At 48.2% G+C, this 71,030-nt stretch overlaps 1 protein-coding gene across 1 annotated transcript; it reads left to right on the top strand.

Annotated features, from left to right (window-relative positions):
* The first annotated feature begins 27,413 nt into the window (after positions 1-27,413).
* On the top strand, positions 27,414-65,330 carry Parp1 (poly(ADP-ribose) polymerase 1). Its single transcript, XM_028865446.2, has 23 exons — positions 27,414-27,670; positions 32,054-32,219; positions 35,738-35,853; positions 39,006-39,220; positions 40,607-40,706; positions 44,422-44,538; positions 45,054-45,230; positions 47,867-48,014; positions 49,018-49,158; positions 49,615-49,854; positions 50,076-50,144; positions 50,390-50,522; positions 51,754-51,949; positions 55,351-55,479; positions 56,997-57,080; positions 57,982-58,104; positions 58,475-58,603; positions 61,139-61,237; positions 62,031-62,183; positions 62,828-62,955; positions 63,567-63,628; positions 64,124-64,238; positions 64,496-65,330. The coding sequence occupies exons 1-23, from the start codon at positions 27,551-27,553 to the stop codon at positions 64,575-64,577; spliced, it is 3,042 nt and encodes a 1,013-aa protein (XP_028721279.1). The 5' UTR covers positions 27,414-27,550; the 3' UTR covers positions 64,578-65,330.
* The last annotated feature ends 5,700 nt before the right edge of the window (positions 65,331-71,030 follow it).

The raw sequence follows: 71,030 nt of genomic DNA, 5'->3' as shown, positions 1-71,030 counted from the left end.
TCTTCTAGGCTCCAGCTGGCTCCACTCCACTGCTGCTGCTGTTCCTGGTGGTCATTCCATGGTACTGGCATCTCCAAAATGCTGGGGTCCCTAGCTGCAACTGGGCTGCACTTTCACCAATGGCCTCTCATAGGCCCTCTTCATGGTGCCAAGCTTCAACTTCTTTGCATGACCCCTTCAGTCCTGGGCCTTCAAATGCTACTGAGGCTGTATCTTCACCAATGGCCTCTCCTGGCCTCTCACAGTGCCAAGCCTCAGCTGCTCTCCATGACCCCCTCATGATGCCTTCAAAACCAGTACCACCTGGGTGACTCTTACACATTACCAAGTCCTGCTGCCAACAGGAGGTACCACCTTGGCTGCCTCTGGAACACAGTTTCTCTGTGCTCTCAGAAACACTTCTCAGAAGATGTCACCTCAGTGATGCTGGTCTCTTCTTAATCACTGCTAAGTTCTTAGCTCCAGACAACCAGCATCAAGTATTCCAGTTACATAAAGGTTTCTCTTTAGTAGTTCTGGTATCTTGTTAATCACAGCTGATTCTTCAGGCCCAGCTAACCAGAACCCCAGAATCATAATTCAAAATAACAAATGGCCCCGATAGGATCTTTAAACTTTCCTCTGAAACTTTACAAGCCAGGCCTCCATCCTCTGCACTGCTCTCAAAATTCTTATCTTCCAAGCTCCCACAGAGCTCTTAACACTCAATGGCTCTTCTAGCTCAAAGTTCCAAAGTCCTTTCACAATCCTGTCAAAACATGGTCAGGTCTGTCCCAGCAATACCGCACTACACTGGTATCAGTTTGTCTCAGGCTTTCTATTGCTGTGAAGAAACCCCATAACCAAAAAGCAAGTTGGGGAGGAAAGGGTTTATCTGGCTTAAACTCCAGCAGGAGTGTCAGAAGGGACAAACCACATTCAAGTTGTCTTAGTTGGGGCTTCAATTGCTGTGACGAAACACCATGACCAGAAAGCAAATTGGGGAAGAAAGGGCTTATTTGGCTTATACTTCAGGATTGTAGTCCATCATGGGAGGAAGCCAGAACAGGAACTAAAGCAGGGCAGAAACATGGAGGCAGGAGCTGATGCTGAGGCCATGGAGGGGTGCTGTTTACTGGCTTGCCTGGCTTCCTTTCTTTACCCAGCACCTGCCCAGGGTAGCAGTGCCCACAATGCACTGGGCCATCTTATATCAGTTAGCAATTAAGAAAATGCCCCTTCTGCTGGGTGATGGTGGTGCATACCTTTAATCCCAGCACTCGGGAGGCAGAGCCAGACAGATCTCTGTGAGTTCGAGGCCAGCCTCGTCTACAGAGTGAGATCCAGGACAGGCACCAAAACTACACAGAGAAACCCTGTCTCAAAAAAGAAGAAGAAGGAGAAGAAGAAGAAGAAGAAGAAGAAGAAGAAGAAGAAGAAGAAGAAGAAGAAGAAGAAGAAGAAGAAGAAGAAGAAGGAAAGAAAAAGAAAAAAAGGAAAGAAAGAAAATGCCCCTTCAGAGATGGCCACAGGCCAGTCCAATGGAGGCAGTTTCTCAACTGAGATTTCCTTCTTTCCAGATACTGTCACTCCTCTGGGTTTTGCTTTTGACGTGTAAATGATTTTCCCTGGGGACTTTCTGGAGACCTTTCGAGGGCATGTCACCACAGATCTGCTGTCTAAGTGGAGAACTGGATATTTCTGGTTACCCCTTCCTCCTGTTACCGCAAAGGGGCTCAGTTCTGTCTGAGGCTTTGGTCAGTCCCCATAGTGAAGTCTGGGTCGCACTCGTTCCAAAGGACAAGCTATCCACAGTCCTCTGCTTTGTCTGCTCATGAACAGATAGTGCAGCCCAGTCCCACTCCCTAGGACCCTGTGGAACCCGGCTTCCATGAGATCCAGCTGTAAGACATTTTCTCAATTAGTGATTGATGGGGGAGGGCCCAGCCCATTGTGGGTGGTGCCATCCCTGAACTAGTGATCTTAGTAGGTTCTACAAGAAAGCAGGCTAGGCGAGGTGGTAGTGGCACATGCTTTTCATCCCAGCTAAATAGGACATTATGTTTTTAAAAAGCTGGACATGGGGGACTACAGAGAAGAAAGGTGACCACAAGGCCCAACTCTGGTCCCCAAGTTCCACATCAGGTGGGCCATAATTATGTAACTCCAGATCCAGGGGCTCCAATGCTTTCCTTTCACCTCTGCAGGCACCCCACACGTGTGACGTATATCCACACAAACACACATAAATATACACAATTAAATAAAAATTAATCTTTAAGAAATCCAAACATGATCACAAATGCAGTGTTGAGGGCAGAGACAGGCAGATTTGAGATGCTCACTAGCCAGCCAGCCTAGCCAAAACAGGGAGCCTCGGGTTCAGGGAGAGACCCTGTCTCAAGGGCAAGGCAGCAAGCAACAGGGCAAGACATCTTATGCCTTCCTTTTGTCTTGACAGGATGTGTGCATCTACACACACAATGTGCAGACACACACACACACACACACACACACACACACACACACACACACACTGAAATACCCTTTATCTATCAGAGTGACAAAATTCTGGATACTTGGTCACATAGCCTGCTGGGAAAGTATGGGAAACGGCACTCTCTTAGAATCTGCTGGTGGCAGTACAAATAAGAACGACATTTATAGCAGACAATTTCCCAAATCAATCAAATTTGAAAGTATGTATTTCTGACTTAGCAATTACATTTCTGGAATTTATGCTATAGGAATAGTGTTCACGTGCAGCATAATTTATGGACAAGGTTTGCCATTGCAATACATCGAAATTCTGGAAACAGCCTAAAGTCCCAGCAGTTCTGTTCATTGCATTCCCGTCGCTGTGATAAAATACCCCGACAAAAGCAAACTTAGGGGGAAGGGGCTGATTCCGGCTCATACTTGGATGTTACAATCTATCATGTAAATATCAAAGGATCAATGTAGTATATTCTTGGATTATACTTCGTTAGAATGTTTGACTTTTACAAAGGGGGTTTCATCTGAGGTTCCCTTCAAGATGGTTCCCCCAGGGTATTTCCCTGAAGGGCTCCCAGCCTGGGCTGCAGGTTCCTCGGAGCCTGGAAGCAGCCCAAGGAGAAAGTGAAGGAAAGAACAGGCATGTGGCTCCCTGGGGAGACGCTTCCATTTTTCTTAGCAGATGTTTCCTTGGGTTTTATGGACACTTGTCTGCATCTGACAGGCGAGTGCGGACCATGGGAAGCTGTCACTCCCTGGGATTTTGCCTTTGACGTGTAAAAGATTTTCCCTGGGGACTTTCTAGAGACCTCTCTTGGGCATGTCACCACCAATCTGCTGACTAAATGAAGAACTGGATATTTCTGGTTACCCCTTCCTCCTGTTACCGCAAAGGGGCTCAGTTCTGTCTGAGGCTTGGTCAGCTCCCCATAGTGAAGTCTGGGTCACACTCGTTCCAAAGGACAAGCCATGCTCAGTCCTCTGCTTTGTCTGCTCATGAACAGATAGTGCAGCCCAGTCCCACTCCCTAGGACCCTGTGGAACCCGGCTTCCTGCCCCAAGTCCAAGGTAGAACAAAGCCTTCATCTCTGCCTGCTCCTGCTTGCCTCACCAAAATCTTAAGACTCATTTCCAGGGGTAAAACTCCCCATCCCAGCACCACAGCTCAAGGGAGGCTGTTGGACTACTCTACACACCAGAAAGGATGCCCATGCCCACCAGACATGAGCCAATGGCTCCCAACCAAAGACTAATGTCCCTCCATGAGAAGAACCTAATTTGACTTCTCTTCTCGTCCAAAGCTGTCTCCAGCAGGGACTGTGCCTTCATTAATATGTGTAGTCTGGAGCCTGGAGCTGCCTGCCAAGCCTCCAGCTAATTGGAAATTGACAGTCTCTGCCTGAGGGGAGACAGGCTGTGCCCACAGTCTCTGGGCCTCAGATCCCACACAGGCAGGTCTTGGTTGGCCAAATGGGGAGTGTTTTAGTCAGGCATTCCGTTGCTACGACAGAGACCCGAGAAACGACTTAAGAAGAAGAAAAGGCTGCTGTGACTCACGGCTTTGGGGTTTAGTCCAGGTCTGCTGGGCTCTGGGGATTCTGGGCCCTGAGGCAGAACATCCTGGCAGAAGGATTTGTAATGCAGCAGAGCAGCTTAGCTCATGGCAGAGAAGCAGAAAGAGAGAAGAAATATCTTCCCGAGGCGTGCCCCCAGTGACCCAGTTCTGGCCTCCTACTTTCTGACACCTCCCGTTATGCCTCCATATTCTGAATCCATCATGGGATTGATTGATTAGGTCACAATCAATCTTCACTGTTCAACAGCTTCCCCAAAACCTATCAGCCAGCAACCAACCAAGCCCCCACCCTGTAGGAGGCACTCAAAACAACAGAGGGCACTCTCGCTGTAGCCCATGGGCCACTGTGTGAAAGTCTAGACAGTTCAGGGTAACATTATTACTTTGAGCATTTTATTTATGGGGGTGGGGGCATGCACTCACACAGAGGACAACTTGTGGGAGTCATTTCTTTCCTTCCACCATGTGGGTCCCAGGGATCAAACTCACGTCATCAGTCTTAGCGGCAAGAACCTTCACTCCCTGAACCATCCTGTCAGCCCAACACTAAATTCTTAACCAGGAGGCTGGAGTGGTGATCCAGTCAATAGAGTACCAGCCGTGCAAGCATAAAGACCTGGGTTCAAATCCCCAGCACCCATATAAAAGCTGGGTGCAGTGGCACAAATCTAAGCCTCTATCTCTAAAAAGCTATTTACATTTCCATTCATAACCACAGCAAAAGTACAGTTACGAAGTAGCAACAAAGATTATTTTATAGTTGGGGGTCACCACAGCATGAAGAACTGTATTAAGGGGTCACAGCATTAGGAAGGTTGAGAACCAATGGGCTAATCAGTGGGAAAGGCCCAAGGGTACCTGCTGACCAACCCATCATCATGGTCAAGGAACAAGTCAGACTCCACCTGTAACACCATTCCCAAGGCCTCGCTCACTGTCCCCACTCCTAACCAGCTCTCTCCTGTAGCAGGTTTTCTTGTCAGACTATCTTTGGATCACCAGCCCCCAAATAAGAACGCTGGAGACTTAGTATTAAGTATGAAATCTTGGCCTTAGCTTAGGCTTTTTTCCACTAGCTTATGACTTAAATTAACCCATATTTTTATTAATCTGTGTCCTACCATGGGGCTTTAACCTCTCTCTCATTCCGTGTGTCCGACTCATTCTACATCTCAATGGCATCTCCTGTACACCTCGATTTTCCTCTTCCTCTCTCTGCCTGGAAGTCCAGCCTATCTCTCCTGCCTAGCTATTGGCTGTTCAGCTTTTTAATACATCAATCACAACAATACCTCTTCACAGTGTACAAATATCCCACAACATTTCCCCCTTTTTGCCTAAATAAAAAGGAAAAGTTTTAACTCTAACATAGTAAAACTATATACAATAAAAACAATTATCAGGTAAGAATTACATTCACAATGTCCAGTCCATTTGCATTTGGCAAATTCAGAAAAAAATACTCCACTATCTATCCTATATTGGTGAGTCCAAAGTTTTGTACCTAATTCACTTTCTATCCTAACTTGTATTACAAACCCAAAACTATTCTTTTAGATCTCAAAACATTTTCTTAGATAAACAATTTAAGCTTTTATGTCTCTCATTCTCATAGACTTTACATCCCTTTTATGAGTTTCTTTCTGAATTTGGTAATAAGGGAAACTGTAACTATAACTGTCTAGTCTTCAACCCCATCAAAGACCCCAAGAAGGATATAATATTCCCTGAGTAAACAGGAAGTGTAGAACAAGCAACTTCCAAAAATATAGAAATGATAGAAACAGCTGGCTTCCTGGACAGTCACCCAAGGTTCCTCTACAATGTTGGAGCATCCATCTTCAGCTTACAGACCTAGAATATCTGACAGACTTTTCTGTGAAGGAAGAATTTTGAAGGACTCTCCTACCTTGTCTTGGTAAAGTTCAGCAGTTACTTTCTCTTGTGTCCTGCCTATCCAATTTGGACAGCATACTGTCAGCAGTCAAGGCAAGGGCAGTTTCTTGTGCAGTGGCTAACTTTACCACAATAAAAGCAAACACCATATGGAGGTTTTTTTGATGCTCATCATCTTTTGTTTTTGAAGTAGATTGGTGCTGCCAGGAGCAGACATATCTCACTGTCATGAAAAATCTTGTGTTATTAAAGCATCTTAAATGCCATATTCTGTAGGTCTCTGAAATATTCGAAGATCATCTATCTATCTAAAATATATCTCTGTATGACCTTGAAAACATACCTAACATGACTAAAAGTTTTATTGTTATAGATGACTAACTACTAATTTATTTAATTATCCTAAATGGTTTATAATAATAGCTTTCAAGGACTAGAACTTTATATTACATTTTTAAATGATCTGCATAGGTACAATACCTTAAACAAGAGTAAAAACATATATATACATATATATAGCAAATTGTAACAAAAATAATCTTAAATTTGTATCAATATACAAAAATCCATACCAATAAATCCATAAAATATTTGAGATTAGTAGTTGCTTTTTAGTCTACAAGTAGATTCAATAATTACCTGTTTATCCTATCATTTCCATACCCCTCCTTTTTCCTTTCAGAAAGAGATCCTCGAATCCAACCTCCCTTACTTAGTTTTCTCCCTTACCATGACCAGTAACAATTTGTAACCAACCCCCCCAAATGATGACAAACATCTATAACCACCAAATAGCCAAAAAATATTCACTTCACCTCTCGGGAATGAATGTGGGCTTTGTGTTCTTAAAATTACTTCCTGTTGTCTGGGAGTGACAACATCTTTAGGGGACCCTGAAAGATTTGAGATAATGATCAAGTCCTGGGAAAACTAGCTCTTACATTGGTTGTCCAGGCTCTGTGTGATGGGAAAGTGCAGGGCTTATCTGAAGTCTTGGCTGGATAATCTGTGAGACTAGACCATCTAGGCTAGCAGCTTTGAAGCTGTTGTGGATGCAGAATTTTCAAGAAACTGCAACAGAGGCATTCTGGGAGGCTGGATCACCTGGGCTACTTGTCTTTATTGGTGTCTGGTTCTTTTGTTCTGAAAACACACTATATATATTTTACAATACCATTCAGTTCTACATATCAGCCATGGGTTCCCCTATTCTCCCCCCTCCCACCCCCTCCCCTTACCCCCAGCCAACCCCCCATTCCCACCTCCTCCAGGACAAGTCCTCCCCCGAGGACTGCGATCAACCTGGTAGACTCAGTCCAGGCAGGTCCAGTCCCTTCCTCCCAGACTGAGCCAAGTGTCCCTGCATAAGCTCCAGGTTTCAAACAGCCAACTCATGCAATGAGCACAGGACTTGGTCCCACTGCCTAGTTGCCTCCCAAACTGATCAAGCCAATCAACTGTCTCACCTATTCAGAGGGCCTGATCCAGCTGGGGGCCCCTCAACCTTTGGTTCATAGTTCATGTGAAAAACACACAATTTTTAAAGGAAACATATATACCTGCATTAACACAAGTATAGAATGTGCAATGTGCACAAGTCAGCTAAAGATGATGTTCTGTTTTCTGTTTGAGCTGGTAAAAGTCATCTGTTAACTTTATAAGTCCGTTTGGGCTGTATAACCAAACCTCTATCATGCCATTTGAAAGGATGGCATGCAATAATAAGTTATGAGGACTCTGTAGCCACCAAGATCTATCACGTCTCATCCAGTCTCAGAGCTGTTCCCATATTTGAGGGATCTGTATATACGTCACCTGTCCTGTCATCTTTCTTGGTTTCTTTCTTTATGTCTGTAGCCAAGATTTTCCAGAGATCTCCCTGGGTCAAATTTGATCTTTATTAATTTTGAGGAGAACCATAACTTTTTGTTTCCTATGGAAACAAAGGCATAACCCACTCTCCCAATGCAACACATTTCCTGACTTCCATTCTGAAGCCAAAACATCTTTAAAGTGTATAGGCTGGTTTAATTCAGCAGTCCCTTTCATAATCCCGTGTCTCTCAACAGCTGGCATTTGCTCATCAATGTAGTTGTAACCATCTTATTAAATAAGAAACACAGAGCTAATCCAAAGATGAAAACCCAAGAGGTCAGAGCAATAACTAAGATTTAAAACCGTACCCTTCACTGTTGCTTCTGTCCTTCTCAGCAAGAAGCCACTTCCTGTCTGTCTTTTTTATAGACTTTCTATTCTGCCTTCTCATTGGTTGTAAGCCCAACCACATGACCGCCTCGTCACTGCCTGTCTGTACAAACCTTCAGGTCTTCTATGGTTGGTATTGAGATTAAAGGCATGTGTCTCCATGCTGGCTGTATCCTTGAATACTCAGAGATCCACTTAGCTCTGCCTTCCAAGAGCTGGGATTAAAGGCGTGCACCACCACCACCCAGCTTCTGTTATGGCTTGCTATTAGCTCTAACCCCAGGCAACTTTATTTATTAACATACAAATAAAATCACATTTCAGTACAAATAAAATATCACCATACATCAGCATTCAAAAAATTCAAAGTCAGGGGTTGGGGATTTAGCTCAGTGGTAGAACGCTTGCCTAGCAAGCACAAGGTCCTGGGTTCGGTCCTCAGCTCTGAAGAAAAAAAAAATTCAAAGTCAACAAAGCACCATACAGGATCCAATCAATGCCCTGTGTATTTACCATCCTGATGTGGCTTTTTGTATTACTTTACTCTCTCTTTAAAGAGCGACCTTTTATTTTTTTTCTATGACTGTCTATACCCATTTCCTACTGTATCTGTTTAAAGGGTTTTTTTGGTCTGGACCACTGTATGGTGGGCCTGCCTTCTCTGACCGAGTGAGCCAAGCCTTAACCCACATGGCTTTGTACATGACATTGACTGGCTCAAGCCCACAGGAAACAGCCAGGAGCTGGGACTCTGTACGCCCACCTGAGAGACTGCGGGACTAGAAAGCTGTGTTTGGCTCTGTGTTTATGGTTTTGGAAGTCTTTTTTTTTTTTTTTTTTTAAGATTCTCGGTTCCTACGTGGAAATATGTGCCCTCATGTTGGACATCATATGTAATGAGTCCTTTTCTGTCCCACCAGCCAGCCCACAAATAATGACACAGAGACTTCTTATTCATTGTGAAAGCTCAGCCTGTAGCTAATCTGCTGTGGGATGTTTTCTATGCTGTGAATGTGTTGCTCTGATTGGTTAATAAATAAAGTGCTGATTGGCCAGTAGCCAGGCAGGAAGTATAGGTGGGACAAAGAGAGAGGAGAATTCTGGGAACAGGAAGGCTGGGTCAGGAGATGCTGCCAGCCACCAACATGACATGCAACATGTAAGATACCGGTAAGCCATGAGCAACGTGGCAAGATATAGATTTATAGAAATGGGTTAATTTAAGATATAAGAACTAGATAGCAAGAAGCCTGCCATGGCCATACAGTTTATAATAGTCTGAGTGATTATTTTATAAGTGGGCTGCAGGATTGTGGGGGCTTGGCGGGACCCAGAGAGAAACTCTCCAGTTACACTTAGGCTTGTTCCTAACTAGCTCTTATAACTTAAATTAACCCATATTTTTGTTAATCTACATTCTGCCATGTGGCTTTATCTGTCTTCCATCTTGCACCTCCAGTTACCCTCCAGGTCTCCTGGCATCTCCTCCATGCCTAGATTCCTCCTCTTCTTCCTTTCTCTCCCCAGAAATCTCCTGCTTAGCTATTGGCTGTTCAGGTTTTTTTTTTTTTTTTTTTTATACCAATCACAGAAATACATCTTCACACAAATATCCCACAACACTCTCCCACCACATGGTCAAAGAAACTCCACAGACAGCTCCATGTGGAATGGATCTATGGCCAGTTCCTGGCTTTTCCAGTGGCAGCTCCTGGATAAATTCCCAGAGACTTACTCTAAAGATGTGTCCCAGTAAGAAGAGTATGTTCCCACCAGATTCCCTGCCCTCTCAGAGTGCTGTGAGACCCTCATAGCTGTCAGGTCAGAGGGCTGTGATTCTGCCAGGCCAGGTTTGAGTGAGAATGGCCCCATAGGTTCATATGTTTCAACACTTAGTCTTTAGTTTTGGTGGCTGTTTGTGAAGGACTAAGAAGTATGGCCTTGCTGAAGGAAGTACGTCACTGGGGGCTGGCTTTGAGGTTTCAAAAGATTCTAGCCCAGTGGTTCCCAACCTCCCTAATGCTGTGATTCGTCATGTTGCAGTGACCCCAACCATAAAATTATTTTTGTTGCTACTCATAAGTGTGATTTTGCGACTGTTATGAATTGTAATGTAAACGTCTACGTTTTCTGATGGTCTCAGGTGACCCCTGTGGAAGAGTCGTTTGACGCTCCCCCCCCCTCCCGATGGGTCACAAGCCATGAACTGAGAATCACTGCTCTGGTCGTTCGCGGTGTTCCCTCTCCTAGAGTTAGCTCTCTCTGCCTCCCGCCTGTGGATCAGGATGTGAGCTTTCAGCTCTTCCTGCCACCATGCCTTTGCTCTACCATCATGGACTCTGGCCCTCCAAAACTAAACGTTTTCTTTTATAAGTTGCTTTGGTCATGATGTTTTATGACATAGGAAGGTAACTAAAACCTCAAGTATATGCACTGAACCTCCAGCAGGGACACTTGGCTCCCCAGGTAAGATGCGGAATCTTTCCGCTCAGATCCCAGGCCTCTGTCCAGAGCTGGGGGTGCTGATGGGGCGTCACTTAGCATTGTATGAAAGTAAAGTTGATTGGTAAGCCTAAGGAGCCCTTGCCTATAGAAGTCCTAAATGTGCCGGGCGGTGGTGGCGCACACCTTTGATCCCAGCACTTGGGAGGCAGAGGCAGGCAGATCTCTGTGAGTTCAAGGCCAGCCTAGTTTACAGAGCGAGATCCAGGACAGGCACCAAAACTACACAGAGAAACCCTGTCTCGAAAAACCAAAACCAAAACCAAAAACAAAAAACGAAAAAGAAAGAAAGAAAGAAGACCTAAATGTCTAGTCCCAAGAATGTGAGGCAAGAGTCTAGTTCCTCAGGGAAGGAATACTGGGCTCAGGCCCCAAAGGGCTACACACTGGTGGTCTTAACCTGAGGGTTACAACCCATTTGGGGGTTCGAACAACCTTCTCACAGGAGTCACATATCAGATATCCTGCAAATCAAGTATTTATATTGCAATTCATAACAGTAGCAAAATTACAGTTACGAAATAGCAACGAAAATAATTTTATGGTTGGGGGTCACCTCAACATGAGGAACTGTATTAAGGGGTCACAGCATTAAGAAGACTGAGAACCACTGGGCTACAGCCAGGAAGGTGACATTCCTGACAGTCAAACCCAGAGCTCACCAAGATGACTAGTCTCCCTAGCCAATTTCCCCGGGAGAATCCCGTCTCAGCCTTCTGAGGCTGGGATTACAGGCAGCCGCCCCATGCACTCAACATCTGCGTGGGTCCTAGGAATCTAAACCCCAGGCCTTATGCTTCACTTTAACTGCTGGACCATCTCTCCAACCCCCTGACACCCCACTTTTATCTGGCTAACATCATCCATGCCCGGTTGGCACAAGCTCCAAACAGTGGGCGTACTGGACCCTTCTTGACAGGAAGTTTCTGTCCTACTCTTCCTCAGAGGTGGCCATCAGGGAGGAGGACTGTGTAGTAAACGGTCTCATTGCCTCGGCCACACACCTGACCATCTTTATGTGAGACAAAGGAAGGTCTACAGGGCACAGAGGCCAACGCCTTTCATCCCAGAACTTGAGAGGCAGAAGCAAGTGGATCTCTGAGTTTAAGGTCAGTCTACAGTGAGTTCCAGGTCAGTCAGGGCCATATTGTGAGACCCCATCTGGGGGTTTAAAAAAAAAAAAAAGTTTATTTGGCTGAATTCCGAGGAGTAAAGTCCCCCCTGGCAGGGAAGATTTGGGAGCAGGTGCGGAAGCAGCTGTGACATTGTGTCCAGTCAGGAAGTAGAGAGGGCTAAATGCTGTTAACCCAGGCTGCTTTTCTTCTTTCATTCAGTCTGGCAGTTAATTAACCTAATCTAGAAACTCCCTCATCAGCATGGCCAGAGATTTGTCTCCGGGGTGACTGGAGAGCCTGTCAGGTTGGCAATCGATAATAATCATTACTGGGACCCTTCCGTCAGGTGACTGCCAGCATGTCCCCTTCATTGCTCCCTACCTCTGCCTCGGTGGCTTTTTTTCATAACCATCATCTCGGGATCCAGCCTCTCTCTCCCCTCTGGGCTCCCTCCCTAACCCCTCTCTGGGGGCGTGTGTGTGTGTGTGTGTGTGTGTGTGTGTGTGTGTGTGTGTGTGGCTGAGAGTCTCTCTAGCGCTGTTCTCTGTCTTGGCTGAATGATTGCTGTTCATTTATTTCCCAGGAGCTGTCTTTACGACTCTGCTCTCTGTAATTCACACGACAGCCGTCCTCCGCTGGGACGTGTATAAAATCAGTGCTGCGAGGGCTCTGAGATGTGCTCAACACGGGAGAGCAGAGGGACATCAAGGACCGCAGGGACACTGCTGGGGAGAAAGGGGCCAGGGCCGCTGCTGGGAGCAGATCAAAGCGCGGAGCTGAGTGCCGGCTGCGGGGGGCAGGAAGCCCTGTTCCAGACAGGGCTGCAACTATCATCAGAGACGCTGGAGAAATGAGACTGCCCCCAACCCCTGCATTCTGGCCCATTACATAAAGCCTGGCATTTCTAAACAGCTCCCCTGATGATTCTAGAGGTTACTCAGGACCGCAGACAGGCTCAGCTGCAGAGCTGTGGGGAGAGAAAGGACAGACAGTTCCCGGGCAAAGGCCTGTGAGGTGACCACACATCTCCCTTCGAGGCCATGCAAATAGCCAGTGCCAGAGAATGAGAAAACTGTGGTGTTCGCCCTGGGGGAGGTCACTTGGTTCTGAAGGAGTGGAGATGTCATGCCAACCTAGGATTCTGGGGGGCTGCTGCTCATGGCCCCACTGAGCACCCAGAGAGGGGGACGCCTCCACAGGCTGGTGCCGTTACCATCTGCTTTCCTGGTGTCACCTCCATGATCCTAGCCCTCCAAGTCCCCCCCGTGATCACAAAGACCCCACATGAGTGACAACTCCTAGTCATTCCACAGGCAAAAGCAGAGTGCCTGCTGTGTACTCTCAGAATAGGCGGTGAAGACCTCCAGGGTGCCACCCCTCACTGCTCACAGAGGGTGAGCCTGCAGTCATTCACTTTATATAGTACGTGAAGTGACAGGGGGTAGCTAAAAGCCCAGCGATGATGCTTTTAATCAGCCCAGGGTCTACCTACGAGGAACTCCCAGGTTGTCCAGAAGAAAGTGGCCTCTGAGCTGAGGCTCCCTGGAGCTCTCAGACTCTCACGGCCTCCCTTCATCTCTTCAGCGTCCCTGAGTATACCTCAGCTCCTCTCTACAGGGGACTGTGCATCACTGCAATGAGCAGTGAGGTTTCATGCCGGAAGGACGTCTTATCGCCCGTGGCAAGCCAGGGCCTAGGACAATGACCTATAAACATAGATTCCCCCATAAGTGGGTGTTGAACAGAATAAAATACAATGATGTTTTGTGCTTTCGTTGGGGAAGAAACAGAAGAAGCAAAAGCCATGCTCAGGGCCCTGCACCTGCCATTGTGGTCTGGGCTCTACATCTGCATGTGCTCCTAGGCACTGATAGACAGAACAAAGGGAGCTGAGATGCCAACATCAGGTTGATGATTGCACAGCCACGAGCCCAGGATTTTGTGTGAGGTGAGACAAAAATCAAGGTGCCGACCTCTCAAGGAGCGCTAGGAGCTGAAATGCCTAGGATACCCTGAAAGACAGAGCTAGTGGACAGGATTCTGCGCATGAGGGACCAGCACCACAGATGTACATCCCTGGAGAAATGATGGATGCAGAGAGTGAATAAACAATGCTGGAGACGTTCTGCAAAGGAGAGGATGAGAAGCACGCTTCAATCCTGAAGCCATATGTCATGATTTCGCTGTCAGGAACATAGATGAATACATTTGTGTCTTCCCACCATGTCATAATAAACTCACAAGCTATGGCAGTTTTGTTGGCAGTAGTTTGCCAAGAAGCTCTTATTCCCTTGCAATCTAGCCATGGAAAGTACAGGTCCTTTTGTTCTGATCTTAACTACTAATATTAACTCTCAGATCACACATTACACATCACACAATCAGTAGGCAGACAGATGTTTAGGTTAAAGAATGGCTATGATGAGTTAAAGGAGTCTCAGAGAGGCCAGACCTAGAGGCAGGAATGGGAAGCTGACAGGGATGTGAAAGGAATCTCCATAGGAGGTCAGGTAACTACTGCATCAAGAGTTCTGCTAGAGAGTTGCTGTAGCCTCAAGGCTTAAGCTTAGCTGCAGGCTGTAGAGGCGAAGGGCTCTAGACAAAGGAATGAATGGGCAGACAGATGGGTGGGATGAAAGATTAGAAGGAAGGAAGGAAGGAAGGAAGGAAGGAAGGAAGGAAGGAAGGAAGGAAGGAAGGAAGGAAGGAAGGAAGGAAGGATGGGGGATGGATGGATAGATGAGTGGATGGATGGATGGATGGATGGATGGATGGATGGATGGATGGATGGATGGATGGATGGATAGGTGGGTGGGTGGGTGGGTGGATGGATGGATGGATGGATGGATGGATGGATGGATGAATGGGTGGGTGGATGGCAATTCAAGCAGGCCTCATCAATAGTGGGGACTAAGGCGAGCTGAAGCCCCTAGACAGTTGCGAGTTCTCTGCCTGTTGGTCCATTGACACACACAATGGTTGGTCAGATGACAAGTCAATAGACTATCACCACCATCTTCATCTTCATCGGATCCAGGTGAGGGAGTTGCCCCCTTGCCTCAGTCTGGTGTCTCCAGTAAGTTCTCAGGTCTGCTTTTCCTGATACAGCTTTAATAAGATAAATGCTCTGCAGGCCCAGTTTATGTTGGTAGTAAATGTGTAGGGTGGTATCCTTTCTTCTTTTATAAGTGAGTTACCCATCTGGACCACATGGATGGTGCAGGACAGACGGAGCTGTCTGTGTGTCCACCCAGGTACAGTCATCCTCTATCTTCAAAATGGAGTCAAATGCTGCTCGTATAATGGAGTCTCTCGGAGTAAAACCGGGCCTGAAAAGCCTCTGTTTTACACAATTTGGAGTAGCCTGGAGGAGGGTACTTCTGATCTCAACTCTGCATATGGATTGCCTGGGAGGAGTCTTCAAAGTGCCCTGGCTGAAATACATCTGTCCCAGGAATACTGACCAGGACAAACCCACAAAGTAAGTATTTGGGAGTCACTACAGAAACGGACAGAAGCAAATCCAAGTATTTCAGAAGTCTCACAGAAGAGTTTCTGTTTGTTACTTCTCTCGTTTTAGTGTCGAAACATCTGACAAAAGCAACTTCAGGAAGGAAGGTTTATTGCGGTCCACGATTTGAGGGGACGTAGTTCATGACAAGGTGGTGGGCATGTGAGGTGGCAGGTCACATAGCATCGGCAGTCACAGAGTAGAGGGAGGTTAATGCTGGTACCCAGCTCACTTTCTTCATTTTATTCAGTCTGGGAGCCCTGCTCACGGGGCGGTGCTGTCCATATTCAGAGTAGGTCTTCCCTCTACAACTAAACCTCTGTGGAAAAGCCCTCAGAGACACACCCAATTGAACTATGTTATTCATTTTCATCATAAATATATTGCATATCTATTCTGTGTGGTCCTGAAAAGCAGCTGCATGACTAAGACCACTTCCCTGCACTCCTGTAGCTTACAGCCTATAAAGGAAAAAGAAGACAAAAAGAAAGATTGAAACAACCAAATTCTGCCCCCAGGACCTTTCTTTCTGACCCCTATCTACCCCCACCTCTGGCTCCACTGCCCAGTCCTGGCCCAGGCTCAGATCCATCACCTCTCCCTGGGATGCCTCCACCAGCCCTGAGTTTCTCTGCCCACAGCCCGGGAGCTGTTCTTTCTTCTCCAGTCTGGAAGGCACTTCCCTGCCAGCTACCAGAACGCAAAACATAGCAACCAAAACAGGTGTGTCACACCATACAGGTTTCCCTCATCAGCTTCACAGTCAGGCTCCCCTGTGCCTTTCCAGAGGCGTGAGGCAGGACTTGGGTATATATTGGACACCATCTAGTGGACAGTAGAGCAATTTATTTCCAAGCTGTGGAAGGATCGCTGAAGACTCCAAGTCAATCTTCCTAATTTCAAAGATTTAACAAATACGCCATATTTTAGGAACATTTTGATTAGACTTCATTACATGATCAGTGTGTCAAAGGTACAGCATGATTCAGAGGCCAGATGTGGGGGAGGGCAGACGGTATGATAGTGAGGGCTGCCTTACCTCCAACAGTCTTTCATCTGTGCCTGGTGCTGGCTCCAGGTTGTAAGTCAGCTTTCCAGTACTCTGACAAATACTTGAGATAACTTATAGGGAAAAGGGGGGTTGCTTCAATGGCTTGGGGGGTGGAGGGTTTAATCCACTATCAGTTGGCCCTGCTACTTTTGGGCTGTGGTGAGGCAGTAACTTCATGGTAGAGATCACATGGCAGAGCAGAACCATTCAGATCACCACCAGGAAGTGAAAGGGAGGAAGGGCCCGGAGTCCTGCTACACCTCCAAGGGCATGTCCACATGACCTACAACCTCCTGCTAGGGGGCCCTGCTTCTTGAAGGTATGCACCACCTCTGGTGTATACCAGTTTCCTTGGAGACTGCAATAGTCCATCCTGCAGGGAAGCTCTTTAAGCAGAGAGATAAGCAATTCCAACTAGCTCCAGGAAGTCCCTGAGATGGACTAGATCCACCAGAGCCCTGCCTGCCAGAGTAAGGATTGAAAGCTGAGAGTCCCTTTCAGGCCAAGTCGGCAAAGACGACTCTTGAGATCAGACCAGCTGCCTGGAAGAAACAGAAACCAGCAGGGCTGCCTGGAAGAGGTTTGCTTGGGAAGAGCATGCTCCCGCCTACCGAGGGTCCTGCTGGCTGGCTGTACGGTATGCTCCAGGTTTCCTAGCTTTGGTGGGCTCTGGTGATGTAGCTGTCTGTGAGTCATTTCTGCTCCTGTAAGTAACCACCCACATTCCTATAAGTAATCTAATATAAACCTTATTGATGCACCAAGCTGGACTTTGGTGGTATCGGTACTTTGGTCTGCTGTGGGTCCCTATCTGGGGTAAGCAGACTGTGTGTTGCATCTTCCCAGAACATGGTTTGTCATACAATTTCCCAGTAGCACCAAGCTGGAACCTGACCCTTCAACATCCTGGGGTTATTCTGAGTCTAAGCTGTAATACCTGAGACTCTTCAGAGTCTCAATTGACTTCCATCACTTTCCAAAAGGGACACCACCATGGGACCCATGGATTGTACATTCAAGTCTGCCAAGCATTGCTATTTCCCATAGCAAACTAAGGACGTCATGTCATGATTTTCATATCAATGCACCAATCAGTCCCAACTGGTTCTCTCCGAATACATGGACAAAGCTGAATTATAAGACCAAGCCAAGGACCAGAGCCTGGAACACAGTGAGCCCATCAAGGTGAGGTCACCTTGCATATTCTTTCCCAGCACCAGCCAGCTGGCCTCCCTGTGGAATGGCCGTTGTCACCACCACAGTCAGATCCAGAGCCTTTAGAGAAGACGAGCGAGCTCTGGACAGTGGACATTCATTCAACAAGAATTGACTGACCTCCTTCTGCGGGAAAGATGAGGGGCTTAACACGCATCATCTTTCTTAGTTTTCACACTGACCTCATCTACCCATTACTACCATCAACAGACAGCTCTTGGGAAGCCAAAAGCCTTGCTCACAGCACAAAGCTACCAAAGGGCAAGTTCAAGTCTTTCTGGACTTCACAACCTAGGTGATTGAAATAAGGCTGTTTTGTTTTGTTGTTGTTTTCAGATTTACTTATTTTATGTGTATGAGTATTTTGCCTGCCTGCGTGCGTGCGTGCGTGCGTGCATGCATGTCTGGTGCCCATGGAGGTCAGAAGAGGTCACTGGATCCCCTGAAACTGGAGTTCCAGATGGTTGTGAGCCACCATGTGGGAGCTGAGAATCAAATCTGGGTTCTCTGCAAGAGTGTCAAGCTCTCTTAACCACTGAGCCGTCTCCCACCCCAACTTGGGTGATTAATGATGGAGTTTTGCATGGCCCTGGAAAAGGGACATAGACTACCTGGGAGAGACCAAGGAAATTTTTTCTTCCTTCTCCTTTGCTTTCTTTTCTTTACTGCATTTATTCCTGTGATTATTGTTGGGGGTGTGGCATGTGTATTGTGAGTGCAGGCACACGCACGCACGCACACCTCGCACACCCCCTCAGCACTGTGGGAGAGAACAGCTTTCAGGAGTCAGTTTTCTTTGCACCTTGGTGAGCCAGGACCTCTCTTGCCTTTGTGTGTTCTCCAGGCTACCTGACTTACTGAGCTCCCCAGTGGTTCTGTCTCCTCTTCCTCCTCCTCCTCCTCCTCCTCCTCCTCCTCCTCCGATCTCATCTCAACAGCAGGAGTTACGGTAGGGTTACAGATGCTGCCACATCTGGCTGAACTCAGGTGGTCGGGTTTGAGAGGCAAGCATTTTACCTATCTCACTAGTCCCTTCCCAGAAAACTATATTCTGGACTTGCTAAGGGGCAAGTGTTCCCCAGAGGCAAGGACCTGTGGGAATCCACTAGCAGGCATATGGTGTTCCCTGGGCTCAGTCCATTGGTGAACTATAATTTGGGGATGGGAGGATTTTCAACCATTCTCCCTTTAATGATGCTTAGGAAGACTGAGCCTGTCAGGAGACTAGGGACCCCACCCTAGCTGGTCCGTTTGCTCTGCAGGCAGACTCCTTCAGTCAGGACAGCGCTTCTTAGACCGGCACAGTGAGGCACTCCAGCCAGACCTTGTTCCCTGCAGTCAGCCTTGGGCTCTTGGAATGCTGCTTTCCACCAAGGTCAGAGTCCTGTCCTAAGTGCTCAGGAGAAGCTCCATGGTATTGATGCTATTTGAAAATTTTTGTTGTGAAATTCAGAAACATTTACATTATATATAACATTTCAAAAGAATCAAAATGAAATAGTCATATATTTATCTGCTAGCTGACAAAAAATGACTTTGAAGCTCCTTGAGTTTCTGTCTCTGTTTTATTTCACCTATCACCCTAAAATAACCACTACTTGAAATGTCAACAGTTTTGCACAGATTATACATCTTATTGTTTTTTTTTTGGGGGGGTTGGGTTTTTTTTTTTTTTTTTTTTGGTTTTTTGGTTTTTTGAGACAGGGTTTCTCTGCATAGCTTTGCGCCTTTCCTGGAACTCACTTTGGAGACCAGGCTGGCCTCAAACTCACAGAGATCCACCTGCCTCTGCCTCCCGAGTGCTGGGATTAAAGGCGTGCGCCACCACCGCCCGGCATACACCTTATTGTTTAACCCCAAGTCACCAATAATGCATAGGTAATATCACATTGAAGACAGAAAGAAAAACACTTCCCCTTGGAATTGTTTAACCAAGAGTACATACATCCAGATTTTGAATTATCTGCTTCAAGCCCCCTGTGTTGTCTGTTCTCTATCTGTTGTCTTTGTGTGTCTGTCTGTTTCTGTATCGGTGTGTGTCTCTGTGTTGGTGTGTTGTGTGAGCTGTGTGTTTCTGTCTCTAACAAAGGGCTTCACTCTGTATTTATTGACGAGCATAAAAAGCATCACACAAGGAAGGAATGGAACACTTTACAAACAGAATTTTATAAGGGACTAAGTCGCTGGCTCCAACTGGCCCCAGCTGACCCAGACAACAAACAGTCCTCCAGATATCATTGTTTATCAACCAATATCCATAAATGGTGACTTTCACCCTCTGTATTTGCTGCTTTTGAAAGATGATACACATACATTATATGGGTCAGGGCATGGAAGAGTTTATAACTTATGACTACAGCTATACAATTAGCTTAGGTTGTAAACGTTGATTACTTGGGGAAAACCCAAGGCAAGTAAAATTGCTTGTTCTCTTACAGGCAAGTTAAACCAACAGGCTGAGTACACAGTAGGAGAGCAGTCTTACGTGATTTGTAAAGTGTATTATTTATTAACTCTGGCTGTGAGGTCCAGCAAAAATTCCAGTCTCCTAGAAACGTTAAGAGAGAGTTTCAGAACATTGTATCACCACATTTTTTTGTATTTCTTTAAGGAATGTAGTGTGTGTGTAAGAAACTTAAATTATTTATATATATATATATATATATATATATATATATATATATATATGAGGGGGTTTTGAGTTTTATACAAATGTACCTACCCAACTAAATGAGCTTAGTCACTCTGATTCAGTTTTTTTCACTTAGCACTGTTTTCGAGACTCATGTATGGATACATGAGCTGTAATTTGTTTGTTCATTTATACTGCTGTGTTGGGATTCTACTGGGTGAGAACACTGTAATAGTATGCATTTATTTTACCTTCTGTGGATATTTATAGTAGTTCCCCTGGGTGCTATTATGAAAATCTACAAACATCTTCGTGATCTTCTTGTCTTCCCATTGCTCAGTCACAAGTTTTCCTAGCGCACACCTACAAATGTAATCATACATCAGAGGGGACGACCAACTTTAGATTTATTAGGCAACGGCTGGCAGTGCTGTGCCACTTTGGAGTTGGCCCTATATGGGGCCAGCTTGCCCTTTCTGCTCATGGTATGTTGATCACGAACCTTTGTATGGATACGTCCGCTTTCTTTTATGTGAACATTGTGCTGTGTACTTGTGCTGAAGCATGAATAAGACGTGGCCTTTGTCCTCAAAGATTTCACAGGTTAGATGGTTCAGTGGGTTCAATGTTCATGCTTCCTCCAAATTTATTTGTTCAATTCTTTTATATTATTGTGTATGTGCGCACACGCACACACACACACACACACACACACACACACACACACGGATATACACAGATGCCAGAGGTATTGGATCCCCTGGAACTGGAGTCACAGGCTGTTAGGTGCCACCTACTCACGTCACTAGGGACTGAACTTGGGGCCTCTGAAGAGCAACAAGAGCTCTTGACCACTGAGCCGTCTCTCCAGCTCCACTTACTGAATTCTTAGCTCTGAAGGAGGTTGAGCATGAGGCCTTTGAGAGGTGACTGGTGCCCTTACAAAAGAGGCCCCAGGGACTGGAGGGGATGGCTCAGCCAGTATGCGTGTACTGTGCAAGCACAAGGCCCTGAGTTCAAATCCCGTGTCAGACACAGGGCTCAGCCACATGAGCCTGTAGCCCGATCACTGTTCGGAGCAGAGAAAGCAGGGTGGGGGGGGAGGGGGGATTGCTGGCCGCCAGCCCAGGTCTAGGCGCAGTGAAAAATGGTGTCTCAAAGGAACAAGGTGGTGAGTGATAAGAGTTGGACACTTGACGTCCTCTCTGAACTCTACATACATGCGTGTGCATATACCATGTATATGGGCACACACATACACACATGCAAATACAACACACACACACACAACACACACACAACACACACACACACACAACACACACAACACACACACACACACACACACACACACACACACACCACACACCACATGCTCTCACGCAGAGGCCCTAGAGATTTCCTCATCCCTTCTGCCATGAGAAGTTACAATAAAAAGCATCCATTGTGAGGAGCAGATGCCACCTTTCCCAGTATCCTGGTTTTGGACTTCCTAGCTCATAGACTGTGAAAAACAAACTGCTGTTGTTTATAAGCCATCCGGTGGGTCTGTGGGATTTTGTTATAGCAGTTTGAACAGACTTAGACAAATGAAAAAGCCAGATACATGAGGAGATTATCATAACACAGGCTCTAATACATGGTGGAAGAAAACCCACGCACCTTAGACTGGGCTGTAGCAGGTATCAAGCTCCTGCCTTGGGTTCTTAACTATAGTTCGCCAGTCAGGTTTGTACAAAGGTCCTCATGGGCCAAAATCCCCCAAATATTACCCCCTCCTGACCCTAGACATGGTACTCTGGGCACCATCTACGGAACAGTCGAGGTGACCAAGCCTGTCTTGAGTGATCCAGCTTCCCAAGCATGAGTAATTTCAGGGCTTGCTGACCACTACATACACCCTGTCTTACCCCGTCTGCCTCCTCACCTAAGGGCTGTAGAATATATCTTTCAGAACACTGACGACAGCTCATGATAATGAATCATGTCCTCACAGGGTCGCTGAGGATGGCACAGGCACTTGGCGGTCATCCCAGGCCGCTCTAGCTGTGTGCCTCCCACTCCCACCCCCCACCATACCTCCACAATCCATCTCTGCTTTAAAATCCTGGAGATTTCGCTGCATGTAATTGTCTTCCAGGGAACAAGATCTGACTCAACTATTTCTCAATATGTCAAATAAATCATACTGCAATAACATTCAACTGTAATTCAAAAAAAATCAAGTCTTAAAATGTGAAATTACATGTGTTTACTTAATTCTAGTTGAAATTTTCTGCCCTTGGAAATTACATAGAGAGGAGGATGACAGAATTTTGAAGCTTTTTTTTTTTTTTAAAAAAAAAAGGAAGTGTTATTGAAAAATAAATCACAGCGATTGAAAAGCGCCTGTGTGTGAATACAGTTAAGAAATCTACACCCTGATTAGACTTACGTAACCATTAACAAAGGAACTTGGCTTCATAAACACAAGGGTTCCCAGCCGGGCTGTAATGTAACTTCGGTTTGGTGAAACTATTTCCCTCTTGGATTGGGGCACTGTCTGCATTTTCTTTCCCACCCGCCTGTATGTGTGGCTGTCAAAAAGACAAGAGGGTCTTATTTTTATACGACCCCTGCCAGTGCTGAGCAAATGAGGAGGAAGGTTTTCCAACTAGCTAGGAGGATGTGCGTCTCCCCTAGCTTCGAGATCACTGGAGGGACTGGAGGGGCAGGACTCACTGTGACCAGGTAGGTCCCCTCATCCATCAGCCTTCAGATGGGCTGTAGGCCCTGGTTACTTCTTCCTGGGGTGGTTATGCCCACACAACCAAGCTCCACTCTTAACAGAAAATCAGCAGCCAGGACTTCTGCGTAGGCTTGGAAGGGAACATAATTTTCAGAGGCAATTGTGAGTTTCATGATGTTGGCCTTGTGTTTTAAAATAACTAGGTTTATTTGCTCTGTGAGAAATGTGCTCAGTAGATACTGGTCCACGTGGGTAGAGCCCTTGGAATAGGGCTGGGCTCTGCCTGCCCGGGATAAATGGAATTAACTAGCTAACAATGGCACCACACAGTGGTCCCCACTCTTCGGCATGCCTTTGGGGATCTGTCCTGATTTTTTTCTTCTATGAAAAAAAATACATGTACCTTCTTTGTACATAGTTATATATGCATCATTTGTTCGTGCAGTAAATTTTCATTGACGATCTATCACATGCCAGGTACTAGGCTAAGGGCTAAGAACACAAGGTAATTCATATATTAAAATACTCCTGTATGACTAGCCAGTGAGATGTCTCAGCAAGTTAAGGCTCTAACAGCTAAGCCTGATGATCTGAGTTCAATCCCCAGGACCCACATGACAGAAGGGGTGAACCAAGTCCTACAAATTGTCTTCTAACCCCTATGTACACACCATGACATATACACACACACACACACACACACACACACACACACACACACAAAATAATAGTAATAGAATAATTTTTAGAAAGACAATAAGGCTGTTGGCCTGGGCCATCGCTCAACAATAAAATTTGTCAAGTACACATGAGTTCTGGGCCCCGTCCCCAGCACTGCAAGAAAAAACAACAACAACAATACTTCTTGTCTGATGTCAGGGGGACAAAGGAGAAGGCAATGTGTGGCAGAGGCTGCCTGGGAACAGCAGGCGCAGCCTCCCACGCCACAGGGCCGCTCCAATCCAGCAGCCCAAGCTCCTTGAATCACCCTTTTCTTCCTTCATCACAGGGCTTTGTGCCGCTAGTCTCGCCCTTTTAAGAACGCAGACAACGCAAACCACGGGAAAGAGCATTCAGAAGTAAAGAGCAAACAAGGGAAATAAAAAGACAATAGACATCATTTTAAACCCACAAAACTGGAGGCTGGAGACATGGCTCAGAGGTCAAGGGCTCTTGCTGCTTGTCCAGAGAACCCAGATTTGGTTCCTAGTACCCATACAGAAGCTCACACTATCTATAACTCCAGATTCAGGGGATCTAATGCTCTCTTCCGGCCTCTACAGGAATGCATACGGTGCACAGACACACATGCAGGCAAAGCACTCATACATATAACATAAAAATAAATAAGTCTTTTTAAAACTGTAAAATTTAACATAAATAGCATGGGGAAATTTTTTAATAGCAAAAACTACTGTAGGAAATCCACAGAGAAATTTGAAAAACAAAAAACAAAACAAAACAAAAAACAGTGAAGTATATAAGATTTTCAGTGTTGCTGGATGCAGTGGTCCACCTGTTGTCCCAGCTACTCATGTGGTGAGGCAAAAGAATCATTCAACCCGGAGTTGATGCCAGCATGCACAACATAGTAAGATTCCAGAGAGAGAGAGAGAGGGGCGGGGGAGACAGAGACAGAGAGAGAGCGCAAAGTATATTAAAAAATAAAAACAGGGGCCTGGAGAGAGAGATTAACAAACAAGAGCAGAACTGCTCTTACAAAGGACCTAAATTCAGTTCCCAGTACCCATGTTGGGCAACTCACAACCACCTAGAACTCCAATTCCATAGGCTCTGACCCCCTCTTCTGCCTCTGAGGGCACCTGCACATATGTGGTATATAGCCACACAATCCCACACACATATACATAAATAAAAATAAATCTAAAAAACTTAGAATTTTTCTTAATAATATTAATTGCTAATCAGAGTGACATACAATTATAATCCCAGTACTTGGGAGGTAGGAGGCAGGAGGATTGGGAATTCAAGGCCAGCCTTGGCTGCACAGTAAGATTGAGATAAGTCTGGAATGCATGAGACTCTATCTCCAAAATACGTGTGTGTGTGTGTGTGTGTGTGTGTGTGTGTGTGTGTGTGTGTGTGTATACATATGTGTAATATATAATTTAGAAAAAACTTTAAGCTAATTGTCTTGGTTTCCTGCCTCATCACTATGATACGACAATGTGACAGAAGCAAATTATGGAGAAGGGCTAATTTTACTCACAGTTAGTCTATAAGACAAATCTCTAAATGGTCTTATTTGTAAATAAAAATAAAAAAAACCCAGAGCCAGATATTGGGGTAAATTCTGAAAGATCAGAAAGACAGAACAAGCCACAGCAAACCTCACCTTACCAACTTCTCAGCTGATCCTGTTTCCTTAGACTGGAAGCCTCTGAGTCCTCACCCAAAAGCATCTCTGCTGAACTGCTGCTAAAAAGCCTAAAAGCTTGCCAGGCAGTGGTGGCGCACACCTTTAATCCCCAGTACTCGGGAGGCAGAGCCAGGCGGATCTTTGTGAGTTCGAGGCCAGCCTGGGCTACAGAGTGAGTTCCAGGAAAAACATAAAGCTACACAGAAAAACCCTGTCTCGAAAAACCAAAACCAAAAACAAAGCTTAAAAGCATCTAGTTCCTGGTCCTCAGCCTCCAGAGTGAGCTACTTTATGTATATACCCACGCCTATATGCCTTTCTGTGCCCTGCAATCTCTCGTCCTCTCTCCGCCCAGCTACATCACTTCCTCTTTCTGTCCTGCTCTGTCACTTCCTGTCTATCTGTCCAGACCTCCAAACCTTGACGGTTAACTAATGTTGGAATTAAAGGCGTGTGCTACCATGCCTGGCTCTGTTCCCAGTGTGGCCTTGAACTCACAGAGATCCTGGTGGATCTCTGCCTGCCGAATGCTAGGATTAAAGACATGTGCTACCATTGCCTGACCTCTATGTTTACTATAGTGGCTGGCTTTTTCCTCTGATCCTCAGATAAGCTTTATTGGGGTACACAGATAAAAATATCACCAAATTAGTCCATCATGGTGGGGAAGTCAAGGCAGTAATGGCTTGCAGCAGCTGTCACATCAAATTCTACATTTCTGCAGACAGAGCTGATGATGAATAAACCACCACCATCATCCATAACAAATGAACAAATGAAGTATTTGTGCTGTTCACTGAATATCTCTTTGTAATGGGAAAGTTGCAGCTGTTTTGTAGACATTCTGAATATTTCCAAGTAAATGCAATTGTTTGTAAGTTTTTTAAAACCTACTACAAGGGGGAGGTGGTAGAGAGAACTCGGTGATTAAAAGCACTAGCTGTTCTTTCAAAGGACCTGGGTTCGATTCCCAGTACCTGCATGGCCGCTCACACTCATCTGTAACTTCAGTTTAACTCATCTGGCCTCCAAAAGCACTGCCCATGCATGACACATAAACATTCATACAGGCAAAACATCCCCTGTAATTCACCCGTTGTAATTTGGTCTGCAAGACTTTGTTTTTTAAGTCTGGGATAGCCTAGCCTGCCTGGTTTGGAGACATTTGCTGGGGTGAATAAACGTAGGACTGGGTGCAAGGCAAAGGGGTGGAGGGTGGACTACCACCTGGACTAGGTTAGGGAACAGTCATGTGACCTATCTCTGCCACAGCAGGGTCTCACTGATAACAGGTTAGAAGATCAGAGGCAGCTCACAGAAGGCACCTGGAGCCAATCCATACCTACTGAGTCAGAACGACTCATGGGCAAGCAGGCCACAGCTCACCAACCAGTTTGCTGCCAGGCAGAGAGTTTACCCACGCTTTAGGGCAGAGGTAAGGGGATCTCTGTGAATTTGAAGCCAACTTCATCTTCATGGCAAGTTCCAGGCCAGCCAGGGCTATATAATGAGACCCTGCGTCACACACATACAATTATTAAAAAAAAAAAAAAAAGACCCAATTATGTTAAAAATCGTAGTGCTACATTAAATAACAAGATCTAAGAGCAGCAAGTTTAACAGTTACCATAACTTCAATTGGCGATAACCTTAACTATTTTGAGGTCTCCCCGAATGTATGATTTGAAAACATCTGCTGCAATTATTGCCAACAGTCACAGGCACTGTTCATTCTCTTGGAATTTACAGTTATGCATTTTCAGTTTACGAAAAATGAAAAGTTAAGCTTTGGTTGGTTTTCTGTGCCAGCAGTCTGGAGGCTGCAGACCAGAATGCTCTCAGACAGACCTAGAAAAAACAGGAGGGAGGGGGTGAAGTGGAAGTCGTTTAGAGAGCAAGGAAGCCTTTCTGGGACAAACCGACAAAAGGGATGGCGCTCGTCGGGTTCTTCGGGCTCCCGGCCCCTGCCCCTTACTGGAGGCAGCGAGACCAGCGCGCACAGGCGCAGTCGCGCCGGAACGCAACCCACCCGCCGCGCCGCCGCCGCCGCCGAACCGCCCTCAAGACCGGTGTCGAAGCCCCGCCCCATGAGCAGAGGCCCCGCCCCCCACGCGCGGGCCTGGGGGCGGTCCCGCCGCCAGGCATCAGCAATCTATCCCGAGCGGAGGCGGCGCCGCACGCTTGCGGGGAACCGACACGTTAGCTATCGGGGCGGACCGGCGGCGGCGGCGTCTGGCGGCGGCCGCTGCGGCACGAGCAGAAGGATGGCGGAGGCCTCGGAGAGGCTCTACCGAGTGGAGTACGCTAAGAGCGGGCGCGCCTCTTGCAAGAAATGCAGCGAGAGTATCCCCAAGGACTCGCTCCGCATGGCCATCATGGTGCAGGTGCGGCGGGGCCGGGCCGGGGGCGCAGGACGGCGCTGTGTGGGCTCGGGGCCGCCGCGCTCCCGCTGCGGATCTCTGGAACCGGGGGAGGAGGGCGGGAAAGGCCCGCGGCGCCGCCGCCGTGGTCCTTGAGGCCCACCGGGCCGACCCCTTCCGGGAGATTGCGCTGACCCTGCAAGAAAAGCCCGGGAAGTGAGAGCTTCTGGCGGTGCCCCTGGCTTTGTAAAAACAAGGGGCCTCTTCGCTGGGTCCGGATGGTCGCAGAGTTCTTGTTTATTTCACTGCCTTCTCTTGGGGTGGGTGGGGGTGGAGGATGTGCGCGCGGTCTTTGAACCTGCCCTGATTTGGGCCTACCTTGTCCTGGAAGATTTTTTTTTTTTCCCTACATGAATAAAGAGGCCTGGCATGTGAGGGGTTTGGAGTCTTGGGAGGGTTTTTGGTTTGTTTTTTTTTTTTTTTAAGCCTATTTTTGGTTATCCTTTCAACATCCGTTCACTCTCGGCATTTCTGTTTTAATTATGCAAAGCAGTACCGTTCCTTTACAGTACGTCCGCTTTGGGCCTGATTTCTACTTGGAGATAACATTTTCTCCAACTTCCCGAGGTCACCGACTTCTCGGCGCTTTCTGCGTATCTGGGTCTGTTCACTGGCGCTTCCATAATGGTCAGGGAAGAGGTGGGATGTACTGTGAGGTGGTGGGTTAAAGGGTCCTTAACAGTTCCAGGGTTTTCTGACGCCTGTCTTTGCAAGAGTGGTTCTCACGCGCCCTGTTCTACCTCCCCCATACTTTCAGGTTACCCAAGCTCACTGCTAATGGTCAGGGTAATTGTTTTCCCTTGCTGCCCAGCTACTGTAATGGGTTTCAGGAAAGGCCTGATTGCCTTCAACGGGGTTCGGTCCTTACTGGGGGACGTTCACCCAGTGGGTACCAAGGACCCCCTTTCTTCTGTTATTTCACATATGGCAAGAACGGAAGCTGAGAGACTGCCTGGTTCAGCATGCCTGGCACACGGTTCCCATTCATTCTGTATACATTTATTAAGTAGCAGCTGGGCCCCCAGGCTCTGGGTCAGTGGCTATAATTATCATTGGTGACAAAAATCACAAGTCCTGCCAGGCACATCTTTGTTGCTTGCATTCATGACTGGATAGGGCACCCACTCTGGGCCCTTTCTGCTTGGTTAAGGGAGTGTGGAGAGGATTTGATAAGCCTTACATGTGATGGAGCTGGGCGCTAGAAGAGGAGGCACCCAAGATGCCCCAGTCTGGTGTGGGAACTTGATTAAGAGTCTTTATTCACAGAAGTAGGACAGGAAGGTGGAGGCAGCTAAGAGGGAAGGGCCTAAAATTTGAAGAGCAGTCCAGAGCCCTGTTTCCCACTGAGGGCTTTGAACTTTACCCTCTGAGGTGATAAATAGAACTCAAGGCTCTCTGGGTTTAAGAGAGAACGGCATCCACATCCTTGTCAGTGTTTAGATTACTCTAAGCAGAATAGCAAAGGTGTTGTGGACTTACGTTTTTCCTATCGCTTTGTGGTTGGGGATCCCTCAACCTAATTACAGCAGCTATTAGAGGGGTATTAGTAAAATTTGAAGTAATGGTACTTCCCCTGAAGTAGCTTGGTTGGGTGGTCCGTCCATTGGTTGGTTTTGAGACAAGGATTCAAGACTGATCTTCCCGAGATCCTCTGGCCTCTGCCTCTGGAGTGCTGGGACTTACATACAGGCCTGCGTGCCTTTCAAATGTTTTGTTTGGAGACATGGGCTCACTAGTCTTCCTTCTGGCCTTGAACTCACAGAGATCCGCCTGCCTCTGCCTCCCCCAGTGCTGAGATTAAAGGTGTGCGCCACCACCGCCCAGCCTTTCAAATAATCAGTTTCTTTCCAGACCTTACATATGTTATTAGGCATTTTAGGGTTTACTGTGTGAACCAGACAATAGTCCTTATTCAAAAGCATGACCCTGCATACCTACTGTTTAGGAAGAGGGGAGGCTAGGGCTGCCATAGATAATTCCGCATTCCAGGCCCTCTTCCGGATTGTGAAAGAAACTATTATTCAAAATAAAGGGGACTCTTCCTCAGTTGTAGTTAGGAGTTTAGTTCTGAATTTAATTTTTTTTTTCCTCCAAGACAGGGTTTCTCTGTAGTTTTGGAGCCTGTCCTGGATCTCGCTCTGTAGACCAGGCTGGCCTCGAACTCAGAGATCCGCCTGCCTCTGCCTCCCGAGTGCTGGGATTAAAGGAGTGCGCCACCACCCCCACACACACCCACCAGCTTAATTCTGAATTTAAAATTGGTCCTGTAGGCTGAGCCTGGGCAGGCCTGCAAGAGAGAAACCTTTCTTCTGGTGCTGGAATTTAAATGCCGTCTTTTACATTTGTGTGGGAGAATTGTTCTGTGAACAGTCGCTAACCTGATTTTTCAGAGCCCCTGAGGGAGGGAGAAGCCACTTGTCTGGGAAACAGAGGGATGACCCAGGAAGGATTTGAGTGTTCTGTGGCGTAGCAAGGCCATCTTCCTGGCTGGCAATGTTCTTGGCTTCCTTTATGGCTGCTGAGGATTGGGTGAGGCGCTTGCTTGGTCCATGGCTGGTGCTGTGTTCTTGACAGGTCCATGTCCTAGCTTCTGTACCTTGCCTGTTTCCTGGCTCCTAGGTAGAGGCCAGCGCCTTAGGACCTTGGCCCAGGTGTTCTCAGTCCTTGCAATGGTCAAGAGTTTTTGTTTGTTTTTCTGTGGAGGCCCTCCTATATTAGAGGGAGTGTTGTGGGGTATCGGAAATACAAAGGTCAAGGAAGGCAGAAGCGCCCTGTCATAGGGCTCCAGGATCTGACCCCGCTGCCTGGTGTGATCCGAGCTGGGTCCACTCAGAAATGCCGTTTCTTGTCTGGTGGAATCTTTTGCAGTTCCCCCATTTTTCCTCTGAAGGTTTGAAAGGTTCAGTAAGCATTATGCCTGCCCCAGCAGTGAAATTGGGGTGGATTCTGACACAGTGAGTTACGTCTCTGAAGGACGCAGGGCCTTGAGGCACCTGAGGAAGTCTGAAGAGCTCTGAGAAGCTTTCAGGAGCTTTGCAGGCCCTGGTACCATTAATTACTGGTGGGTCACCTAGGCAGGACTTGGCCTTAGATTTTTAAATTTTTATGTACTTATTTAATTTTTAATTAATTTAATTAATTTAATAATTTTATGTGTGTGGGTGTTTTGCCTGCATGTGTATCTGTGTACCATGTGCCCAAAGAGGCCAGGAGAAGACCTCAGATCTCCTGGAACTAAGGTTACAGGTGGTGTGAGTTACCACGTGGGTGCTAGGAATTGAACCTCGGCCCTCTGAAAGAGCAGCTTAACCTCGGAGCCATCTCTGCATCCGTTGGCCGTATGTTTTGATGCATCTGTAAAGGAGGCCACTCGTGGAGTGGGCGTAGTTAATTGGAATGCTTGGCTTGTCGTGCTTTTTCCAAATATCGCTCTCCTCTACAACTCCATCCTAAAGCGCCGACGTGGTGTGATATTTTTATTTCATTGGCCTTTACCTCTCTGTTACCTGAAGGCAGTCATCATGGGCCATCTTACTTAGGCCAGAAGGCATCCGTAGTCCCGTCGGCCTCTGTTCTGTGAGACAGGGCTGCTGTTCGCAGAGGTGTGGCTTGTGAAGGGAGAGCGCCAGGAAACTGGGGAGCGCCTGTGTCTCCCTCATCGCGGGCACTGTCGCCATCTCTAAAACAGGCAGTGCCGGGCCGGAGCGTCATGGGGAAGGAAAGCACCTGAAGTGTCACACAGTACCTTTACCTCAGGCCCATCGGTGCCTCTGAAGCCAATGGTCAGCCTAGCTCCAGGCCTGGAGGCCTTCCCTCAGGCTCTCCTTCCTCCCTCACAGAAGCTGTTCATTGTTCTCACATGCAAACCTTGCTGCGCCTGACCCACTTCCTCTGCCTGTCCTTCAGTATTTTTAACTGCAGGGCCACTTAAGAGCCATTTCTGGGCCGCCCAGACCCTTGAGCTCAAGTGCCGCTGCCTGGCTTTTCTAATGGGTGCTGGGGTCGCCAGGATACTGAGAAGGTGTGCTGTTTCTCACGAGGCTGTGCAGCAGGTCAGAAGTGCAGCTCAGACCCTAAAGGAACCTGGGGCCAGCATCTCCTAAGTCGGTGGGTTTGGGGGTGACCAGCCATAATTATTTAGGAAATTACTTTTAGGGAAATACTTGAGGTGAGAAGTGGAAAGCTGTTTCTCATCCATTTGTAAGCCATTGTGTGACATGAGCAAACACCAGGCAGGCCGCAGGGATGAGAAGAGGGCCCCATGGCTGCCTGGGCTGGGGACAGGGTGGGCTTGTGCCTACAGAGATTAACATCTATCTCCCTTACCTCTCTGCTTTGTGACTTCAGTCGCCCATGTTCGACGGAAAGGTCCCACACTGGTACCACTTCTCCTGCTTCTGGAAGGTGGGCCACTCCATCCGGCAGCCTGACGTTGAGGTGGACGGGTTCTCTGAGCTGCGATGGGATGACCAGCAGAAGGTCAAGAAGACAGCGGAGGCTGGGGGCGTGGCAGGTGTGTATGGCGGGGGACAGGAATACATCCCTGTCTCGGCTCCCCGTTGGGCCACATGGTCTGTTGCACAAGGTTTGGTGTTTGTTTTTCCAGACACTGGAAATGGAGCCTTTAAATTTGTCCTTTTTAATAGGTTTTAAATTTTTTATTATTAGTGTGCATGCGCGCATACACACAGAGGTCAGTGGACAGCTTCACTAAGTTGGGTCTCTCCTTTATTTACATGGGCTCCAGGAATCGAACTTGGGTTGCCAGGCTTGCACGGCATGTGCCTTCACAGCCAAGCCGTCCCAACAGCCCGGCTTTGATTTTTTGAACAGTTTTAGGAAACATGGGAGAAACACAAGAGCGAGGTGCTCCCACAGACCCCTGGGTCCGTCCCTCCCTCAGTGCATTTACAGCAGTTGATGAAACTTGAGATTATCACATCGTTATCTTTTGCTGTTGTGCATTAGATGGGCTTGGATGGATGGATGCCTTACCTCCCACTGTGAGGCAGAATCACTGCCTTCCTGGTCCTATGCACAGAAGTTACCCAAGAGGAGATTTCTCCACCTTTTCTTCCTCATACTCGGGAAACCTGCTAATTCTTTCCTAAAAAAAAAAACAAAAAACAAAAAAACAAAAAAACCCAGCCCCCCCCCCCCCAAAAAAAAAACAGACCTCAGGCAGAGTCAGGTAGATCTCTGTGAGTTCAAGGACACCCAGGGGTATATAGGGAGATCCTGTCTCAAAACAGATATGTTGGCTCTCGCCTTTACTCCCAGCACTCGCAGAGACAGGCGGATCTCTGAGAGTTCAAGGTCAGTCTGGTCTACATAGGAAGCTCCAGGGCATCAAAAAACCCCTCACAGTTGGCAGTCCTTTGCCCTGGCTTCCTGGGTGCTGGGATGACAGGTATGCACTCACACTGGCGTCTATTCCTATTTCTAGCCTCGTAGGTTAGGTTTGCCTGGTCTAGTTTCAGTGAGGAAAGGAAGTAAATGGCTGTACTTTCTTCTGTGTTTCTTCATTCAGCGTGACGTGTGCTTGGGTCTTTCCTGTTACTGAGCTGTACTCCTTGTTTGAACGCTATACTTTCCTTACCCAGTTCTCTGTTGGGGGCTCTGGGTTGTTGACTGTTTACCCCAGCAGACTTTCGAATATTGACAAGGTTTGAGTGTCCCTTCATCCACAAATCTGAAGTGCTCCAACACTCGAAACTTTGAGCAGCAGCACACCACCGCAGGTGGGGAATTCACACCTGATCCATGACAGTTGGAGTCAGAATCGTAGACAGGCTAGAAATAGTGCGTGCATTTACCTTCAGGCTCTGTGTATGATGTCTCTGTGAAACAGATGGATTTCATGTGTGGACCTGCAACCACCCTGCCTCTAGGATGTTTCGTGTATCTGTAATTATTCCAAAAGTCGAAACAAAAAATCTGAATTCCAGAACAGATGCCAAGCCTTTTGGATGGAGAGACTCAGCCTGTAGTTTGTTATGGTCCCTTTTTTCTTTCTTTCTTTCTCTTTCTTTTTTTTTTTTTTTTTTAACTTTATTTTATGTGTATGAATGTTTTGCCTGCGTGTATGCATGCCCACCATGTGTCTGCCTGGTTCCCGAGGAGGTCAGAAAAGAACTTTGGATCCCCTGGAGCTAGAGTTCTGGACAGTTATGAACCACCATGTATGGATCCTGGGAATTGAACCTGGATCATCTACAAGAGCAACAAATACTCCGAGCCGTCCGTCTCCCCAGCCCGCTTCTCATGATTTCAGTGTCTACTCTATTCCTGAACGGCTTAATTCTATGTGCAGGTCTCTGGCCAAACACAAGTATTGTGACCTGACTGTCTGTGGCTCACCTTTCAATTTAATTATAATTTTTATTATTACATTTACTTATCTATTTTTATTTATTTGTTTATTTGTAGGGAGGGAGATTGCATGCATGCCATGGTAATTCTTTCCTAACCCCAAGGATGGAACTCGGGTGTAGTCAGACTTTCCTTTGCGCTGCCAGCTCACAAATAATGACACGGAGTCTTCTTATTGATGATGGAAGCTTGACCATTAGCTTAGGCTTGTTCCTAACTAACTCTTATAATTTAAATTAACCTACTTATATTAATCTGCATCTGTCACGTGGTGTTGCCTCTCTTCCATCTTGCGCCTCCTGTTTCCTCGCTGTGTCTTTTGGCATATCCTGCCTGCCTAGGTTCCTCCTCCTCTTCCTTTCTGTCCTCCAGAATCAGCTTTTCATTCCACCAGTCACAGCAATACAGCTTCACACAGTGTACAGATAGCCCACAACACATGGTGTGTCGGGGCTTACGTTTTCTTTTGTTAGCTATAAGGAAGAAATGTGGGTTTCCTGTTACAGGGAAAGGCTCCGTATCAGCTGCCTGTTGCTGTGGTAAAGCAGCGTGACCAGAGCAACTGAGAGAAGGAAGCGTTTATTTGGGCTTACGGTTCCAGAGGGCTAGGAGTCCATCATGACAGGGTTGGGCTCTGTGAGATAGTTTATGTATTAAAATTAAATTACACTCTCTGAAATATTTTACGTATTTAAATAGCTGTGTGCTTTAATTCTTGCTCTATTTTTATTTCTAACATGTGGAAATGGCTTTCATATTTGCATGTTGGCCTCATTTCCTATAAATTTTCCAAGTATACTTATTAGTAGCTTTTCTGTAGAATCTTGAGGCTATCCTGTGAATATTACCATCTTCTGACTTACTTGTTGTGTTCACATGTGGGCCAAAGGGTCACATGTGGAGGCCAGAAGACAATTTGTGGGAGTCAACAACGTTGTCCTTCCAGCATGCGTCCTGGGAGACAATGAAAGTTGTCAGGTGTTTGCCCTTAGACGTCTCACCACCTGTTTATTCTTTAGATAGGGGTCTCACTCTTCAGTCCTGGGTGTCCTGGAACTCCTTACATAGACCAGGCATCCCCTGCCTCCTGAATGCTGGGATAAAAGGCATGTGCCATCCCACCCAGCATGAATCTAGGAGCGTAGAGATGGCTCAGTGGTTAAGAGCACTGGGAACTCTTCTAGAAGACCTGACTTTGATTCCCAGAACCTACACAGTGCTCACAGTGTCCATAGCTGTAATTCCAGAAGATCCAACACCCTCTTCTATCCCCTAGAGGCACCAGCTACTGCACCTGGAACACAAGCAAGCAAAATCCCCATACACATAAAGTAAAATCAACTTGAAATCCTGTTTTTGTCTCCCCCAAGCCCTTCGGCATGTGTTCAGTTCTTACATAGGCATATGTTTGATCTGTATTTAAATGCCCTTTTCAGTTCAACACTTAACTTTGAATCATAAGAGCACAATAGCAATGAGAAGTCTGAGTTGGAAATTATAACACAAAGTAACCACTGTTGTTGCCAGTAGAGATGACCTAGACTGATAGTGGTCACTCAAAACACGGTGTCCTTGTGGGAGGAGGAAGACAGACGGGGCCTCTGGGGACGGCATTGTGAGGCCGCAGAGTTGAGTAGTGACCTGTGTTTGGTTCTTCAGGCAAAGGCCAGGATGGAAGCGGCGGCAAGGCGGAGAAGACACTGGGTGACTTTGCAGCCGAGTATGCCAAGTCCAACAGGAGTACATGCAAGGGCTGTATGGAGAAGATAGAGAAGGTAGCCTTGGGGTCCGGCGTCTGCACTTCGGGGTTCTCCCCTTAGGTGGGGATCAGTGGCCGTCTCGGGAGAAAAGATCATGCAGCCATTACGTTCTGGCTCAGCACCCGTGGGTAGAAATACAGCGGCGATCCTTGCAGAAATGAGAATGAGTTTCTTCTGCTGGGCAGGCCAATCCCGTGCTCCTGGGTAGGGGCCCTGGGGAAAGGTCTTCTTGGAAAGCACCAGCATAGGTCTCCACAAAGTCAACAGCCATGAGGGAGGTCTTGTGTGGTGGATGTGAAGCTAGGAGGGCTGTGGGCCTCCAGCACTCCTGTTTCATCCGAGAAATTTCACAGGCCAGCCTCCCCTGCCACCAGTTCTTGTCCCTGAAGGCTGGCAGCTGGTCAGGTGGAGTGGCCGGCTGGCTGTTCTGAGAGCGCGAGAGAAGTGCCTGTGCTCGCCAACATCGTCTTCTCTGGTGCCGTGATTTGTAGATGTAACCAATCGTCTTATTAAAATAAGAAACACAGAGCCAATGTAAAAGAGAAAGCCGAGAGGTCAGAGCTCAGAGATAAAATCTTACCTCCTGCAGTGCTCCTAACTTCCCTGAGAGAGCTTCTTCCTGTTTGTCTGTCTTTAAATAGTCTGTTCTGCCTTCTCATTGGTTGTAAACCCAACCACATGACTGCCTCGTCACTGCCTGTAAGTACCGCCCTCCAGGTCTTAAAGGCATATGTCTCCAATACTGGCTGTATCCCTGAACACACAGAAATCTACCTAGCTCTTCTAACCACCACGCTCTTGCTATGGCTCTAATAGCTCTGACCCCATGGCAACTTTATTAACATAAAATTAAAATCACATTTCAGTACAAATAAAATATCACCATATTTCTCCTTTTCTATTTTAATAAAAAGAAAAAAGGCAAAAGGTTATAACTAACAAAAGAAAAACTATATACAAAAGTACAATAACTATATACAATATATACAAGTAACAAATACCTAAACGATGTCTAGTCCATTTGTATTTGACAAATCAGAGAAAATAATACCCTTATCTATCCTATTTTAGTAAGTCCAAAATGTATCTAATTCACTTTCTATCCTAATTAATCTTCAACTATAACTAACTAATCTTCAACTCCCTCAGAGACCCAAGAAGGAAATAATATTAGCTAACAAAAATAAAAACAGGAAGTGCACGCAAGTAACTTCCAAAAAATTTGTGAGTTGACAGAAACAGCCAGCTGCCTGGACAGTCACCTGAGATTTCCCCGCAGTGTTGGGGCATCATCTTCAGCCTATAGGCTTATGGTATCTGACAGACTCATTTGTGAAGTAGGTTGTACACAAGGTCAACAGTTCAACCTCACATTGGGTGAGAGCAGTCCTTGTACCAGAAACACCTGAATTCCACTAGTGTCATGTCATGATTCAGGATTTTAAATTCTGGAAATTGTTGGTAGTTTTTTAATTCAGCTGTCCATTCTTCTTGGCTGTGTATATATGGCTTCATCTCAGCATCCCCTTCTTCTCCACATCCCTCTATTAAACGCCAGTCTACTTTCAAGAGGCATGAGCTTTCAGTTGCTGTTCCATTGCATAACAAGCCATCGGCCCACTCCCTGTTCAGCTGTCTTCGAAGAAAAGGACACTGTACCTTTTCCAGATTGTGAAGGCCACTTCAGGGATGGTGCCATATTGTCCTGGCCTCAGAAGATGCCTTTTGATAAAGCCATAACCACACTTGTTTTGGCAGGAATCAGTAGTCCTTTGTTTTGTGTTCTGTCTGTCCAATTTTTCCTGTTGATTCGAGGATACTTTGTTGTCCAGTGGCTAACTTTTGCCACAATGAAAATTAACTCCATATGCGGTTTCTTCAATGCCTATATTTTCTCTGAAGTAGATTGGTACTGCCAGGAGCCGACATGTCTCAAAAAGGAAAATTTCTAAGTTATTAAAACATTTTAAATGCCATATTCGGTAGATCTCTGAAGGGTTTGAAGATGACCTGTCTAAAATATATCTGCTCAATTTTTAAAACATATCTAATATGACTACAATTTCTATTGTAATGTCTAACTACTAACTTTCATTTCTTTATATCCTAATAGTTGGTAATAATGTAAAGTATTTAAAACTAGTAATTTGCGCTAGTTGAGGGTTTTCTGTCGGAGTGTTGTGAGGTATGAGATAGTTTACCACAGTATCTGTGTGGTGAAAGTGCCAGAGATAGTCCACCTAAAGAGAGAGAGGGGTCTGTGTTGGCTCAAGGTTTCAGATGTTTGGGTCATGGTTCCTTGGCCTTGTTTGGGGCCTGTGGTGGCATCACACGTGGCAGGAGCATGTGGCAAGGGAGGCCTGTTCAACTAGCGGGTGCAAAGGAGAAAGACCAACATCTCAATATCAGCCCAAAACTCTAACCTTCTAGTCGGCTTTCCCCCGCCTCCCAAGAGCATCACAAGGGCCTTTGGGAATAGTTCAAGAGCCAAATGTAGCAGACGTGAAACTGAGGAAATGTAATTGCTAAATATTCTCACCTTCCACCATTAAAAATTGGTGGCAAAAAGTATGGTGCTCTTGCTTCCAAGGGAGCACCAGCCTGCTCTGTGCTCTTGAGTATTCCTCGGCCCCAGGTGGAGTTTTCTGCATTGTCAGGAGCCCCGTCCACTCTTAGGTGGGAAACTCCTGGGAATTGTCAGTCGTAGGAACGTACACCTGGCAGGCTGGCAGGACCCAGCTCTTGCTTATCACTGCAGCTTAATCGGACCCTTAAGTACAGCAACCGCAGAGTCCATGGGAGGGTGAGGATGGCTGAAAAGTCCCGTTGGGAAGTTGCCACGCTGAGGCCGTCACAGAACAGTGCTGGCCAGCACACAATGTCAGCATCTTAACTCACCCCTGGGGGAAGTGTTAGTACTTGTTAACTTGTCTAAGCAGGTGGGTAGGTAGTCATCTAAACTGTAAGTGCAAGGTGTCCTTTTAATGCAGTAGGTAGCATGTCAGTCTCATAGAATGTGAGTGCCGAGTACCCCACAATCCTTGATGGCATAAGAGCCAAATTTTTCCAAGTTGCTACCTGTGCCTTGGTTTGGACTCAAGGCTGTAGGCTAGCTGTTCCCTGTCCTGTGTAGTCATTCCTTAGATACCACATGGTTTTCCCTACAGGGCCAGGTGCGCCTGTCCAAGAAGATGCTGGACCCGGAGAAGCCACAGCTGGGTATGATCGACCGCTGGTACCATCCAACTTGCTTTGTCAAGAACCGGGAGGAGCTGGGCTTCCGGCCTGAGTATAATGCCAGCCAGCTCAAGGGCTTTGGCCTGCTCTCTGCGGAGGACAAAGAAGCCCTGAAGAAGCAGCTCCCCGGGGTCAAGAGTGAAGGGTAGGTGGGCTGTGAGTACAGAGCCTGTGGGGTCCGTCCGTTCCTCTGCTGATGATCAGAAAGCCAGGAGCTGTGGGCCTGTGTTAGCAGGGGACAGAGAGACTGGAACATCTGCTACCTCAGCACCCCCTCTTCACCCCGCAGCTTGCCGGGCACTCTGAACCTCCCCCAGCTCCTTCCCTCAGGCCTGTGGAAGCATAGAGCAGACTATACCACTTTCTCATAGAGCCTTCAGGTAGTTAAAGACCACCCTACTGGACCAGCCGGGTAGTTCCCTGGCATGAGTGAATAGCCAGTTTACCACACTGTGAAGGTCCTCCTTTGTGTCTCTTTCACATCACTGCGGTCATACAGCAACGATGTTTCTGTGTCTGGATCCCTGGGAGAATCGTGGCCATTCAAAAATGGGTGGACAGTGGGAAGGGCCTGGAATCAGAACTGATGGGCCCACACATGGATTAGCATCTAGGTGGCTTGTTAGTGAGCATGCCGAGGGCCGCAGAGCTATATGTACCGTGCTCGTGAACAGTGTCTACACCACTGTTGCCAACAAGAAGCTTGTGCAATCCCGGGTCCTCACCCAAGCTTGTAGAACAGCACCAGTGGTTCTGGAGTGAAGCTAGCAAGTCAGGCCAGTGGTTAGGATGCCCTTGACCCTTAGAGCACCGGGTGTTGGGATTCTCTGGCTACCATTATGCCTGGAGAACTGGAGCGAGCGTGTTGAGCATGATTGGTGTGCCAGGCCCTCCCCTCAGCCCTGCGCCGGAGCTGTTTCATCTGTTTGCACCTTAGTCCTGCATGGTGCCTGCTGCTCCTCCCCTAGCACACGGCTTCGGAAGGTACCAGGGTGAACTCAGGCTGCGTGGTGGCCTGGGGAGCAGCCCTGTGTCTCATCCAGGCTTGGTTCTGTTTGTTTTGTTTTTTCAAGACAGGGTTTCTCTGTGTAACAGCTCTGGCTGTCCTGGATCTCGCTCTGTAGCCCAGGCTGGCCTTGAAACTCACAGAGATCCACCTGCCTCTGCCTCCCAAGTGCTGGGACTAAAAGCATGCACCACCACCGCCACCCAGCTAGGCTCAGTTCTTGAAGCTGTGTTTGGCTTTTCCACAATTCCCCATCACTTTGTGTGTAAGCGACATGTGGGGTTCAACATTAGGTGTGACCTGAGCTCTGGTTCTGGACACTAAGGTGCACTCCAGGTCCCTCATTGGCAGATGTTCTGAAAGTCATAGCAGCTACCACCTGGTGGAGGGGCACCTTACACAGCTCCCTAAGAGCAGAGTGAGAAAGAAGGCAGATGGAAGAGGCAGCTAATAGGGCTGTCAGCCTGGTCGCATTGGGCGTCGGTCTGGAGGTCTGGTTCCTGTGAAGTCCTGTGTCTCTTTCAGAAAGAGAAAAGGCGACGAGGTGGATGGAGCAGATGAGGTGGCCAAAAAGAAATCTAAAAAAGGAAAGGACAAGGACAGTAAGCTGGAAAAGGCCCTCAAGGTGAGTCCTGGGCAGTGTCTCCTTCCTGTCCCTTCTTGTGCAGGAGGACGTCGGCTGTCCTGCTTACCAAGACCAGTGTGAATTCTCAAGTGTATGGCTGCTTTTCTCCCAACTTGTTCTCCCCGCTCACAGAAGTCATCTTCATTTGGGTGACGGGATACTCAAATTAGACCAGGTGCCAGGCCTGCAGCCAGGAAAAGCAGTGTGGAATATCCGATGTCTCCCAGACTTGCTGGGTGACACCAAGTGATGCTCCAGTCCAGCCCAGGCATCAGCTGACCAGCCTACACCCGCAGGCTTGCTCCTAAGTACTGGGGACTGGGAGTTGAGTCCACAGATGCCAGCGGTTCTCAGGGTTCTTAGTGTAGACACCTTGGGGGCGTAAGGAGAAAGCTTTCCCAGTTTTTAAAATGAAGGTCTCCTTTAACAAAGGACTGGAAAGCATGTAGCAAAAAAAGGAATCTTCCCCCATTAAATCAGGGTCGTCAGCCAGAGGGGCTCATCACTGTCACCTGTGCTGTGTTGGAGCCGAGCAGCGGTCGTTGCCCTGAGAATGCTGCTTGGGCAGGGGACAGTCGGTCTCTTTTGGGAACATGACTTTTCTGGGCCATCTGTTGGAATTTGTGGTTTTCAGCTCTTGTTAGTGGCTCGGTAATGAGAAGTAATAGGTGATCCGGTTCTGACCCACTGCTAGGGCCCTCTGCCTGAGTGGCTGTGCTGTCCAGCCGCTTCCTTTTTCCTTTTTGGGGGTGGGTGGGTGTTGGCTGCCTGTGTGTCTACATCACATGCCTGTCTGCTACCTGCAGAGGCCAGAAGAGGGTACTGGATTCTTTGGAACTAGAGCTAGAGGAGGTTGTGAGCTGCCACGTGGAATTAAACCCGCATCCTCTGCAAGAGCAGCTAGTGCTCTTTTTTGTTTTTTGTTGTTGTTTTTGGTTTTTTCTTTCTTTTCTTTTTCTTTTTCTTTTTTTTTTCTTTTTCTGAGACAGGGTTTCTCTGTGTAGCTTTGCACCTTTCCTGGAACTCACTCAGTAGCCCAGGTTGGCCTCAAACTCACAGAGATCTGCCTGGCTCTGCCTCCCGAGTGCTGGGATTAAAGGCGTGCGCCACCACCGCCCGGCTGCAGCTAGTGCCATTACTGAGTCGTCTCTCTAGCCATCTCCACATTTGATTTTCATTCCTTTTTGCTTTCATGTCTTTGCATCCCCTACAGTGGGTGTGCTGATGCTCTCTCCCCAGTGTTACCAGAAGTTTGAATTACCCTCCTAGCTCCTTCTACCCTAGTCTGCTTCCATAGGTCTCTATCCTTCCTCAGCTATAAAAGTGAGGTGGGCCTGCCATTTCCCTGAAACCTGTGTTCATAGACTGCTGCTGCTGCTGGTGTCCCACTGTGTGCTCCACCACAGGGGAAAATGAAAAGGATTTCATTGAGAGCCTCGCACTGGAACTGGGGAGCTGGGAGTGAGCCTGGGGATAGCCTCAGGCAGTGGAGTTGGGTGCCTTCCTTGGCATTGATCGCATGGTTCAGTAGGACCGGCATTCTCCTTCCCATCTTAGGGGGTGCCGCCTGGTGTGCAGTACCCAGCTTGCCTGTTGCCCCAGGGAAGGTGGAGGCTCAGCGACTTGGCCTACCTCCTTGCCAGGTAGTTGTGAGGATAAATAAGGTGGGACTTAGAAGCACCAGCAAAGAGTGGGCACTGAGTAGACGTTGAAATTGAGACCCAAAGTTCCAGTTCCGGAAGAGATCACATATAGTCCTGCTTGAGCTTAAGTGTGTAGGAGACTCTGGGGAATCTAAATGGGTGTTGGGAAAGATGACTGGGCCCTGAGCCCTGCCCAGAACTTGTAGTCGCTTTTCTGTGTCTCTTGGAACAGGTTTCTGAGGACTGACACCAGGACCCTGTGCCGTTAAGGAGTCAGTCAGTCTTCTAGTTTCTCGAGACAGGGTTTCTCGTGCAGCCCCGGCTGTCCTGGAGCTCACGCTGTAGACCAGGCTGGCCTTGAACGCAGATCCTCCCGCCTCTGCCTCTCGGGTGCTGCTGGGATTAAAGACTTGGGGGGGGGGCAACAGGGATTCAGTCTTACAAGTGGTCTCCTCTACACTTTCCAGAATGTTTTCTAAGAGCATTGCATGGGTTTATTTTGATGAGTTTGGCCGAGGGTTAAACCCTGGCTGAGGCTGGAGTTGGTCAGGCTGGGTTTGGAGGAAGAGCCCAGCTCTGTCAAGAGTGTACAGTGGAGCTGGAGAGGTTTCTCAGAGGTTAAGAGCACCGACTGCTCTTCCAGAGGTCCTGAGTTCAATTCCCAGCAATAGTCTGAAATGAGATCTGGCACCCTCTTCTGTGTTCATAATAAATAAATAAATAAATAAATAAATCTTTTTTTAAAAAGAGTGTACAGTGGAAGGTTCAGGGATGGGGCCTGCCACCCTGGTGATTGTACTTAGCCAATAAAGAGAGTTTCCACCTCCTCTAGTAACCTGAGTTGGGGTTTTGTAAGTTTTTGTGTCTCAGTGTTTTACCTACCTGCATGTATGTTTGTGTACTACATACTTGCCTGGTGCCCAAGGAGATGGTTGTGAACCACCATGTGGGTTATGGGAACCAAACCTATGTCCTTTGTAAAAGCAGTAAATGCTCTTAACCACTGAGCCATCTCTCCTGCTCCCTCTAGCCCCGTTTGATTTTTTTTTTTTTAAAGATTTATTTATTATATATACAGTATTCTATCTGCATGCATGCCTGCAAGCCAGGAGAGGGCATCAGATCTTATTCTAGATGGCTGTGAGCCACCATGTGAGTGCTGGGAACTAAACTCAGGACCTCTGGAAGAGCAGCCAGTGCTCTTAACCTCTAAGCCATGTCTCCAGCCCGATTTTTATTAATTGTATATGAATTGCTTTGGATGTGTACATGGTATGCATTTGGAGGAGAGGGGACAACTTGCAGGATTCAGTTCTCTACAGCAGCCACTCTGCTGTGGGTTCCAGGGATCACTCGGGTGGCCTTAGCCACTGAGCCATTTTGTTAATCGAGGCAGCCCTTGATTGATTAACTCATTAGTCCAGCAAAGGCTGAGGCAGGAGAATTACCATGAGTTTGAGGCCAGCCTGGGCTTCATCATGAATTTCAGGCCAGCCTGGGTTCCTCAATGAGATCCTGTCTTACCCATCTCTCCCTAAAAGTTACCACTTGAACTTTTGAAGTGTACAGCCCAGACCTTTCATTAACCCAAAGAAGGCCCATACCCCCTGCCTCAGTGGCAGCCAACCACCCCTCCAGATGCCCTGTAGCCAGCCCCAGGACCAAGGCAGCATCCACCAGCCCCTTACTTGACCCCTAGTCCTCTGAGTTTGATCTATAAAAGCTACATTATAGGATCTAGGTGTGGTAACACATACCTTTAATTCCAACACCTGAGAGGCAGAGACAGGTGGATCTCTGTGAGTTCGAGGCCAGCCTGGTCTATAGAGCAAGTTCCAGGACAGCCAGGGCTATATAATAGATCTTTTGTCAAAAAAATTTAAATTATGGAAGGAGAGAACCAACTCCCAGAAGTTATTCTCTGACTTACATACATGTGCTATAGAACATTCGAGCATGCTCATATTAATAAACAAATGTAGTTTTTTTTTTTTAAAGTTTAAGATAAGAAAACAATATTAAAATTTAAAAAAAAAAAAGAACTGATCTCAGTTGTGGGGTCTCGTCCTCAGGCCCAGAATGACCTGATCTGGAACATCAAAGATGAACTGAAGAAGGCGTGTTCCACCAACGACCTGAAGGAGTTGCTTATCTTCAACCAGCAGCAAGTACCATCTGGAGAGTCCGCGGTGAGCTGCCTGTGTTTTCGGGGGGAGGAGGGGACATAGAAGGCCCCTGAAGATGTTACAGCTCGGGGGTAGTGTTGTATGGTCATGAGCACCGTCTCCTTCCGGTCAGGAGGCTTCCCCAGCTCTACCATACATTGCCACCTTTGTCCTGGTCTCGAACTCGATGAGGTCCCAAGGTGGGCAGGTACTTGTGCCTGTGTGTTCATATCACCCTGGCCTGAGGACCTCTGCTGCCTGCTGCCGTGTGTCCCAGGCTTGCTAAGCCCACCCTGCACCTGCTTGGGCCACTCCTGTGTGGTAGAGTGGCCGCTGCAGGCCTCCCGTGGTGAGGTGGGGTTGCTGCAGGAATCCTTCACACGTGCAAAGCCTGGACTGCGTTGTAAGCTGGCTCGTGAGCTATGGTAGAGCCCGGAGACAGCCTCTTTCTGGGAACAGGGCCTGTTTGAGAGTTCCTCCATCTGCATTATTGGTAGCTGTCCTTTCCTGAGCCTCTGGTCTCTGGCATGTTTCTTCAGATCTTGGACCGTGTGGCTGATGGCATGGCGTTTGGGGCCCTCCTCCCCTGCAAAGAGTGTTCCGGCCAACTGGTCTTTAAGAGTGATGCTTACTACTGCACTGGGGATGTCACTGCCTGGACCAAGTGCATGGTCAAGACTCAGACTCCCAGCCGAAAGGAGTGGGTAACTCCAAAGGTAAGGGTTAGTTGGCAGGAAAGCGTGACTCCCTCCACCTTCTGGACGGACTTGTGCACCCAGCTCTTAAGATGACAGTCCGTGTTCCTTGCCCTTCCTCATAATCAGTTCTAAATAGAGTTGGCTCTCTTCCTGTGTTCACTGGTGTGATTACACTCTCCTTCCCAGTCTCTTCTGCCTTCCTTGGCCTCAGTAGCCACCCTGCAGCCCAGCTGACTTCATCATTTCCTCACCATTAAAACCTCAACTTGCTCAGCTTTCTGAAAACGCAAATTGTACACTCATATTTTATATAGTGTTTGTGTCCTTTTTCCTGCCTTTGGTGGGCCAGTTGTAAGGTGACAGTGAGCAGGATCGGCCATTAGGTGCAGAGTGTGCACTTACATCTTTTGCAGGGAGTGTGCAAAATCCAGTCTGGTGATGCTTGCTGTCCAAGCATCGTGGAGTTCATGACTATGTTACTCCCCTGGGTGCTTATCTCAGGCTGAAAGGCAGCCCCTTAGTGTCCTTCAGAACCCTCGTGGTCCTTCCTGTCTGAGTGTGCTTCCAGGGTTCCCACGGGCTACTGGGTGTCACCAGGTGCCTGCGCCCAGGCAGCTCTGCTGTTGGGCTCTCTCTTGGCAGACCTGTCCAGGTACTGCCTACACATCTACCTGCATACCCGTCTGCCCCACCCCAGCCCACCCCTGGTTTTGTGTGCTGTGCTCATCCAGACAGGAGTGCTTCCTTGAGGGTGAAAGCCCTCCGTGGAACCTTTCTGTGCCCCGTGCCATTGATCAGTGTGCATCCGAAGGCGTCTGGCATCTCACTTGCCATTCACTGAACGTGGCACAACTAGGTTCTTTTCTGAAGAGAGACTTGGGAGCACAGAGTCTGTGCTCTTCACCATAGCTGCTTGTTTGTGACGTCATTAAGTGACCACCCTCCCCTAGTGCAAAGGCCTGCTGCTGTAAGTCACTTGGGATGCTGAAAGAACTGTGCCAGCTGAATAATTCCTGGTGAATGCAAGAAGGCTCACTCCATGCCTTCCTCCCTAACAAGCAGGGGACTTAACTGGGTCTGTAGATGTAATTCTAAACGGTCTTATTAATTAAGAAACACAGAGCCAAATCAAGAGTTAAAAGCCCAAGAGGTCAGAGCACTAGCGAAGAGCCTTTAGCTTACCACTCGCTGCCGCCTTTTCCCTGAGAGAGACCTTCTCCTGTGTGTCTGTCTTTTTATTGCCTTTCTGTTCTGCCTTCTCATTGGTTCTAAACCCAACCACATGACTCCCTCGTCTATACAGACCTCCAGGTCTCTGCGGTTGGTACTGGGATTAAAGGCTTGTGTCTCCATGCTGGCTGTATCCTTGAACACACAGAGACTTTGCCTGCCATGTGATCGGATTAAGGGCGTGTGCTACCACTGCCAGACTTCTGCTAAATGGCTTGCTATGAGCTCTGACCCCCAGGCAACTTTATTTATTAACATACAAATAAAATCACATTTCAGCACAAATAAAATACCACCATATGGGTCTCCTTTGGAAAACTTCTAAATCTGTCACTGAATGTGTGAGGTGTTTGTTTTTGATCCCTCACAGCCTCCACACTATCGGTACCCTGCAACAGAGTGGTGCATCCCTTAAAACCAGTGAGCATACACCATCACCCACAGTCCATAGTTTACATTAGGGCCCACTCTTGGTGAGGTACAGCCTGTGGGGGTTGATAAGTTTAGACTGAATTGTACCCATTAATAGAAAGTATCATTTAAAACATTTATTGCCCCAAGACTCGGTGTTCCATTTGTCTTCTCCCAGCCTCCGGAAACAACTGGTCTTTTTATCAGCCCCATGTTTTTCCTTTTCTGGAACTCCTTGTGGATGCTGTACAGCCCTAGTGTTAGCGTCCCTCGCTGGGGAACGTGCAGTCACGGTTCCCTGTAGCTGGGTAATTAGTTGTCTCTACGTAGCCTTGGCGGTCTTGGGACTCACTGTGTAGACCACACTGGCTTCAAACCCACAGAAGTCCACCTGCCTCTGCCTCCCAAGAGCTGGGATTAAAGGCGTGTGCTGTCGCATTGCCACCCACCCCACCCCACTCTCTCTGCCTAGGTGTGTCTGACTTAAGGAACTTTCAGCTGTGAGACAGGCACCTGTGGACTCTAGAGGGGAGTGACTCGGGGGCGGAGATCCGAGGGTGTCCTAGTGATTCTTCTCTCACTAAGCTGTCTGCTGTTCTTTTGTTCTGTCTGGAATAGTACTTTAGCTTTTAGGGACATGTGTACCGTGGTGCACGTGTAGAGGTCAGGGGATAACTTGTGGGAGTGTCTTCCTCCATGCAGGTTCTGGGAGTCGAACTCAGAGCCTTGGCTTGGCAGTACGCACTGGGCCATCTCACTGGCCCTTGTTTTGTTTTTCCGAAGGGTAAAGTTCTTAGGGCCCCTATAGTAACTGGTCCATCGTAGATACAGGAAATAAAGCTGTAAATGGTAACAAGAACAAGCTTTCTTCCTGGAACTTCACCACTTCCCCATTTATTGTAGAGATTTTAAAAAGATAATTTAATTTGCATAGGACAAATCCCTCTTAGTCTATTGCAAGTTTATTTCAAGAGACATTGGATGTCTTTAAAACTAAACTTGACTTTGTTTAGGAATTCCGAGAAATATCCTACCTCAAGAAATTAAAGGTCAAAAAACAGGACCGGATATTCCCTCCAGAGACCAGTGCCCCAGCACCGCTGGCACCTCCGCTCTCCGTCACCTCAGCACCCCCAGCTGTGAACTCCTCTGCCCCAGCAGGTATGACTCTGGGGAGGATTGGGGGCTGGGTTTGACCTAGGAGCCATGCCACGCAAGGGCATAGAGTGAGTATTCTGTGGTCTGTTTGCCATGTGGACAAAGTTCCTTGAGACATGTTCAAAATGCACTACACAATGTACTGCAAAGCTCACCTCAGTCTCCAGGCCCATTACCCTCCCTGCACCCCCAGCCATCCAGATTCTGGGGAGATCTGTCATGACTAGCCATGTCCTCGGCCGTCACAAGCAGTGAGATCTGTGTCTTGTTGGCAAGGAGAAAGCTGTGTGCTCCTTCAGGCATGTGGACACTCCTGAACCATAAAGGTGGAGGCCGTGTGCTTCTGAAGGCTAGCCCAGCTGCACCTGTTCCCCCGGTGTGAACAGTGGTTACCCCAAGTCCTCTCTGCTGCTTGAAGCTTGGCGTCTCCATGTGCACGTGGGGGTCATTTAGGGTCTGCTTCCTGTCCCCCTAGAGAGGACAGGCTAGATCTCCCCCAGCTGTGGCCTGTGGCCTGGCTGTGACCAGTGCTGCGTTCCTGCCTTGTCCCCATCCATGCCTTCTGACAGTCAGTGCAGGGTACAGGGTGCAGCTTGCTCTGCTTTGCCTGCAGCAGCTGGGCTCAGTGTGGTCACACTGGTGGACGCCTTCAGCTTTACCACCAAGAAGTCTGATCTGCACTTTGTTACTCAGGAGTTGGGTCTCGTCACCTACCCTCTTCCCATCTCCAGGTGCAGTCTGACCTGGTAGCCAGCCTGGACCACCCTGTTGGTGGCTCATTCCTACCCAGTTTCTCAGTGGTGGACCTCATGGGTTCTCCCGCTGGCTGTTAGCTTCTGTCTTCATGAGACTTTCCCAAAGAGAGAGTGACGGACCGCCAAGGCTGGCCACGCGCGTGGCTTTGTGGTTTTCTCCCGGGGAGCCTGCTGTTTTGTCTTGTTGGTTTTGTCCTTCCTGGGGAGCGGAGCAGAGGGGGCCTGGCCTGACGCTTCTGTCCCCGTCCCAGATAAGCCTCTGTCTAACATGAAGATCCTGACCCTCGGGAAACTCTCCCAGAGCAAAGACGAAGCAAAGGCCACGATCGAGAAGCTCGGGGGCAAGTTGACGGGATCGGCCAACAAGGCCTCCTTGTGTATCAGCACCAAAAGTGAGTTTAACAGGCTTGTGCCTCTTGCACGTGTGGTGAGGGGTCAGTGTGTGGCACAGCTGAGGTTCAGACTCGTCGCTGAGGGTAAACTAGTGTTTGTACGTGTCGTGCGTGGTCATGTGGCTGACACTCCCAGCCACAGACCATGAGCTTGCCAGCGTTGAGGGCTCCACGGGATGTCCCCGTGTTCACTGCCAGACAAAGGCTGTGAAAATGGAGAGGAATCGGTTCCTCCTACTTCAGGTACCTGCTGACACCACACGAGGGTTTGGAGAGGGTGGGTTCCCTTGGCATTCCGGTGCCGCCGGAACGTGACCGTCTGATGAGAGGCTCGGGCGGTAGTTGGGAAGGGAAGAAAGAAGTGTTGGTGCTGAGGTCGTCAGCATTCTGGGGCTGGAGTAGCTGCAGGTCCAGGCTTACTTTCCAGCTTATGGGTTGTTCGGCTTTTTTAAACAGAGGAGGTGGAAAAGATGAGTAAGAAAATGGAAGAAGTGAAAGCTGCCAATGTTCGAGTTGTGTGTGAGGACTTCCTCCAGGACGTGTCTGCCTCCACTAAGAGCCTCCCAGAGCTGCTCTCAGCCCACAGCTTGTCCTCTTGGGGGGCTGAGGTGAAGGCAGAGCCTGTTGAAGTGGCGGCCCCCAAGGGGAAGTCAGCTGCACCCTCCAAGAAGAGCAAGGGCCCTGTCAAGGAGGAAGGTGAGGCCCAGCTGCGCTCTCTGTGACCTCACCTCTGTGTGCTTCTGTGGCCCGGAAGCTCTCTGAGCGGTATCCTCGGTTCAGTGTTATGGACACAGGGCAGTATCCTCGGTTCAGTGTTAGTGGGCACAGGGCAGCAGGCCCCGTGATACGCGCACCTGGAAACTGTTCTGCCTTTGTTGTCTTAGTTAGATCTTTATGTTCCTCTGTCCCCTCCCAAGGTGTCAGCAAGTCTGAAAAAAGGATGAAATTAACTCTGAAGGGAGGAGCGGCTGTTGATCCTGACTCGGGTGAGTGATGAGGAGCCACCCACAGGCCCCGGGTAACTAGGAGATGTCTGCAGTTCAGAGAGTAGCCAGAGGAGAGCAGGCATCCTTTGCCTGCCGGCCAGTCCGGAAAGCATGTGGGTCGTTGGGGGAACCTCTAAAGGTAGTGATGTAACACACAGCTAACTGGGGACTCGGAGGCCCACAGACCCTGTTTGCACCCTAACCCTTGAAGGGAATGAACTCTAGGAGGTTTGCCTCTGGGGCAGGTCTGGAACACTCTGCACACGTCCTGGAGAAAGGCGGGAAGGTGTTCAGTGCCACGCTTGGCCTGGTGGACATTGTAAAAGGCACCAACTCCTACTACAAGCTGCAACTTCTGGAGGATGACAAGGAGAGCAGGTGAGCGGGGACAAATCCCTCCAGGTTAGTGTGTGCTGCCCACCGTGGGAAGTCAGGAAAGGCTGACGGTGTGTGAGGTCTCCGTAAAACAGCAGCTGCTGGCCGTCGGTCATGGTGCTATGCTTGGCTCCGCACCCACCACTGGGCTATTCTTACAGCCATTTAAAAAAAAAAGATTCATGATTTATTGTTGTGCACAAAATAAATTTTATTCTTTCTGTTCATCTTTTTTTTTTTTTCTTTTCTTTTCTCTTTTTTTTTTTTTTTTTAAGTTTTTCGAGACAGGGTTTCTCTGTGTAGCTTTGCGCCTTTCCTGGGACTCACTTGGTAGTTCAGGCTGGCCTCGAACTCACAGAGATCCGCCTGGCTCTGCCTCTCAAGTGCTGGGATTAAAGGCGTGCGCCACCACCGCCCGGCTTTTTTTTTTTTTTTTTTTTAGTTTTTCGTTGTTCATCTATTTTTCAAATCAGGGTTTCTCTGTGTAAACCTGGCTGTCCTGGAACTTGCTTTGTAGACCAAACTGGCCTCAAATTCTTGAGATCCATCTACCTCTGCCTCCCAAGTGCTGGGATTAAGATGTGTGTGCCACCACTACCTGGCTTTAAATTATTCCTTAATGCTACCCCACACTGGCTGGTTACTAGAACGAAGGTGATTGATTATTCTGGTGTGTTAATTTCTCTTGGTTGTAATGTGCTTGCCTAGTGTGTTCTAGGCCCTGGGTTCCATCTGCAGCCTCACTCGGTCAACAAATGAGTGGGAGAGAATGTTGCGTTGTTTTGTTATTTTATGTACAGTGGGGTATACACACACACACACACACACACACACACACACACACACACACATCTGTGTGAAGATGCCAGATCCCCTAGAACTGGAGTTATAGACAGTTTTGAACTGTGAACTCCCACATGGGTGCTGGGGATTGAACCCAGGTCCTTTGGAAGACCAGCCAGTGCTCTTATCTGCTGAGCCATCTCTCCAGCCCTAAGAGTGCTTTTAAAACTGCCCCTTGGGAGGGCAGTGGTGGCGCACGCCTTTAATCCCGGCACTCAGGAGGCACGGGCAGGTGGATCTCTGAGTTCGAGGCCAGCCTGGTCTACAGAGTGAGTTCCAGGACAGCCAGGGTTGCACAGAGGGGAAAAAAACCAACTGTCCCTTACTGAGAAGACCCTGGACAGAACAGAAGCTCATCCTGGGTCTCTGCCTCCTTCCTGCCCTCTTACAGGTACTGGATCTTCCGGTCCTGGGGCCGAGTAGGCACAGTCATCGGCAGCAACAAACTTGAGCAGATGCCATCTAAAGAGGATGCTGTTGAGCACTTCCTGAAATTGTATGAAGAGAAGACTGGAAATGCCTGGCACTCTACAAACTTCACAAAGTATCCCAAGAAGTTCTACCCTCTGGAGATCGACTACGGCCAGGTAATCTTACCGAGTTCTTCTAGTGTCTGTTCCTAGTACAGAAAAACCCTTAACTCCACGGTGTGGCTCCGATGGTGTCACTGGTGATAAGAGTTAATGATAGCAGTGTGACAGATTCTTCTCCCCACATAGAAGAAAGCTATCTGGCTCATTCCATGAGGCCAGTGTTACCCAAGAACATCAGAAGAAAACTGTTGAATACCATCCCTGTAATGCAAAATCCTCAATAGCAAATCAAACAGTGTGTGAGAATGTACACCAAGCTCGAGTGCAACAAAAACCCAGAGTATGAGGTTGGTTGACATTTCAGTGCACTCTATGAATGAGTCACATGACCATCTCAGCTAAAAGAAAAAAATTTCTTTAGCTCTGTGCCATAAAGCATCAAATGAGACTTAGATAAGAACAGGGTCAGGGGAGCTCAAGCTGGCTTTGAACTCACCCTCCCACTTAGCCTCCTGGGTGCCAGGATTACAGGTTTGTGCAGTAGAGACACAGACATGGAGGAAGTTTCTGAAGTTGCTCTGGGGCCTCTTCATTGTAATGCTTAGCTTCTGAAGACTTTACTGGAACCCCTGTGTCAACTGTAGGTGTGAAATGATCCAGCGTCAGGAAAATTGGACAGCGTATGTATCCTGCCTGGGGGTAGATTTAGTCCCAGTGTTATCCATATCTACTCTGAAACTCTTCCTTTGTGGTACGAGACAGCATTCGGTTACCTCTTAGGTGATATTTTTGTGACTGGATGTTTACATTTGGTTGAGTCAGGGGCTTGCTGTTAGCAAGTCAAACTGGCCGTCATCTGGCTTCAGCACCGGAAATGCTGGGATTGCGGCACGTGCACCGGACTCGGTAGCACGTCGTTCTTAAGGCCACATAGACTCTTGCTAACATTGTACTCCTGTCAAGGGCTTGTACATGTTGGTTTTCTAAAAGAAAAGAGATTTACAAATGGATACAGATTTTGATTCCAAGCCTTCGGGTCTAGCATGCCACAGAGGAGAAATTCTTCCTGTTGTAGAGTGGTGTGTGTGAGCTCTGCATTAAAAATAGAATTTAGAGGAGGCTGGAAAGATGGCTTAGTGGTTAAGAGCACTGGCTGGTCTTCCAGAGGACCAGGTTCAATTCCCAGCACCCACATGGCAGCTCACAACTGTCTGTAACTCCAGTTCTAGGTGACCCTTTTGACACCCTCACACAGACACACATGAAGGCAAAACACCAATGCACATAAAATAAGAATGAATTATTTTTAAAACATAGAATTCAGAGGCCAGTGTGGTGGGTCCCCCTTTGATTCCAGTGCGCAGAGAGCAGAGTAGGTGGATCTCTATGAGCTTGAGGTCACTCTGGTCTGCATCATCGAATGCTCCAAGGCAGCCAGGGTTACCTAGTGAGACCCTGGAGGGAGGGTTGTTTGTTTGCTTTTCAAATAGAATTTAGCTCTTACATAATGCTGAGGCTGAAATCTTGAGACCTTGGACTTTAGGTGGACAGACAGGCTTGGTCTGGCTTAGTAGTTCCCTCCACTGAATTAAATATCTTCACTAGTTGGGAATTTTTTGAGACACACACAGACATTAACTACCCAGGGTTAGCCACAGTAAAGTTGTGGCGTATGTCTGCATCTGGCTGCTGTCACCTTTGGTGTCATTTTCCTGCCATAATAGTGGAATCCTGCCTTAGGTACCATGTGGTACCACCCATCTCTTCCCTCACGGCCCAGGCACCACACACCATAGGTCCAGACACCACTTTCCGTAGGAACGCAATGTGAGACAGATAAGTAGTTTAGCATTTTAAAAGCAGAAACCATGAAGCTAACCTTAGTAATTTAGCCCAGCATTATGCAAAACGGTCCCACTGTAATGTGATTGACACCAACAGAACTGTGAGCATATCCTGTTTGTGCTATGACACGTGGTGTGTTGCTCACCCTGCACTGGTCTTAATTTAGAGTGGCAATTTCAAAACCTCAGTGGCTTGCCATGTAGCCCGCAGCTGCCATAGTAAACTAACGCCTGCCTGAAGGTCCTGTCTCCTTTTGGAGTGTTGGGGTTGTGTGGGTTGGTTAGTTTTGTAGTCGGTTTTTGTTTGGGGTTTGTATTTGTTTTTCAGGTTGGCGTCCATTAGTTTTTCATTGGACTCAGGTCATGAGGCTTGGCAATGGGCACCTTTACTAACCCTCTTGAGTGTTGGTTTTAACGTTCAGCTAATGCATCTTTTTTTAAAATTTTTGACAGGGTCTTGCTGACCTGAATTTACTATGTAGAGCAGGCTAGCCTTAAACTCACAGGCAGAGATCTGCCTGCCTCTAGTGCTAGGATTAAAGACGTGTACCCTCTTGCACAATTAAAACATAATTTCTTCAGACTCTTTAGAACTCCATCTTGGGCTGAGCTAGAAATTATAGCTAGCTGATCAAAACAAAGCAACTCCCTCCCCCTGGTTAGACATTGAGATCTTTTCGGGTACCTGCTGTGGTGATCCAGGTAGGCATACAGATGTGTGAGTGCCTCTCAGAGGGTCACCCCAAGTGGAGTCCCTGGGTCATAAATAATGTGCTTAGTACGTCTTTTTAAAACCCGTAGACAGTTTGCACTCCAGCAAGGTCATCCCCGGAAAAGCACCTCTAGAGTTCTGTGTGCAGAGTAGGTCCATCGGGAAACGACAGCAGCACCTGGGAGCCATGGTGGCGCAGATGACTGCAGCTTAGCCATCGAGAATCCAGGCCCACAACCCAGCTCATTGCCCATCACAAATACCATCCCATACACCGCATTCGTGACAGGGACCAGCACAGCTCCTGCCTGCTCAGGGCTTAGGTAGGAAAGCCAGAGGCAGCAATCACAAAGCGCTTGGTCTTGACCTAGCCCAAGTCTTCAGGAGGCAGGAGTAAAATCTCATATACTCCTAGTTCATTAGGCAGTGCTGTCTCAGAGAACAGAGGAGGGAGGCCGAGGAGGGACGGCAGTTTCTAAGAGGTGCCACATCTCTGTCAAGCTGGCTGGCAGAAAATGAGACCGAGGAGAGAGATTGTAGGGAAAACCATGTAGACAGGGTCGGCCCTGCAGCTGGCCCTGGGTAGCTGGCACAGGGAAAGGGAAGACTGTCTGATCTTCATTTTCATAGCAGCCATCCCTCCTAAGGTGGGCATGGGTGTGCATGGGCAGCTTCTTCCACAGGGCACTAGCATACCCAGAGAGGGGCAGACATTGTCAGAACAGCTTGGGAATGCATGGGGATTATTTTGCCAGTGCAGAACTCCTGGCCACCATTGTCTGGAGAGTTTTTGTGAACATTTGGCTTTTGCTCGCAAGTATCCTGCATCCTAGTTACCTGTAGGTAAACCCTGATGACACAACCCTTTGTCCTCTTCCGGGTTCCCTGCCATCCTGAAGGATGAAGAGGCGGTAAAGAAGCTGACGGTAAAGCCTGGCACTAAGTCGAAGCTCCCAAAGCCAGTGCAGGAGCTCGTAGGGATGATCTTCGACGTGGAGAGCATGAAGAAAGCCTTGGTGGAGTACGAGGTGGGTGCCGCAGCTGGGTCTGCTCATTTGCTGAACCTGGCGAGCTCTTCACTATTATTTTTCCTCTCTTAAAAAAGAAGGAAAAAAGTGATGCACATCCTCATCCCTGCTCCTGCTTGCCAAGCATCACTGTGCTGTGGAACATTAGTGTACCGCAGAGGGCTGGGCCTGGGCCTCTTGGGCCTTTCCCGGTTTGTTTCTGTGTTAGGGTGAGTAGGTCTGGTTCTTTGGGGCTCAAACATACCAGCTAGCTGATGTCAGTGGAAGTCCAAGACTTTGTTCACTTGTAGAAAAAGAAAACTGGACTGGAGAGAGATTGCTTAGTGGATAAGAGCACTTGCTGCTCTACCAGAAGACCTGGGGTCAATTTCCAGCACCTACATGGCAGCCACAACCCTCTGTAACTCCAGTTCAAGGGAATCTGGACCTGTCTTTTGGCCTCCACAGGCACTAGGTACCCAAGGGGTACACAGGCATGCATGTAAACAAAACAGTCACAGATAGAAAATAATTTTCAAAAGTTTTAAACTATAAAAAAATGTGACCACCACTGACTTGACCCATGCTCCAGTCAGTCAGTCAAACTCAATCAACTCTTTCTTAAAAACTGGAGTTAGGCATAGCTGTGGTAGAGTGCTTGCCTCCCATGCATGAGGCAGAAAGAGAAAGGAGGGGCTGGAGGTGAGGTGAGGGCAGTTGAGACCGGAGTGCTCCCACTTGGGCCTGCGTGGTAAGAACCACAGGCTAAGTCACACATATCACCTCCAGTCTCCCCACGGGCTCAACAGGCTAAGTCACGTGTCTCACCTCCAGTTTCCCCAGCAGCTGAGGCAGGAGGAGGAGACCTCTTCTTGGCCAGCCGTGAGCGAGAAGCTGTGGGCTGCGTCCAGATCAAGTGGCTCTGGTGGATGTGTCCAGTGGCACGGTCTTACAGCAGAGAGTAGGATCTCGTGGCACGCGGGTGTCTCACTCAAGCACTTAGTGAACAGCACAGGCCGGTTCACTCAGGAGGGAGTAGGTGTCCCTTGAAAGACGTAATCTGGTTTCTGAGTGGGGAACTGTCGGCTTTTCATCACTATAGCAAAATGACCATACCTCGGCCTTCAGCTCAAGATCCTGATTAGCAGTGGTTAGTCGCAGTGTTGAGAAGAAATTTGGCTGACTTGTAAAGGAAGTGTTGAATCAGGTGTGTGTTCTTGAAAAATAATGCTTCCCACTTGGAAATTGGAGGCTCTTGTTTCTGAACTGGATGGCAGCAAGGGTGCCCTGCCTTCCTCTGGAGTCCTGGGCAATGCGGCCTGCAGTGGGGGGCTTCATCCATCATGCTGGTCCTGTGGGATTGGTAGGAATGACGTTGCCTCGTCCTTCAGAAGTGCTGAGCTGTACGCGTTGGGCTGCTGTCACATGGGGTACAGAGTGGGGTAACATCTGTGCAGGTGGTCCGCTGATCTATGAGGGGACTGTGTCCTGTCACCGCTCAACTGAATGCCCAGCCTTTACTTCCCCTGTCTCCCCAGATTGACCTTCAGAAGATGCCCTTGGGGAAGCTGAGCAGAAGGCAGATCCAGGCTGCCTACTCCATCCTCAGTGAGGTCCAGCAGGTAAACAAGCACCTCGGGGTTTCCAGCAGGCCAGCTTCTCTTGTAGTGAGAGGCAGTAGCCACATCCACTGTGTGGTAACGGTGACAGTGGTTTGTGTGGATTTGTTTGTTTTCCATCAGTTCAGTAAATGTTACAGTCCCTGTCACTGGCCAAAGATTGTTAACAAAATATACATACAAGTAATAATGCTTTTAGTTAGCACATATGTAATAAACTCCTCAGAAATCTGGTGGAGAATTTTATTTAGTGTGTTCGCAGCCCTGGGGCTTTCTAGTGACATCTCAAGAGACCAGAAGGCTCTGCTTGTATTTGAGGGTGGGGTGCAGCCTCTTGTGAGAGGAAAAGGAAGCACCCAGCAAGTAGACTTCCTGCTGCTGGAACACTAAGCCTGGAGTGAGCTGTAGAATCCGGGTGCCTCTGAGCAGTGACCTTGTGTCCCTACCTCCACTGACATTATTTGGGCTTCCCAGTTCAAGCTCTTTTTAACTCATACTCCCCAACATTATAAAGTTTTCTTTTTGTTTCTTTGAGACAGGGTCTCTCTATGTGACCCTTGATGGCCTGAAACTGTATAGGCCTGGCTGGCCTTGAACTCAGATCCACCTGCCTTTGAGTGCTGAGGTTAGAGACGTGTGCCACCATGCCCAGCTCAACAGCTTTCAAACATAAAAACTAAAGGAATTTTACAGCAGTAGCCATGAGCCCAGCACATAGAGTTTGCAAAGGCACTTTGTGTGGCATGTATGGTAACGTAGTTGTTGGTGTGGTTAAGCTGTGCTGTTACGTTCCAGGACCACGGTCCCGCCCTGCTCATCCAGTGAGAAGGAGCTGTAATGACCATTTCCCTGCTTGTGCACACAGCAGTCAATCCAGCCCTGTGTTCCTCCTGTCCCCTTCCAGGCAGTGTCCCAAGGCAGCAGTGACTCCCAGATCCTGGATCTCTCTAATCGCTTCTACACCCTGATCCCCCATGACTTCGGAATGAAGAAGCCCCCCCTCCTGAACAACGCAGACAGTGTGCAGGTAGTGGCTCTGGGCTGGCCAGGGCTGGGCTTCCCTCTGGGGATGCCCTCCTTACTGTGTAGGAAATCGTCACTTGCCAAGAAGACCTTTTCTCTGTCCCCACATAAAGACCCCCATGAGTCCTGACTGAGATCAGTATGTGACATCTGCCCCTCACTTCCCCAGGCATCAGAGCCTCATTAGCATGTCAGGAAATGCCTGTGACTGTCACCTGTTGAGTGAGATGTGGTGGCAGGCTCTGGCCAACCAAGAGATTTCCCCGCCCCCCCCCCACTATGTGGGAGGTCATCTACATACTGACTTCTGTCAAGGCTTGATAGTTTGTCTCCTTCCTGTGGACTTAACTCCCAGGTCTTTATTTTGTCCCCAGGCCAAGGTGGAGATGCTGGACAACCTCCTGGACATCGAGGTAGCCTACAGTCTTCTCAGGGGTGGCTCTGATGACAGCAGTAAGGACCCCATTGATGTCAACTACGAGAAACTCAAAACCGACATTAAGGTGAGAGGCCTCCCCTTCCCAGGTAATCAGCAGTTCACCCAAGAGCAGTGGTCTCCAGCCTGCATCTGCACTCGGGCCATTGTAACTGCTCCTTAAATGTGCAGCCAGGCCTTGAACTTGCCCTCTCACAAATCCAGGTGGTGATGATGGTCCTTGAGTCCCCCTGCAAGGGGTCTTCTGAGCTAGCCAGTGCCTCAGGTTGGTGTGGAGACTGGATTTTGAGGGTCCTGCCAAAAGTTCCTTTTCTTCTATTTTGGGTACAAGCAGTCCATTGAACTCGGGTGTGTTGAAGGCCCAGGCATGTGGGAATTGCCTGCCTGGGCTATGTTCCTCTGCTCCCGGCCTGACGTGCCTACTTCTGCCTGTGGCAGGATTAGGGTATGCAAGAGTCTAATGAGCCAGCACCTGTTTCTGCCAGGCAGCGTGGACCTGTCAGTCCATGTAGTATTGAGGCTTGGAGGCTGGACCAGGTGTTTCCAGATTCTTGGCCTCTTAGTCAAAGGATAAAAAGGCTCACAAGATTACAGAAGTAGCGTAGGCCGATGATCCTCTATTTTGATTGACAGACTTGATATGCATGCCTTTTGCCTCCTGTGCATGTTCTTCCCATAATGCCTCTGGTTTTAATAATGGGGTACCCAATTTTATATAGGCATAAAATGGTAGAGAGAGGATTTGTCCTAGTCAGGGTTACTTACTGTTGCTGTGATGAAACACCATGACTTGGGAAGAAAAGGGAGTGCTTACACTCACATCAGAGTTCATCATCAAAGAAGTCAGGATGGGAACTCACACAGGGCAGGCTCCTGGAGGCAGGAGCTGCTGCAGAGGCCACGGAGGGCTGCTGCTGACTGCTTGCTCTAATTAAGAAAATGCCTAACAGTCTTGCCTACACCCAGTCTAATGAAGGCATTTTCTCAAGTGAGGCTCCCTCCAGTGACTCTAGCCTGCGTCAAGTTGACATAAAACTAGCCAGCACAAGATTTTCTGCAGAAGTTCACTTAAAGGTTGTTGTGTTTATGCCTAAGACCAACTGAAGCTTGATCAGCCTTCCTACTCATACCCGGACATAGCTAGAACATAACTGATTGAATCTATCTAAATTTTGTGGATATTAAGAGGAGACACTCACTCCGTTGTTTGGAGGTTGGTGTGCCGGCTCTGTGCAGATGGAAGAGAATGTGCACAGAATGAGAGTAAGGGTCTCAGGCTAACAACGCAGCCTTAGAGGAAGGGTGCTTGCATGGCCCAAGCCAAGTGGAGTCCCAGGGAGCTCAGCTGTTCCCTATGCCTCCCGCCTCCCAAGCAGGATATCGTGCCAAGTGTACATTCAGTGGGAAAGCTATAGGTTCTTGGTAAAGAAGCAGCAAAGATGACTAGAATTCCTAGGTTTTCCAAACTTAGAATAAGAAAACATAAAGACCATCCATAGCCTCCTGCATTAGCTCAGTTTGTTTAGTGTGAATTCCATTGACATCACATAATTGGGCGTGTGCTGAGCCAACACATGGAAGAGAGAGACTATCCTCAGAGCCCTGCAGTGGGGCTGGGGGACAGTGCAGTGGTAGACTATCCTCAGCGCCCTGCAGTGGGCTGGGGGACAGTGCAGTAAGAGACTACCCTCAGAGCCCTGCAGTGGGCTGGAGGACAGTGCAGTGGTAGACTATCCTCAGCGCCCTGCAGTGGGCTGGGGGACAGTGCAGTAAGAGACTATCCTCAGAGCCCTGCAGTGGGCTGGAGGACAGTGCAGTGGTGGACTATCCTCAGAGCCCTGCAGTGGGCTGGGGGACAGTGCAGTAAGAGACTATCCTCAGAGCCCTGCAGTGGGCTGGGGCACAGTGCAGTGACGGACTACCCTCAGAGCCCTGCAGTGGGCTGGGGGACAGTGCAGTGTAGACTATCCTCAGAGCCCTGCAGTGGGCTGGGGACAGTGCAGTGTCAGCTGCAGTGGGCTGGGGGACAGTGCAGTGGGGACTATCCTCAGAGCCCTGCAGTGGGCTGGGGGACAGTGCAGTGGTGGACTATCCTCAGAGCCCTGCAGTGGGCTGGGGGGGGGGGGGGGGGGGGGGGGACAGTGCAGTGGGACTACCTCAGAGCCCTGCAGTGGGCTGGGGGACAGTGCAGTGAGGGACTATCCTCAGAGCCCTGCAGTGGGCTGGGGGACAGTGCAGTGGTGGAGCACTTGCTGAGCATATACAAGGCCCTTTTGTCCATCCTTAGGACTGGGGGAGGGACAAGGAAATAGAATGATGTCACCTTGTGTTCCCCAGTGAGCTGAGTTCCTGGTCCAGAGTAATTTCCTTGTTCCACCTCACTAATCTTACGCTCTAGTGTGTAGACAAGAACTCTTAACTCCTTCTCTAGCAGTCCAAGTGGATGAAGGAGTGGTGTTTGGGCACATGGGACCCTGGCCTAGGCCGTAGGTGGCACTCTTGGGTAGCATGGACTGTTCCGGCATCCTCTAGGCTTGTCTATCGATATTCTTCACGGGGCTCGCTGGGGTCTCCCTACTGATTCCAGATGCCTATTTTCCAGGTGGTTGACAGAGATTCTGAGGAAGCTGAGGTCATCAGGAAGTACGTTAAGAACACTCATGCGACCACACACAATGCCTATGACCTGGAAGTGATAGATGTAAGAATCCTTCTCTCCCCCTTCCTGTCCTGCCAGGTCTCCCCGTCCCCTACTTTCCGGGGCCTGGCTCAGAAAGAGTGGGCTGTTTGGCTCTGCTCTGCTTTTTTTTTTTTTTTTTTTTTTTTTTTTTTTTTGAGACAGGGTCTATAGTCCTGGCTGTCCTGAAGCTCACTATTAGACCAGGCTGGCTTTGAATTTATAGAGATCCACAGGCCTCTGCCTGTGCCTCCTGAGTTCTGGGAGTAAAGGGGTGTGCCACCACAGCCATCCCTGCTCTGTTTTAAGTAAGCAGAAGTGACTTGTTTGTGGAGCTAGAGAATTAGTGGTATTGTGCAGTTGGCTGTGCTCTTTAACGATGTATTTAAAGTGCCCCAGATTTGGTTTTAGGATAAGAAAATGTGGTTACCAGAAGCTCATGATAAAGTTCCTCAGGCCAGATGTAGTACACATCTCTAATCCCATCACTTGGGAGGCTGAGGCCGGTGACTCAAAGGGCCAGGGCCAACCTGGGCTGCATAGTCAGTTCCTGGTAAGCCTGGGCTACATAGACTAGTCTCAAAGCAAAAGTTCCTTAGGTGCATATCTGCTGCCTATCAGCACCAGTGTTTTTGATGGCTAGTCCCTGTTGAGTGGAGTCTTGGGACATGGGCATTGGATCATCGCATCCTAGCCTGTGGATAATGCCACAAAGCTGAAGTTTTTAGTCTTGGGACAGGTGGTCAGTGTCAGTCCATTCATCTCTTCGGGTAAGCTGAGTCACAGTATTTCTGCCTCCCTTTTGCTGTCTGCCCAGATCTTTAAGATAGAGCGAGAGGGAGAGGGCCAGCGCTACAAGCCCTTCAAGCAGCTTCACAACCGGAGGTTGCTGTGGCACGGGTCCAGGACCACCAACTTCGCTGGCATCTTGTCGCAGGGTCTGCGGATAGCCCCGCCTGAAGCACCTGTGGTAGGTGGCTGACCTCGGGCATGGGGGCTTAGGAAGTACTTGTTCCTGCAATAATTTCCTCCTTAAAGAACCCTGGGTGCTGTGGGGACAGCCTCGCCCTGCAGCTGCCTGTCAGGAATACAGCTGTGGGGAGAGCCTCACCCTGCAGCTGCCCGTCAGGAGCACAGCTGTGCATGTTGGAGACAGCTTCTGGAACAGAAGTGTCTAGACCAGGATGCTCTGAAGACTGATTGGACATGTTGACATGCAAAGAACAGGCTTTGGAGCCCAGGCATGCAGCTCTATGAGCTCCTGTATTTCCACCAAGAAAATGAACAGGACGAGGAATAGATAGGTCACCTGCTGGGTTATAGAAGGGAGCAGCTGCACAGGCCTGGGATGGCCATCTCAGCCCCCACTTCACTTACCCAGGGATTAGGAGTAGCCAGTGCTTGCTGGATGTATACGTGTGTCTGGCCTAGTCAAAGTAGTGATTATTAACTCATTAAATCGTCACATTACCCTCATGAGACTTCTTGGCTAGGAGAGAGTGGCATCCTAAGCTGTTATGTGACCTCCCCCAGTGGCTCGTGGAGGTCCTCCCTGGACTGCCTCACTGACTTACTCTGGGGAGGTTCTCAGCTGTCCCTCTTCCAACTCTCCAGACAGGCTACATGTTTGGAAAAGGGATCTACTTTGCCGACATGGTATCCAAAAGTGCGAACTACTGCCACACATCTCAGGGAGACCCGATAGGCTTAATCCTGTTGGGAGAAGTTGCCCTTGGAAACATGTGAGTATCCTGGCTCTGAGGCCAGGGTGGGTAGAGTGGACCAGAAGGAGTCTCCTTGGCCGTCAACAACCATGGAAATCTCCCGCCAGTTAGTGGACTCGGAAGTCAGGGTTCTTGGCTTGTTAGAACAGTAGACAGTGGATGGAGGGGGATCCAGAGGTGCTGTGAAAACCCAGGGGAAGGAGAGTGCAGGAGGCCGGGGACCAGCAGCATGAGTCCTGCAGCTGAACAGGGAAGCAAAGCAGGGAGGTCATTCTTCAGAGAGGAGATGGAATTCCTCCAGCTTCCTCCGGCAACCTCCTGATCCTGTGAGCTGTGACCAGAAGAGAAGACGGTGAGCTGTCATAGGGTAGACTAGACAGGAACCCTGGAACAACTGTCCACGGCCCCAAGCAGGCCCTTCCTTTGGAAATAAGCCCTAGCAGCGGCAGTTGTTGCAGGCGCTCTGCTTAACACTCTGGGTTCTGGCGAGTCCAAGAGCTGGGGAGGGGGCTCCAGTCAAGGGCAGGGTTCTGTGGGCGTGCAGTTGGCCTGACGGTGAGGATGCTGGGGGATGTTGGTTTGGGAGCCCGTGACCAGGGGCTGGCCCGAGACTGTCCTCTTTTGAACAGGTACGAACTCAAGCATGCCTCACATATCAGCAAGTTACCCAAGGGCAAGCACAGTGTCAAAGGTACTGTCCCTCCAGCATGACGTGCAGATGGTGGGGGGCGGGGGCGGGGGTGGCGGGGGACCTTTCCTCCAAGGCTGGACTCTTGGAGCGGGCTGCTGGAGGCTCATTTAAAACCAAACTGTTTCGTTCCTGTGGCTGCAGCTAGTACCATAAATGCCATAGGAACTCGGACACCAGGAACCAAACCAGAGAGGGCCCTGGTGGCTCGACATCTTGACCAGTTGTGTCGGGCCAGGAGGAACCTCTGGTGCACCTGGAACTGTTGAGTGGGTAGCACATGACCAAGGCCCGCCGGTTATTACTCCAAGGCCTCTATGACTTCACTGGTTTAGACTGGCGCCTTGGAACATTTATAGCTTCCATGTTTGCATCCGAAGGATGTTTAAGTGAACGCACACATCTTGCATAAAGTAGATGTCATGTAGCCAGGATGTTTTCACACGCCCTATTACACATCCCCTGTCACACCTAGCACTTGACCTTTCTACTTTATAGGTTTGGGCAAAACGACCCCTGACCCTTCGGCCAGCATCACCCTGGAGGGTGTAGAGGTTCCCCTGGGGACAGGGATCCCATCGGGTGTTAATGACACCTGCCTACTGTATAACGAGTATCCTTTCATGGCCGTGCTGTGTGTTCTGGAACTATACCAGCAGGTGTGTGTGCTCGCACCGCCCGGGGCAGCCTATATGGGTGGGGATGGTGACAACTTTTCCCCTGGATGGTCTCCTGTGTGCTCTTGAGGTCTGACTCCGTGCTGTATGGTGAACCTGGCTCTGGGCTCCAGCCTTCCCCACTGTGAGGGGATTCAGTGTGAAGAGGGCCACAGGATTCAATGGTTGGCTCCTTGACCACGGCTCTCCCCAGGTACATTGTCTACGACATTGCTCAGGTGCATCTGAAATACCTGCTGAAACTGAAGTTCAATTTTAAGACGTCCCTGTGGTAAAGTGTGAGGAGTGTGCTGCACCCAGCACTCGGCACCCAGAGCCCGGCGGGGAAGTCCCCCGGCGCCTCTGCACCACAGACACCACGAAACCTCAGCCACACCGATGCCTAAGGGTGGCACCCTCACCGAATCTCCTTAGGATTTAGAGACGGGTTAAAGGGCTCCGGGTTCAAGTCCCTTGTCCACGCTGACTCGGTGGGAGGGTTGTTGGGGTTTTAGCCTTCCAGGCACAGCCCTGATAGACACAGCTGGCGGTAGAGGAGAAGCTGGGGAGAGGTTTTTGTTTTGTTTGCCTAGACTAGTCCTGAGGGAAAAACAAGCCACGTCACAGTCAAAATGTCTGCCTTACTGGTTTCCCCAGGGAAGGAAAATGTGCTTCCTCCTTTTTTTCAAAGGTTTGTCTTTGGTTTTGATTTTGGCAAAATGTTAAGCATTTATTTTAAGCTAAAAATAAAAGCTAATTTCATACTATATAGATTTTCTTTTATGTTGTACCTCCTGTCCCCTTCTTAGCCTTCTGGGCTTTTCTGTTGTTTTGCTTTGGTTTTCAGTCTCACATGTGGGGTAACCAGAAAAGAAGGGGCTTCCTGAAGCACTGAAGTGGGGAAAAGGAATCTGTAATGTGGTCAGTTCAGAGTTGCATTTGGGATTCTTGCTTCATCCATGAGCAATTTTGTCTTCCAAATTAAAGCACCTGTAATCAGTACAGCCACCCAAAGGGCTAATAGTTCTCAATTAAAATGCAAATGGCTATCTGTCCTGTGTTGTGTGGCTCCTCTCCTCTGACAGGGATACGGTTATCTTCACGGTGAGAGATCTACAGAGGCCCTGAACCCTAAGAGTGTCATACCCATAGGGAAGGATCCCTTCAGATTACTAATACTTGGCAAGGCAGTATGACTCACTATACCGTCCCAAAACCACAGGGCGTCCATCCTAGAGCTTTCTGGAATTTGAAAGTCATAGTTGAATGTTACATTCAACTCTGAAAGTCAGCCTCTTTTGACCGTTTACAGAGGGGCCAGGACTGGCAGGCCAAAGGCAGGAGGCACAGGCCCAATATCATAGCCACCAGAGGCTGAGAGGACTCCCAACATCCCCCACCCCCAAGGACTTCAAACTTGGAGTTGTGGTGGTGGTGGTGGTGGTGGTGGTTTTATTTTTGGTGAGAAAAACAAAAAGCAGAACTTACTCAAGGCAGGATGGGGGGGGGGACTTAAAATTTTCTGACTTGAGCAGTTGGTGTCCTTTGTGATCTGCAGCTGTGTCCTGGAGAGCCCAGGAGCGTGAGGAGGTGTCAGGTGTCTGGTGAGAACACGAGGATTGGTTGTGTGGCAGGGAAGTTCTTGCCTTTGCTGTATCTGACTTGAACGTCTCCGGTTCACCCACGTCACTCGGTAAAGCTCATCAGCTACCAGTCACCCTTAACGGCAGAGAAAAGCAGTTACCCTCCAGTGCCTGACTAGACACAGTATTTTAGTTTGGGGATGGTGCTTAATGGATTCCCTGTAATCAAGACTGATTTCTAAAGCCCAGAGTCCCATTTCTATTTTATTTCAAGAAGGAGCATACATGTCACGTTGCAGTGTTCACTTGCTACTGTTCTCCATGTTTAAGAAAGTCAAGTCTGACCGGTTGGTGGTGACACACCTTTAATTCCAGCACTCAGAGGCAGAGGCAGGTGGATCTCTGTGAGTTCTAGGACATCAGGGCTACACAGAAACCCTGTCTTGGGGGAATGGGGCGAAGGGAAGAAATTCAAGTCTTACCCTGAGAACAACAACTGTCTTAGGGTTTCCACCACTATGAAGTGACCCGTGACCATAGCAACTCTATTGTTTGTTTCTTTGCCTGTTTTTTCAAGACAGGGTTTCTCTGTGTACCCCTGGCTGCCTTGGAACTCGCTCTTAGACCAGCTCTGCCTCCCCAGCGCTGGCATTAAAGGCTTGTGCCACCACGGCTGCTTTTATAAAAGAAAACATTTAATAATGGGCTGGTTTACAGGTTGAGGGGTTTATTCCGTTAACTAGCATGGTGGCGTGCGGGCACACATGGTACTGGAGAGGTAGCTGAGAGTTCTGCATCCTGATCATCAGGCAGCAGGAGGGGACAATGAGCCACTAGACCTGGCTAGCCCACCCCCGTGACACAGTTCCTCCAACAAAGCCAGACTCCTCACAGTGCCCCTCCCAGTGAGCCTACGGGGCCGAGTTAGACTCCCACAGCAACCAAAGAAGCCATCAGCCGGTCTAGAAATTAAAAGTCAGGGCTTAGGCCCAGCTCAGATGTAGGACACATGCTTGTGTGTCCACAGAACCAACAACAACCTTGCTCCAAAACCGGGTGCTCCACAAAAGAGGCGCACCCTGCCTCCCTGGTGAGCTGCCCGCTGCCTGTGTCTGATGAGCATCCCATGGACAGTATCCGTCAGCGCCATCCCTTAGCTGTGTCAGACCACACTGTTGCAGTGCAGCCACGCCTGTGTTCAGAGGGCCTGAGAGGCGCTGTCCAGTCCTCCAGTGTCCTGTTGGCCAGCAGGCTTCTGTTGTCTGCCTCTACTCTTGGGGAGGTGAGAACAACTAACTCCCACAGCACACTTCAGAGCTGCTGTAGAGTGGTCTGCCTGGAACTTGATTTTGGTGTAAACATTATGACCTGGATTTTAGGAATGAGGTTAGGACAGCTGAGGTACAGGGGTGACACGGGCCCCGATGTGTGCACGGGGTACACTGGTGGCAACATGGTGGCACATGCCTGTAATCCTAGCACTTGGAAGTGTCAAGGCCAGACTGGGCTACATGAGTTGGTCTCAGTTTTTCTTTAATTTAAAAATAAAATAAGCTAGTCACATTGAGCTTTTGTGGGGTGACTTCCTAGCCTACAAAAGCTGGGTCTCCTCTATTAGAGTGTGCACATTAGCAGTGACTTTATTGGCGGTTAGCTGGTGCCTATAATTCCAGCACTGTGGACACAGGCAGTGGGCTTTGTTTCTCAAGGCCAACCTGGACTAAATTATGAGACACTTGTCTCATGAAAAAGCTGATTTGGGGCTGGGGCGATGACTTCATGGGAAAGTGCTGCACTGTAGGGGACCAGCCCCCACACGTATTTACCCTAGGAACTCCTGAGGAATGAGGGATAAGAGACTTAAGTTAGAGAGGAGAGAAACAGAGAAAACACAGGACAGACTCGGGTGGGCCTGCATCCTTATCCACCAGCCCAGAACTTTATTCCAAAGGTCTGTTTATAACAATGCCCAAGGTGGGGCAAAAGACCTCGCCCTTGCTAGATATAGTCACCTGGTACTCAGGCCCGTGGTCCAATCATCCTCTTAGGCAGTCCTGCTGGGTATGGCCATGAGGAAACCTAGTGGGCTCCAACACCACACATGCATGTCAGCCTGAATTGGGATTCTCATACTCGCACAACCCTGATGGGGCTGCACTCACCCGTAATCCCAGCACTGGGGTTTGGACATGAGGGATGGTAAACTAGGTTCAGTAAAAGACCTGTCCGAAAAAATAAGGTGGGAAAGGGGACACCCAAAGTTGACCTCTGGTCTTGACACATGGGTACACAGGCACACCTGCATATACCACACAAAGGCTTTAATATATTATTGGAGAAGGGATAAGAGGATACCTGATGGTGAATACAAAGTAGATTACATGTATAGAATGTCACCATGAAATCCATTACTTTGTGCAATGAATAGGTGCTAATACCCCCAAACGGTGATTTTATAGGGCTGGGTGTAGCATGAATCTTAAAAGTTCTTATTAATAAAATCAAACCCGAGGTGAGTTATTGGGGTCCATGCTGGTAGATCAGAGCGACAGAACAAGCCACAGCTATCTCACCTCACCGGATCCTCAGCTGGTCTTGTCTCCTCAGACTGGAGGCCTCTGAGTCCTCATCCGGAATGGGTCTCAGCTGAATTACTGCTCAAAAGCCTGAATGCTCAACCAGCCAAAATCTTAACCAGCCAAATGCTTAACCAGCTAAATGCCTCTAGTTTCTGGTCCTCACGCCTTATATACATTTATGCTTTCTACCATCACTTCCTAGGATTAAAGCCTTGCTTCCTGGGATTAAAGGCGTGAGTCACCATGCCTGGCTGTTTCCAATGTGGCCTTGAACTCACAGAGATCCAGAGGGATTTCTATCTCTGGAATGCTAGGATTAAAGGTGTGAGTGCCACCATTTTCTAGCCTTTGTATCTAGTGGCTGTCTGTTCTCTGACCCCAGATAAATTTATTAGAGTACACAATATTTTGGGGAACACAATACTACCACATTTCCTCTCTTTTTGTCTAAAATTAAAAAAGCTTATAACTAATACAAGAAAAACTATCTTCAATAAGTATATGCAATATACAGTCAAGATTACATTAACAATGTCTAGTCCATTAACATTTGACAGATCCAGACAAAAAACTCCATTATATATATTAACAATGTCCAGTCCAGTAACATCTGATAAACTCAGACCAAAAAATTTTCATTACTTATCTTATTTAAAACAAGTAGTTCTTTTTAAAAGTAGATTCCATAATCTCCCGTTTTATCTTATCATATCCATATTTTCTCTTTTCATAATAGATTCATTAGTCTACCTTTTGTCATTTTTATATCTTCCCCTTTTTCTTCAGTGTAGATTCAGTGATCTACCTATTTATCTTATTATTTCTTTATCTTTTTCCTCAGAGTAGATTTGATGATCTATCTCATATCTATATTCTCTTTTTCTTTTTGCTTTCTAGGGGTGAAGATATCTTTAGGGAATCTTGTAAAGAAAATTTTGGGGTTAATCATCAAGTCCTGTATCGTTTGTCCAGTCTCTGCATAATAGGAAAGTTCAGGGCTTTTTTCAAGTCCTTGTTTGAGTAGTCTGTCAGGCTGGATCATCTCAACTAGTCCTCTCGAAATTGTTCTGACCAGTTTGTAGTCCAAAGTCGATTTTTCCATGGTGTTAATCGGCTTAATGGCTTTATCATAGTCCATGTGGAATCATCGTTGTAGGATCCTGTCATCTTTTTGAAGATTTCAAAGTCACTGTTAGGCATGGTCATGGTTTCCTGCAGACTTTTTTTTTAATTTTTTTTTTTTTTTTTTTTTTTTTTTTTTTTTTTTTTTGCCTCCTCTGTGGTTTGGAGCAATCACAGTCTGATAAATGTCTCTCTCTCGGAACCATGAACATTCTTCCCTAGTACAGGAAATCTTCACAGCAATTTCTCCCCACCATTTTTCTTGCCAAACTTTTCCAAACTGACCTTTGCCGATGCTTTCTTGTAACACGATGGTCCTGGCAATTCTTCTCTGAACCAGCAGCAGTAAATCCTTCGTCCCAGGTAGCAGCATCACCGCAGTCACCAACATGATGAGAAGGAGCTGGCAACGTGGAGCAGTAGCCACTGCTTCCATGGTCCCACCACTGTTTGTGGTTCAGTCCGGGCCAAAGCTTCTCCCAAGCCTCCTAGGCTGGCTCAAACTCGGGATCCTCCTGCCTCTGTCTCCTTCAGCAAATCCTACCGGCGTGTGCCACCACAACCGGCTGAGTGTAGCTTGGGCCTGAGCTGGGGCTCACAAGGCCACAGGCAAACAGCTTTTTCATGAATTCGTAACACGAACGTTGGGCGCCAGATGTAGCATGAATCTTAAAAGTTCTTATTAATAAAATCAAACCCGAGGTGAGTTATTGGGGTCCATGCTGGTAGATCAGAGCGACAGAACAAGCCACAGCTATCTCACCTCACCGGATCCTCAGCTGGTCTTGTCTCCTCAGACTGGAGGCCTCTGAGTCCTCATCCGGAATGGGTCTCAGCTGAATTACTGCTCAAAAGCCTGAATGCTCAACCAGCCAAAATCTTTAACCAGCCAAATGCTTAACCAGCTAAATGCCTCTAGTTTCTGGTCCTCACGCCTTATATACATTTATGCTTTCTACCATCACTTCCTAGGATTAAAGCCTTGCTTCCTGGGATTAAAGGCGTGAGTCACCATGCCTGGCTGTTTCCAATGTGGCCTTGAACTCACAGAGATCCAGAGGGATTTCTATCTCTGGAATGCTAGGATTAAAGGTGTGAGTGCCACCATTTTCTAGCCTTTGTATCTAGTGGCTGTCTGTTCTCTGACCCCAGATAAATTTATTAGAGTACACAATATTTTGGGGAACACAATACTACCACAGCTGGGGGTGTGGCTCAGTGATCAGCACTCGCCTAGCATGTACAAGGGTTCTATTGCCAGCACCATTTAAAGGGGTAGAGAGCAGAACTGAAGTGCAGCTCAAGAGAAACATTTGCTCTCGCAGAGGATCCAGGTTTGGATTGGCACCCGCATAGTGGTTCACAACCATTTAGATTTCCAGTTCCAGGGGATCCAACACCCTTTTCTGACTTCTGCTGGCCCCAGGCACACATGTGCACATACGTGCAGGCAGGCAAAAAGTAC

Source organism: Peromyscus leucopus, chromosome 15, assembly GCF_004664715.2.
Source record: "Peromyscus leucopus breed LL Stock chromosome 15, UCI_PerLeu_2.1, whole genome shotgun sequence".
Classification (NCBI taxonomy): domain Eukaryota; kingdom Metazoa; phylum Chordata; class Mammalia; order Rodentia; family Cricetidae; genus Peromyscus; species Peromyscus leucopus.
The sequence above is the reverse complement of the archived record's forward strand: the minus strand, read 5'-3'. Positions and strand labels throughout refer to the sequence as shown.

Excerpts from the sequence above, each read along its gene's own strand:
- Parp1 (XM_028865446.2), top strand. The coding sequence starts at position 27,551 with ATGGCGGAGGCCTCGGAGAGGCTCTACCGAGTGGAGTACGCTAAGAGC. Across the intron at positions 39,221-40,606 it reads CCCGGGGTCAAGAGTGAAGG|AAAGAGAAAAGGCGACGAGG; the intron begins GTAGGTGGGCTG and ends TGTCTCTTTCAG. Across the intron at positions 49,159-49,614 it reads CTTGTGTATCAGCACCAAAA|AGGAGGTGGAAAAGATGAGT; the intron begins GTGAGTTTAACA and ends TTTTTTAAACAG.